This window comes from Chamaea fasciata, unplaced genomic scaffold (genome assembly GCF_029207755.1).
Source record: "Chamaea fasciata isolate MVZ Bird 193981 ecotype frontalis unplaced genomic scaffold, bChaFas1.0.hap1 SCAF_9, whole genome shotgun sequence".
In the NCBI taxonomy this organism is placed as follows: Eukaryota; Metazoa; Chordata; class Aves; order Passeriformes; family Sylviidae; genus Chamaea; species Chamaea fasciata.
The window spans coordinates 10,195,612-10,266,610 of NW_027094094.1; the positions used below are offsets into that span (position 1 = coordinate 10,195,612).

The 70,999-nt window shown below is 45.4% G+C and overlaps 1 protein-coding gene across 3 annotated transcripts; it reads left to right on the forward strand.

The window, feature by feature from the left end:
- Positions 1-3,322: 3,322 nt before the first annotated feature.
- Positions 3,323-34,229, forward strand: XPNPEP1 (X-prolyl aminopeptidase 1). Of its 3 annotated transcripts, none has more exons than XM_066190958.1 (21): positions 3,323-3,372; positions 4,993-5,088; positions 7,730-7,860; positions 13,420-13,483; positions 15,172-15,276; positions 15,538-15,630; positions 16,321-16,464; positions 16,819-16,914; positions 19,135-19,216; positions 20,165-20,375; positions 23,093-23,182; positions 24,453-24,503; positions 25,602-25,660; positions 26,347-26,424; positions 26,938-27,009; positions 28,608-28,668; positions 29,515-29,584; positions 30,774-30,947; positions 31,790-31,866; positions 32,552-32,650; positions 33,667-34,229. In XM_066190958.1, the coding sequence occupies exons 3-21, from the start codon at positions 7,744-7,746 to the stop codon at positions 33,793-33,795; spliced, it is 1,872 nt and encodes a 623-aa protein (XP_066047055.1). In that variant the 5' UTR covers positions 3,323-3,372; positions 4,993-5,088; positions 7,730-7,743; the 3' UTR covers positions 33,796-34,229. The 3 variants fall into 3 exon arrangements, with proteins under 3 accessions (XP_066047055.1, XP_066047054.1, XP_066047057.1); XM_066190960.1 differs by lacking the exon at positions 3,323-3,372 and adding an exon at positions 3,605-3,621; XM_066190957.1 differs by lacking the exon at positions 4,993-5,088 and having other exon boundaries at positions 3,347-3,372.
- The last annotated feature ends 36,770 nt before the right edge of the window (positions 34,230-70,999 follow it).

Sequence of the window (70,999 nt, forward strand, 5' to 3'; positions counted from 1 at the left end):
CTCAGCCAGGCAAAGCCTTTAGCAGCAATTCACTGGCTCATTCAGCCTGGGCATGCAGCAACCCCCCATGCAATCCAGACCCCCTCAGGGCTGATCCATGGGTTTAACACTGCTCCTGCTGGCTCAGGTGGTACTGGGATCCTTGCAGTGTTCAGACCCAGCTCCCTGCAGACAGGCAGGACAGCAGCTCACATGGCACAGTCACACCTCCACCTGTGACATGGCTGGTCACTGCAGAGGACTTGTCACCAGCGTAGGCAGGAGATGTCTGCAAAATGCTTTCTGATCTGAAAACTTCCTTTCTCACAAGATCATTACTCTTCTGGAATGAGGTTCCTATGCAGAATACCCATCAGTTTGTCATTATTAATTTTATCAGGAAGGAAAGCAAATTAATCTACATTTTAGTGCTCAATGAGTCAGAACCAGTTAGAAGTCACCTCTGGGTACAGAAACCTTAACAATGTGGCTCTGCAATACCAGGCACTCAGTAACAACCTAGAAGCTCTTCCAGACATCAATATTTTCCCTTCTGTTTTCTGCTTCCTTTAGCACATTTTTAGGAGATGGGATTGCAGACTTTTTTTTACCTTTATTAAATAAAGAACTTGATGAGGAAGACAGAATGGGGGCAGATTTTGGCCACCAGACAATGCAGTAAGGTGTTTTTGAGTGGTGGCTTAATTTATTTTACATTACATAGAGACATCAATATCACATTGATAGTCTGTCCACAGTGATGCTTGTTATTTCTGCCCTGAGCTGGCTCCGAAGTAGAGAAAGTTAATCAAATTCAATCCTCCTGGTTTGTTCTCCTCTCATGTTGGGGTTGTAGGATAGCTCAAGGAGGGAGGACAGACCTGCTTTCACACTGTAGTTGTTTTCCTTGGACTGGCTGTGGACAGGGAGAATGGCATCTCTAGACCTGGAGCAACTGGGAGAAGTTCTGTGAAAATGCTGAGCTTTTCCCTTCCCTGCCCTCCTCCTGGTACACTGGGATCTTCCAGCAGCTTGATTATCTCATACTGTGCACGCTCCACAAGTCACACTCCCACATAGGAGAAGTATTTTCTTTCCTCCCTGTATTTGATTGCCACTGCTCCCACGGTCCATCAGCTAGCCCAAAGTGATATAATAATGATTTGCTGGCAAAAAATAATCAGACAATTTCACTGGCACAGGCTGATTACCTTGTGTTTAGCTGCTGTCCTATATTCAAACAAACCGAAAGTGCTGGAGAACAGGAGAGGAAAAGGCATCCCTACTTGGAGAGCTGAATATATGACAACATGACAAATAACTGAAATGGTTCAGACTGATCCTTCTCCCTTCCCTGGGCTGGTGCACAGCTCTGGCAGGTGCAGCTTTCCACAACCCTCTATTAAGAGCCACAGCCAAATTCAAAATCTAACCCCAAATTATTATTATTACTGTTATTGTGAGTCAGAGGAGGCTGAAAGGACCATTTCACAACCATGATTGGATTCAGCTGCAGAGTTCACCATCGGCAAATGATGTCCGTGATCATCGTGCCAATGTTGCAGCGCTTTTAGAATGTCCTGACACGTGCTTTAGTGTGAGCATCGCTGGATTCTGGCTGGTTTCCAAGAAATGAATCTTCTCAGCAAATATTCTGCAGGGTGAGCATAATGTGGTCTGTAACACAAATGCAAAACACGGCTGTAGTTTACCCTGAGGGGGACACTGATGTGTGATGAACTAAATGGGCCTTTTTGGCCCAGACTGCCAGGATTATAGGAGTCCCCTGTGGGCAAGACTGGAAGATAAGGTGAGAATAATCGGGAAACAGCAATTAGCTTCACCCAAGGAGGTTAATGAGAAAAGAATTTTTCCTGTTATAACAGTCCTGGTCACCAGGCTCTCCCTCCCCTCTCCTGCCCCTCCTCAGGGGCAGTCTGCAATCCCAGCCCCATCCAATGACCCTTCCCAATGCTGGGATGCTGGTGGCAGGACGGACCTTTTATTCTCTTCTGTCAGACTACAAGTTTTGCTGTGCTGTGTTGTACTCTACCTTGTATTTCAGGGATCTGCAGTGTGGAGAGCACCACAGTTGCTGGCCAGGCCTGACTGCAGGGGAGCTGGAATTGCTGAGCCTGGAGAACCGTCTGAGAGAAAAAGGAGGCAGACCGTTTCCAGATGTGCACAGCAAAAGGTCACAGGGCAAGCTGCAATGAGGGAAATCTGCTTGGGTATCAGAAATAAACCTTTTTGCTCCAAGGTGGCCAGCTGCTTCTCCCTTCTTGGAGATACTCAAAACCCAGCAGGACAGCCCCTCCACACGCTGCTCTAGCTTTGAAGCTGGCTTTGTTTTAGCGGAGGGTTGGACTGGAGACCTCCAAAAACCCACTGCTGCAGGCAAACCCCCCTTGCCTGGACACAGTAACAAAGCATAGTTTTTTCTTTTGTTGTAGTCTTTTTTGGTGGTGATCTTCTCATGTCTGCATTTCTGTAACAGCCTCTTGTTTCTGTCAGTAGGGTTCACTTACAGCCCACCTATGCCAGAGTGGAGCAGGGTGATGGAAGGTATTTTCACTAGGAAGCGCGCATGGCAAAAGGCCAGATTTTCACAGAACCATAGAATAGTTTGGGTTGGAAGGCACCTTAAAGATCATCTGGTGTCGACCACGGGCACTGGACCAGGTTGCTCAAAGACCCATCCAGCCTGGCCTTGAATATTTCCAGGGTTGGAGCATCCACAACTTCTCTGGGCAACCTGTTTCAGTGGCTCACCACCCCCACAGCACAGGATTACTTCACAGTATGTCATTTCAGCCTGTCCAGCAGTGTGGTGCTGGGGGAGGAGGTGTGAGCCCCCGGCCTGTCCTGCCCTGGCTCCTTCCCCGCCCGCCTTGGGCGGCTCAACACACCGCGGCCCGGGGCGCTCGCTGGGCGGCCTCCATCGCTCCTCCACGCTGCATCTTTGGAAGTCCAAGAGCGAAGCGGATCGCGGAGGCGAGCGCAGACCGAGGTGTGGGCCAGGCGCTCCGCTCCGCTCCGGTCCCTCCCCGCCGGCTGCAGCGCACTCCGGTGCCCCAGGCTCCGCACCGCCTTCCCCGCACCCGGGACACGGAGCCCCGCGCCCTGTCCGGACAGCGCCGGCGGGGACAGCGCCGGCCACCGGCCGGGACGGGGACGGGGACGGGACGGGCGGTCCCCGCAGGGCTCAGCCGGGCGAGCACGGCGGGCAGGGCGGCGGTGGCGGTGCCGGTGGCGGTGCCGGTGGCGATCCCGGTGGCCGCGGCGATCCCGGACCCGCCCGCGCGCCCCGTGACGTCATCAGTGACGCCATGGGGGCGGGCCTGGCGGCCCACGTGGGCGCTGACGTCACGGCGGCGGGAGGGCCGGCGGCAGGTGAGGCGCGGCGAGCGCGGGCAGCCCCGGGTGGGTGCCCCGAGCTGATGGCGGAGAGCGGGATCTGTGCCCGCGGCGCGGCCCGGGCCCGGCTTCCCCCTCCAGCCGCTCCCCGGCGGGTCTCCAGGCCCAGCCCGGGCGCCCGGGCCCTGCGGGGGATCCGGCACTGACAGCCGGGCCCTGCCGGGGTGGCCAGGCCCAGGCGGCTCCGTCAGTCCTGTGCAGAGCTGGGGGAGGCTTTTAGCCCAGGTGGGCAGGAACATCTCACTTACGAGGGGATACAGTGGGAGCTGGGCCTGTTCAGTCTGAGAGAGCAGAGAAGACTGAGAGGGGATCTCATCAATGCATATAAATGGTTTAAAGGCGGGTGCAGGAGGACGGTGCCAGGCCCTTAGAGGTTGTGCCCAGCGACAGGACGAGGAACGATGGCCATAAACTGAAACACAAGAAGTTCCACCTCAACATGAGGAAGAACTTCTTTACATTAAGGGTAGCAGAGCACTGAACAGGCTGCCCAGGGATGCCTTGGTGTCTCCTTCCCTGGAGATATTCAAAACCTACCTGGATGTGTTCCTGTGCCATCTGCTTCAGGTGACCCTGCCTTGGCAGGGAGGTTGGACCGCACCAGAGGTCCTTTTCAACCCTAACAATGCTGCCATTCTGTTTGGTGAGTTAGAGGTGCTGCAGGTACTGTGGGGAGGGGACAAGCAATGGGGCTTGTGCCTCAGTGTGTGGCTGCTTGGGCAGTGAGTGCTTGGGCTGCCCTTTGTGCAGCCAGTCCAGGCCAGGGAAGCCTGCCTTTGAGGTGGTGCTGCTGGCTCCCGACTACTGGAGCCAATGTGCTTGTTTGGAACAAGACTATTCATAAAGGAGAAGGCGGACAGGAAATTATCACAAGGACAAGCGTGTCTGAAGAAAACATGGCATAGACATGGTCTCATGGTCAGAATGGTCTCGCCCAGCAGCCACAGGCAGACCCAGCTGCAGCCAGACCTGCTGGCCTCGCCTCCCTTCCCCGGCATGGCACTGGCACACACCCTGACACAGTGGTCCTGCTGGCCCTGGCCATTGCTGGCAGCCCAGCACTGTGTGTGCATGTGGGAGGCGGGAGGGCGTGTCTGGTTCCTCTGGCAGCATTTTCGTGGTTGCTTTTTGTCCCACGTGTCTGATGGAGATGTTGTCCAGGCAGGATCTGGTCTGGACTCTTGGAGAACTGCCTCCTACAGTCTGAGTGAGGTGTAGATAATATACGTCTAGACAGTGACAGATTTTGGGATCCAACTCTGACTCTTGTCATGGTACAGTGGTACTTTGCATGTTACTCCTGCTCTGCCTTAATTTCCCCATCTGAAATACAGGGAGTGGCCCCTGACACAGTGACTGAGAAAACAAATTGGCATAAACCAGCGCACACTTGCAAGATTTAATCATAAATCTTGACAAGCAAATGCCTGACCCTTGACGTTCCCTGTTCCCTCATGGTTCACCCTCAGTGCATCTCTAATCTTGCCACCAAGAACGTAGTGTTAATGCATTTTCAGCTCATTGATGGGGGATGAGAATGTTTTATGGGAGGGCAAAGTTTGTTAGCCACTTCAGTTTTGCCCTTTGCTTTCTCAGGCACAGTGGAGCTTATGAAGGCCAAGCAAAGAGCTGGATGGTATTTTGTGTGAGCAGAGACAAGTGGCATCCAGACGTGGGGAACTGCAGAGACAGGTAACAAGGGAGCCTGATACCTTTGAAAAAGTTAGGGCAGGAAATGGGACTGGTTCTTGCACTGCTACAGCCACTGCCTTAATTCCAGCTATGTTTTGTTTTAATCACTGGACTGATTAAATAAAGATACAAATAATGATAGGCTCTTTAAACTTTGTAGAGGCTTGTAATTATGGCCAAGGGAGAAAATCCCCCTGTTAAGACTTATGGGGGTGACCAGAGTAAGTGGTTACCAACTATCTCTGAGAAAACAGCTTCTGTTTCTCTGGAAACTGAAGCCAATTTTTACTGTAAAGTTTGTGGAGGATATTTTGAAAGTCATTTCTTATAATGTGGGAGTTATCCAAAATAGAAGTCCTCATTAATATGGGTTTTGTTGCTAATCTACCTTAGTTGTGTTTTTAATATCACAAGCAAATCTTTCAACAGTGAGAGTACTTTTTAAATTTTTTTTTTTTTTTGTCCTTGAGAGAATCTCATCTTGCTAAGAAAACCATGGCTTGTCAACAAGGAGCTTTATTAAAAGGCAAAGCCTTGTCATGCCTTGCCTATTTATATGAGACTTCTAGACTCCTGGAGACAAAGCACAGGCCAAGAAAGGAAGCTGTGTCCTTATAATTTGTAGAAAGAGATTCTTTTCTGCTGGCTGGTCACTATGTTGTTTCTCTCTCGTCTGTGTTTCATTCTATCTGAACATAAATCAGCAGCAATGTTATAGAGTGTTACAACAGCTCACTGTGGAGGACAAACAGAAACAATCACAGTATTATAAAGTTCAGTGTAGCTTGCAAACACTGCATAAAACAATGGAATTTGTCCTGGAAATAAATCTGAGGTGTAATCCCCAGCAAAGGGACAAGGTACCAGTTTGAGGATATAGTGCAAGGTGCCTTTTGAGCTTGATTTGCTTCTTGTGGTCTGGGTTTTAAAAGACATTGTATCTGTGGGTAGAGTCAGTCACGCAAATCTGGTGTGCTCTAAACTTCCTGTCATGAGACTTGTGAATGGTGGTCTTGAGTTTTCTTTCCACCTGCATGTATCAGATCTTGGTTCAGTTTGTGATTTGGTCACAGCGCTACTGTGTGACTTTGGTCAAATCAAACCTTGTGAAAGGGAGGCAGCTTTTCTGCTTTCTTGATTAGATGTCAAACATCACAGGGCAGGGATTGTGCTTTACTGTGTTTTGCCATGAGAATGTAATGTCATCTGGGACTCCTGGTAGCTACTGAGGTGTAAATAGAATAAGTGCCTGGATAAGCAAAAAATGTTTGAGACTTGCATGCTGTTTGCTTCTCCCATCTATGACCTGTTTGTAGACATGGCTGTGAAATGAGCTGTGAAATTAACTGGTCAGAATTAAATACTTTATAGCATAACCTTCAAGCAGCACATAACCTACCTTGCCCTGGAAAGTGACAGCATTAAAGTTATAAGAGTTCTTAAAAATGTGAAAGGAGTGGGGAGAAAACTGGGAAGGGAATTATCCCACTTTGGGGATGCTTTGGAAGCGCGTGAAAAGTGAAGAAGAAGGTGGAGAACCTCTGAAAAGGTTCGGGCTACTTGATTTTCATAGTTTTTCTGGCCAGTCATCCTCTGCAGTCCTCTCTGGTGCCAGCAGAGCAGCAGGGCTAGAGCATCACTGTGCCGAGTGCTCACAGCGGGCGCTGGCTGCTGAGGGGTTTGGGGAGCACACGGAGAGGCTGGTGTTCACTGCAGTGCCAAAGACACATCCCTAGCAAAAACACAGCCAGGAAGGGTGATTGCCCTGTGCCCTTGTTTTTCCCTCTCTTCTGTGTGCCATCCACCCCTGCCTGACACCAGCTGAGATCTGCAGAGCATTTGCCAAAGGTCTTTAGAGAACATTCCCATAAGCATCCTTAGTTGTCCTCTGGCAGTCACTTGTGAGAGCTCAATGGGCTGTTCCTCCTGTTACAGTTGTGTTCTTGTTAGGTGAACTAGTATGCAGCCCTGAGGTCAATGTGGCCAGTGAATGCATCCCTCTGAATGTCCTTGGGAGCAGATTTCTTTTGTCTGAGTTAATTCAGTCACGAGTTCAAAACCCTAGGCTACAGTAAAACTTATAAAAGTTAGATTTGTAATTGGTCCATTTCTGAGTTCCTGATGTGCACGTCTTCTCCCTCCTGATGTGCACCTCTTCCTCTCTGTGGTGTATAAGCCACAGCATCCCCAGCCCTAGAGTGAAAAGACTGAAAGTTTCTCTCAGTGCACTTCACAGGTGGGGCTGGTTCTGTTCTGTGGGTACTTGGCTTCCATGCCAAGACCTTTCCTGGCTGTCATGGGGTATGTCTGAGGTACTTTGTTCCTCATACTGTCCACATGCAAGAAGGGCTTGACCAATGTGTTAAATTTACATGTATCACCACAGGGCATGCCATCCTTTACCAGGTGGGAAAGATCCTTTCCAGGACAGGCCAGCTTGGACTCACTGGCTTAACCTGATTTCTTGTTCTCAAGGAACATGAATGAAGGGACAAGACAAGTGAAATTCTGGTCTGAGAGGGATGATGTCGGCACAGTTGTCCTTGAGGGGAGTTTCCAGTGGAGACAGCTGCCTCCAGTCTGTGCATGTGGGTGACCTGGCATGGCTGGAGAAACACTGAACTTTCATGCTTTGTTTTAGTTGCAGCTAGGAAGATGAGTCCGAAAATTACAACAGAGCTGCTGAAGCAACTGCGGCAGGTGATGAAGAACCCCAGATATGTACAGGAGCCTGTCCAAGCATACATAGTGCCCTCTGGAGATGCCCACCAGGTATGGATGGAATGGGAATTATGGGAATTACGGGAATGGTCATACTTTCCTTCCCTGCAAAAAATCAAAGCCAGGCATAACTAAAATCATCCTTCGTTCACTTGCTTTAATGGTTCTAGCATAAAAGTCTGGGACATGTGAGAAATACTGTGTTGGAAAACGTTTCTGGGGTCTGTTCAGGAGACTGAGGTTTTTATGTTCTTGTAACAAATCAGAGTGGATATTCCACCAATAGCTTTTCATCAGATTGTCTTCAGGGAGCTCACACTGCAGAAAAGGGAGCTTGCCAGGGCACTTGCTGTGCCCATCCTGGCTGTTGGGAAGAATGAGTATACTGGGGGAGGAGCAGACCTTATCTGGGCTTTACTTTCCCCACTGGCATCTCCTGATCAATACATACTCTCAAGCAAGGTAGCAAAGGTTTAGTTGCTTAATGTTCTCTTTGCTAGATCCAGTTCTTGGTGGAATTTGTTGCCTTATGCTAGAGCCCTTCAGATCCCACATGGAGGGGCCTTAGGAGAGGCAGGGAAGGACCAGGCCACAGTGATGCTTCTCTTTCCATGCTGCTCTGCATCATGTACTGTGCACTAAGGACAGGAGGCAAGTCTGGGCCCACGTGGGTAATCCATGGCAGTAACTGTTGTGTGCTGCTTCCACTGGTAAGACTTTTGTAGTCCATAACATAAATTTTAAATTGCTGAGCTGCTTTTTCCCTCCCCTGCTTGCTCATGTGCAAGTTTCACTCTTCTGTTTTCTCTGTTAGGAGACCCAAGGAGTGCTGAGGGGTTTTCCCTCCTCAGCCATTTTCAGGAAACAAAAGACCTGAAGCTTTCCTGGCTCACACCCAAAGCTCCCTTTTACCCCAGGGTGCACAAGAACAAAATGCAACTGAATCAGAACCTTTGCCCTTGACTTGGCACTGGGGTGAGCTGGGTCCAGACTTGCCTGTGCCCTGGGACCATATGTGCAGCATCGTGTTTCCTCATAGGGAGAGCCAAACTTGGGCAGGTAGGGGGAAGGCGTTTTCTGCAGCTGCTATTGTCTGCTGCATTCCTGCCTCAAGCTGCCTCTGTCCATATATAACTCTGGTTTCATTTCACTAGACATTAAATGCTGTCATGTGAGTTGAAGAATGTGACCCTCAGGACTTCTGGGTTTTTCTGTTGCTTTCTTTTCCCTGACAGAGTGCACTTAAGCAGAGAACCCCATGTTGCTATTTCCTGCCAGGCGAGTTGGTCAGGTTTCTCTGCAGAGGGAATCTATCTGAATAGAAACGATTACCAAAAACTGCTGATTCTGGTGCCTCCTGAATAGCTGGTGCAGGATTTTTTTCTGTAAGGATTGGGAATTGATGCAGTTTTTGCCAATGACAGAGACCTGTTGATCCCAGAACAGCCTTGCTTACTGATTCCAGGTAAATTGTGATGACCTGTGAGTTGAAACTTCGCCATGTTCCAAGCAAGGGTTTGTTTCCTGTGTGCGAACAAGAAATTTACAGCCTTGCAATCAGATTTTGCTCTTAGGCAGCTCCCTCCATGACTCAGAATACTGGGGTTTAATGATATCCAAGTGTTGGGTGGCCTAAGCCATTTCCTCCCCACAGCCCAAACAAACTATGTACTGCTGTCCTTGCCTCTCTCAGCTATTCCTGAGGCTGTCCTGGCATCCAAATCACAGAACTTGTCAACAAATAGGGCTTTCCCTCCTGTGGTGTTGCCACAGGGTTTAGATTGGGGGAAACTTTATTCCTTTCTGGGTTGCAAAGGAAGCCCTGGATTGGACTGATGCTGATACACCCTGATGCTGCAACTTGCTGACTAATTTCTTTTTGGAACACTGGGAATGTTGATGAGCTCTGAGTTCTGTGATGCTTTTAATGTTGGTTTTCCTGCAAGGCTAGATGGCTTAGATTATCATACTGCCAGGAGTCTTTCTACCAGTTGTATCCTTTGTTTTCCATGTTTAGTTGTGTAAGGAACTGAAAGACTTGCAGAGCTTCTCAAACACGGCTGGCTCTGACTCAGACTTAACCAAAGCTGCCTTGGATTTGTGACTCTTGCACTCAGCCCTGGATATTGGCTGGCTGCTTTAATTTTTGAAAACTTTGATGCTAGTGATAAGAAGTCAGAGAAACAGACTCTTTCCTTGGGGGCCTGGGTGGTCCAGAGGCTGATGAGAAAGGAGGACAGTCCCAGCCAAAAGTGAATTGAAGCCCAAAGAGTGCCACTTCTTTTCTAGCGTGCTGGGTGGCTACAGGTGCCCAAGGATCATGAAGGGCTGAAAAGCCATGCTTTTAGGAATGAGGCACCTAAACCCTTTGTGGTCTGGGTGAAAATGTGGGAGCTTTTGGGGTGTTGCAGTGGTAAAACAGGATCCATTTTTATGTTGAGTCAATGTGTGTCTACATTAAATCTGGAGTTTGCCCATACGGGACTATTCAGAGATTGGAAGAGCTGCTTCTTAATGGGAGGGAATGATGTTTGGATTAGAGCTTGGGTTTGGAGCCAATCAGAGCTTAACTGCAGCTGGCTTCACCCTCCAGGCCTTGACTCAAAACAAATTTGGTTGGATTTGGCTGGTTGTCCCCATGAAGGAAGCACCTGCCCAGCTTAGGGCCCTGTGTTTGGGTTGGCAGAGGTGTTGTCTTCTGCTCAGGGCTGGCTCCTCTGTCACACACTTGTGCTGAGCTGAGGAATTAGCTGAGTTATAAAGCAAGAGATGGCTCATGCATAGGTTGCTCTGATGTGTTCCAGATCTTACCAATGCAGTTAGGTTTTTGGCACTGAATACCTCCCTCCCTCCCTCCAGGTACACTGCAGTGTTTGTTCTTTAATGATGCCAGTGTCGTGGCTCTAAGGGTAGCCAGATGCACTTTGCATTTCTGATCTTGGTTGACATTAGACTAGAATGAGCTTCAACATGTTTACAGCACAGCCATGCAGGCTTTGGGGATAGGCAGCACTGATTTTTGGGGGTTCTTCCTGGCTTAGATGAGGGGGTTTTGTGATGTAGCCCCCAGTTTTGTCTGTGTGACTGACAGGTGTGGTGAGAAGCAGATGCTAAAGGACTGAGGAGGGCCAGGTTGAAGGCCATCAGAGCTGCAAGAAAAACCCTGGGGAAATACCTTGCTCTCACTGTGCTGTGGTCTGTGCTTTGTGTGGCATACACAGGTGCTCCCCATGTAATTTTAGCTTGTGCAAAACATGGGCTCATCTTTGCACAGTGGGAGTTGCTGCATGGAACAGAACAGGTGGGTGTGCAAGAATTCAGACTGACAGATGAATAAACTATCTTTCCCTCCAGATCCCTGATACTCCCTTTTAAAGCCCTTCTGCCTCATTGTAAACTCTCAAAACACTCCCTGGATTTGTCTGTGAATGGGGTAGCATGAGATATGTCCATGCAGTCAAGGTCTTTGCTTATTTGGGTCAGCTTTTACCAGATCTAAAACTCATATACTTCTTTTTCTTTTGTATTTTTTTAAATCATTTTCATCCATGTCATCTTTCTGTGGTGTTAACCTATGCTATGAATGTGAAGTTGCTTGTCTTCCTAAGCAAACTAGCCTGTAATCTCTGCTGTGTTGGTCAAGAGAAATGGAAAAGGAGTCACTGCTCTCATTTGTACTTAAGTGCATCATTTGGGTTGTACTTAGGTGATGTGATCCATGATGGGAGATTTCCAGTATCTCCTGTTGACTTTGGACTATGGGAGATGATGTCCCACCTCTGAGCCGGGAAGTGCAGGAGAGGGGAGTCTTAGCAGCCAACAGGCTGAAGAGTCTCTAGGGAGTGTTGAAATGAGGAATCCTCAGGCATCACTCTGCCTTCATGTTCTGTCCTGCTGCTCTGAGGCAATGGGGAAACAGACACTTGATTCTGTTCCGTCAACAACTTTGTCCACTCTGTCTGCTGATGCCTTTGCCATTTTAAAGGAACTCAGTGGTGTGTGGGGCTGAGGGATGCACCCCACCAGCTGGAGCTGTGCTGAGGGCAGTCATCCTTTCCCAAGGTGGGTATCCTGACCTCCCTTCTCCCCACAGCTGCTGAACATGTCACAGCCCTGTGGGGCTGGACAAGAAAAAGCACAGGAAACTAACTGGATCAGAGAGGAGGGCATGCATGGTCTCCATACCTTCCTCCTTTCTGCCAACTTTCACTAGTGTTTGGATAAAAAGAGGATTTCTTTGGAGCATATACCAGGAATCTTCCCTGGCAATTTGGAGCAAAAGCCACTCAACAAGATCCTCTTTTGGGCCATGAGATTTGCTGTTCTAGAGTTCAGTTTCAAAATGTTAGTGGTGAATGGTTAGTTGGCTTCTCCCAGGAGGGGAGAGACATGGCTGTGGTGGAAGGGGTTTTGATCATGATGTGATTTGGAGCAGAAATAAAGAGTTGGTCCCAAGAGCTGTAATTTGTGCTGCTTGCTCACTCACTCCTGTGCTTTGAACCCAGTGTCTTCTTTAGAACTGTGAAGAGTAACAGATTTGAAGGGAGTATTTTTTAACAGTCAGGTGATTCTGTCACAGTAGGGACTAAAAGCACCTGAGAACTGGGCTGTGATTTCTTAGCTCGGTTCCTAAGACGTTTCTTTTGCCCCAGCACAGCTGGGGGCAGAGAAACAGACTTGGATTTCAGACCATTTGTAAGGTACAAATCCAGGGGTTTTGCAGCTCAAACGTCAGTGCTGTCAGCCTGGATTAAGCTGATTTGCTGATTTGCACTAGTTCATTAACAGGCCTACTCAGCAGTTCTGACCTACAAACTTGCCAGAATGGAATCCCATAAAAAGTCATGTGGGCCATGTGAAATTTCAGTTGTTCTTTTAATTTTGGCAGTTCCTGTTAGTATCAGGTATCTGTGCTCGGGCTCTTCTGCAACATTCTGAAAAGATGTGTCCAGAAACACAGGTTGTGACAGGTTTAGGATGAAGATGGACTAACAGCCTTTGATTCCCTCTCATCCATCAAACCATGGTCTGGTGGTTTTGGCTGTAGTCTGATTTTGAGTAGGCAAGGAAGAAGTGAAAGGATCAGTATCTATTTATGAAGGGTCCCAAGAGTTAAATTTTTTACAGTCTTACCACCTTGATGATTTTCTTTCAGTGTCACTATTGCAAGAAAAAAAAGTCTTAAAGGAATTCTTACAAATGCCAGTGAGGGGACTTCAGTGGAGACAGTGAATTTTACAAAGTTTGTGTGCTGATTACCCCAGGATCAAGGGATGCTTCTGGTTTCCCTTGCCTTCACGTTGCAGCTTCAAAGGCATGATTTGTTTGTTGCCCAAAGGGGAGGTTGAGTGGGAAATAAACGTCTGCAAACTCTGAAGCACTTCAGTGTTTACAGATGTTTGTGGGAGAAAAGTGCTGCAGTTTAAAAAAACCCACCAGTTGAGCATAAAAACAGTATAATCACAGTGGAGTAGAGCCCAGGAATTTTTAACTCATTTTGTTCTCTCTGTGGTGTCCTTTAGGAGAGAAAGCTTATCAAAGTATTTGTCATCAGCTGATTGGTTTTTTCCCCTGCTGCTATAAATAATTGCTGCCTCTTTTGTTTTCTAGAGCGAGTACATTGCACCCTGTGACTGCAGAAGGGCGTTCATCTCTGGATTTGATGGCTCTGCAGGTACCTTTCCAGAACTTGGGTTCTTGCATAATTCTCCTCTAAAGAAATAGTTCCTTTCATGGCATAGAGGCAGGATGGAAAAGAAAATCTATCCTGCTTGTTTGGACTGTTCTATTCCCATTTCAGCATCTGCAGAATTATGTCTTGGCTACCCGCTGGAATTATGTAATATCAGCGGAATAACAAGTTTTCAGAAAATGTTTGACCCCTAAATGAACCTCTCATAAAGTAAAATCCTGTTAACTCTTTAATGTGGTGCCTGTAACCTGCGGTCATTTCTTTTGATGTGCAGCCAGTATGAACAGATTTTTACGTTGCCCGTTCGGGCTGGGTGAATAGTGGATGGACTTTAACTGGCCTTTCTGTTTAAACAGAGCCAGGGCCAGAAACTCTGCATTTGGAAACTGAGCACTGTGGAAAAGTTTGCTTATCTTGCCGAGACAGGATGTTTTCTTGGCTGTAGGATAGGTCTGTGTTTCAAGAGACCTAGTTTTTACCCTAGCTGTACCCTAAGCTGTGCAAATTACTCTGCTCTGTAGTTGTTGGAAAGTCACTTTAGCCTACTGAAGTCGTTTTCCCCTCTAATTATATATCAGTTTAATAAATACTGGTACCTATGTTTGGAGGGTCTATTCATCAGTTCCTGTGAGCTCTGGGACCTCATTTGGAAGGTGATAAATCCAGGGCTGTGGGCTGCTGTTAATGGCTAACATGAATCCTGTATTAATTTTGCTCCTTCTGCGTGACCTCTTCATAACCTTCCTCTCTAATTTGTGCCCTTGTTATGTACTTGGAAGGTCTTTTCCTGGCCTAATGCACAGCAAGTCAGTGAGGTTTCACACAGGGGCCCACCTTGTGTTTCTTGTTTCATCTTTCCAGGCTGAAGCAACTTAAAATGGGGCTTGTTTTGGGGAAATTTGGTTGAAGACAACGAGTTAATAATTGGAAACTGCTCTGCTAATCTGAGCATGTTTTTTGTGACAGAGTGTATGGTCAAGATGCAGACTCCAAAGACTTGGATTCAGTTTCAGTTTGTGCCATGGTTTGTTTTGTTTTAAATTGTCAAGGGCAAGGCAGCTTGAGTGCCTTGCTGGGATGTCACTGCCCTCAGCTGTCTGCTTGCATCCCTCCATCTGGAGTCAGTGGAATGGGACAGACAATGAAACCAACAGAAGTTTATGTTCATGTTTCCTGTTCAGCCATCTCTGCAAAAGCTGTAACATTTGGGAAAGGGGTGCAGCTGACAGCTGGGAGTGATACCCATGTCTAGAGGCCTGGGATCAGCTATGTTTTGTGGGTGGCCAGAGCCCAGGCTTCCTCCCCATAAAAAGATGGGATGGAGTTCAGGGATGTACAGTACATGTTACTGTGACAACAGCCAAGTGTAGACCACTAGGTCTCTGTTACAGAAGGTTTGGAAACTTACCCAGTTCTACTGGCTGGCTGAGATTTGCTTAAGTTGAGTTCATCTGAGGCAATTCATTAAGGTGCATCCTTGTGCATACTGTTTCCAATAGGATTTGGAAGGCCACAGTGCAGGGAAAACAGTGAATAACTCCACTGACACAGGAATAACTTCTAAGTAGTGATCAGAGGTGCATTTTAGGGAATCAGGGTGAATTTCAAACACTGTCCCTGCTGTCTGTGTCTCTGCCTACCCTGAATCACCTTTCTGCCTCCCTGCCTAGGTACCGCCATAGTCACCGAGCAGCACGCAGCCATGTGGACTGATGGACGCTACTTCCTGCAAGCTGCACATCAAATGGACAGCAACTGGACACTCATGAAGATGGGTATGCAGGAGCCTGGGATACTGCTCCACAGATCAGTGGAGAGCAGTCACTTCACACAAGTACAGCTTGAGCTGTAGGGATGTCCCATCTTAGGGACATATTGGATTCATGGCTTCTGCTTTAGTGTCCTGTGACAACTCTTGCCTGTGGGTCTAGGCATTCATAAGTAGGCATATCTGATGCATTCGCTTGGACATTTTGCATAGTGTGGGAATGTTTCAATGTGACTGCTTCTTTGAACTTTTTTTTTTCATCCTGAAGGTCTAAAAGATACACCAACTCAGGAGGATTGGCTAGTGAGTGTCCTCCCAGAAGGCTCGAAGGTGGGGGTGGACCCTTTCATTATTCCAGCAGGTTGGTTTTACTTTATAACTCTGGGTTGGGCTACTGGATTTTGCTGTCTTGCTTCTCTGGCTGAGCTGTTGTGTGATGGTGTGCAGCTATCCATGTTTCAGATGTAGTGGTGGTTAAACTGTTATGCAGAACAGGTTGGATTTAGGTTTAGGCATGTATCGTAAGAGTTCCAAAGCAGTGTATTGAGTCCAAAGCACAAGGGATGAGAACTGCTTTCTATTTGTGCTTCAAAACATGAGGCACAATATAAAGGTCACTGGAAGCAAGGGGAGATGTTTGCTTGTTTAGATGGATTAAGGACCTATCTCATGGCTGTGTGGAAGCAACTGTCATCTTGTCTAGCTTAGATGTAGCATGGATTTGCACTGGGGCAGAGGACACCCTTAGGGCAGCTTCTGCTGTGGCTTCTTCCAGAGACTTCTGTCTCCCAGGTGGAGCAGTTCTTCTTCAGCTCAAGCATGCGGCTTCAGCACTGTGAGGTTCTGTACCTGCCACTGGCTGCCATGGCGTGTTTGTGGAATTGTAACTGCAGCAGGTTTTGTTGTCTTTCTTAATGGAACGGGAAGAAGGGGAGGCTGGAAGGAAAGGAGAAGGTTCTGATTCTTGAGTTTGAGCTTTGTGAACGGAGCTGTTGTTGAACATATCTGTGTTCCTTAAAGCCACCACTCTTTACTTTCTTCTCTTTGGCAGACCAGTGGAAGAGAATGTCCAAAGCCTTGAGAAGTGCTGGCCATGACCTAGTGCCTGTCAAAGAAAACCTGATCGATACAATCTGGACAGATTGTCCTCAACGCCCCTGCAAGCCTCTCATCACACTTGACCTAAGTTACACAGGTGAGAAGCTTAACTCCCAATAGACATGGGTTGTTCCTATGTTCCCTATGTTCCCTATCCCCCTGTTGCTTTTCTCTTACAAAGGAAAGAGAAAAACAGTACTGCAGCACAGTGTGGTCACTGTGAATAGGTCAAAAAAGTGATCAAACCTTAGCTAATGACCCCTCTGCCCTCAAAACTTCAAATAACCATTTTCTAGAAGTTGGGTGACTTCAAAACTTATACATGGGCATCTAGAGGGCAGCTCATTTGAGATAGTTCAAATCACTTATTAGAAAGGAGTGAGAAGCACAAGCATGATATGTTGGTCTGTGTCTACAGCATCATCCCCAGCAAAGTTGTTGTGTTTTGCAGGGGTCAGCTGGAGAGACAAAATTATAGCACTCCGTTCAAAAATGGCTGAGAGGAAAGTCATGTGGTTTGTGGTGACGGCCTTGGATGAAGTAGCATGTAAGTCTCTGCATCTTCTTTCTCACTTCTTTCTACAAAATAAAAGTTTTTCCTGCCTTGGGAGGGAAGAACCATGGCAGGGTGAGAGGCCCTTACAACACCATGTTCGTTAGATGTCTATTAACTTCTTATCAAGTGCAGTGGTGGTAACAGGTCACAAACAGGCCTGTATTTCTGCACAGTGCCTCATTACACCAGTGCAGCTCCTGAGTACATTTCTGGCCCAGGAAATGCAGCAAATCACCACCTTTGAAAAACAGCCCAGGCAAAGGGAGAGGAAGGTCACATCCAAAGCCTGAAGCAGCACGATGGAAAAAGAAAGACCTGTGAGATTTTTTGGCTGTAAAATGTCCTGATGCTGCCTCACCCATTGGAAAGATGGAGACTGTTTTCTGCTGTGGAGTCTGGGCTATAAACAAAGCAGTGCAACATGTGGCTTTGTATACATAAAGCAAGGGTGGGGTACACCGCATTCACAGTAATCTTCCTAATTGTCACAACTTCTTAAGTCAGTCTCTACCTCTCCAGTGTTCAGCCAGTGCTTTGGTTAAAACAAGTATTTCAGGGCACAACTTGTTTTTCCAGATCATTTCAACCCAGGGTCTCACTGGAGTCCCCTCTGTGTTTGGGGCCCCAGGATGGCTGCGTCTCCACACCCTGGCCCCCAGCCCAGTGTGTAGGAAGGGAGAATGGCCAGAAACAGCAGTGGTTTCCCCAGGACTGCTGTTCCTAGGACTGCATGTTCTTTTTGCAGAAATCACCAGTGCACACATTGGTGAAGGGGAAATGTAACGCTGGCAGGGTGTGAGTGCTGCTCATCCTGTGCGCTGTGTCTGGTCTGGAAAGGTAGAAATGGCGGTGGTGTTTTCCTCACTCCAGCACTGCCAGCACAATGTCTCTGGTGCTGGGTGAAGCCAACTTGATGAGGTCTGTGGGCTGTTCTGGATCTGGGACACTGAGCAAAGAGCTTTTTTTTTGTGAAAGAAGTGCTTCTGAGAGTGGTGAATATGACTCCTCCCTGGGGAGGCCTGCATGAGCAGAGATTGTATGTCTCACCTTTTCAGGCGCATCTCCAATTAAATTAATGATAAATTGGTGCCCTGAGGTGGTTTCAGATTAAATGTCTCCAGCAAAGTGAAGCTTGGTTATGAATCAAGAGTGTTAAGATGAACCAGAGAAGGTCATGAGAGAAGCTCATTTTCAGGTGCCTGGTTGATTTCTTATCCTAAAGGGGGAAGGGGAGAAGTTGTTTTAATTTTCTCTAATTCAATTAACTGTATTAAACAACAGACAAGTTTCTGGGGACAGAAAAAGAGCCACAAAGGAGATTGTTGCCTTCTTACTGCATTGGAAGTTGGCTGAGTGAGGAAGTTTGTACCCATGCAGTAAAAAGTTCTTTGTGGCTCTTCCCTGCATTCAAGTGACCTATTGCTTCCCTGGGGAGAATTAAGCTCTATTTTTACTTTCATGGCAGAATTTGCATAGTTCGATGAATACAGTGCTGGGTTGTAATTTAGGACATGTTGGTTCTTTTCCCAGCTGTCCTGCTGGCTGGCCTTACTGGCTTGAAAAACTCATTTCAGCTAATTGGATACCCTGGAGTTTTTATTTGACCCCAAAATCAGGATTTTAGAGATGCTGAACATCTATGTCCCCTCTTGACTTTGTCTGGAATTGTGTGGGGTAAAATCTTTGTGAAAAATAGCTAAGACTGTACAGTCAGAATGGGAGATGTTGGAGGGCCCCAAATGAGAGGCCTTTTTGGGGTATTGTAGTCTTACCTGTTGTGTCTTTCTCTTACCTCAAATGTCAAAAGGATTGGAATGAAATGATAGTTTGTAACTTTGAAGTTTTCTGACTGTTAAGAAGTGAGCTTTTATTGCCTTGCCAGACCAGAAAGGGCAGACCCTACTTTCTGCACATGTGTCTTTCCTTGCCTGTACCTGCTTTTTTCCAAGCCAGCCCTCCTTTAGAAGTTCAACACGAGTTTAAACACCCGGGAGTGTTCATACTGTGGTTCTGATGCCATCTCCTGGCAAAAACTTAGGATTGCCAGGAATGCAGCAGGCTGCTGTGGGACAGCTGAGTGGGAGCTGGACTCACAGCCTGCACCCGTGACGTCTCATTGCTTGCCTGTGTTTTTGTGAGATTATTTTTGGCTTTCTCTAATGTTGCAGAAGATGAACGAGGACTGTGATTCTTGGTGTTCTTCTTTTTCAGGGCTTTTCAACCTTCGAGGCTCTGATGTTGAGTACAATCCTGTGTTTTTTGCATACGCCGTCATAGGAATGAACACAATCAGGTGCTTGTATTCCCTTCCTCTGTTCCCCAAGATGCATTTTTCTGGGGGAGAGCTGCTCCAGCAAATATTTGTCTTTTCAAAAATGCCTGTGCTTGGGTACTTTAGTGTCCTTTCTGAGCTCTTTTGTCTCCAACATTAGTTACTTTCCTCCCCTGATCAGAGCTAGAGTGGCAGCCAAGAGCTCTGCTGCACTCCTCAGCACCTTGGCTGGCTTGCTGGGTGACCTTGGGCACGATGGCTGAGCCCGCTGTCTGCCACCCTGAGATAATGTGCAGGGCTTTTGGAGCTCTGGGTGAAATGTGGGTAAGAGCCAAGGCTGGCCTGGACATTACAAACTTCGGGGAAAAGTCTAATTACTGAGTCACTTCAAACCTGCAGAGACTGTGCAGGAAAGTTTCAGGGCTGGCTCTTAACAGAAGGCCTCTTTCCTGTGACTGCCCCTTATACTGAGCCTCAGCAAGCACAGTTCCTACAGAGGCATCTGTAAGCTGCTACCTAGACCAATCCGAAGTAAAACCTGGCTGGGTGAGTGAGTACAGGTTGTGTCAGAGGGTCGAGCTGAACTTTTCAACTCAGTGAGAGCTAGAGCAATACTTAGAACTGCAGTAGCTTTTCTCTTTCCAGATGTTACCCTTAAAAGTTAGAGAGTGACTGTTATTTGCCTCGGTTACTTTCCTGTTTCAAGCACAGTGTTGAGCCATTTTGACTGTGTCACACAAATAGAATTGCTCTCAGTTCTTTCCTCTCAGTGGGGTGGCACATTTTAATTTCTGTGATTTAAACTTTGTGAAAGCTGGTGGTTAAAATGACATAGGACAAAGTAGAGTGCATAATTCATTATCTCCTTTCTCCCTGAAATATTGCCAGAATGGTTTTTCCTTCCCTCCTTTACCCCAGCCATTGTCAGATGTGATCTCACCTATTTGATCTCTCCAATTTGTTTCTCAGGCTCTTCATTGATGGTGACCGGATGATGGACCCAGCTGTGAGGGAGCACTTACAGCTTGACTCCACCCTGGAACCCGAGTTCAAAATCCAGGTGCTGCCCTATGGATCTATCCTGTCAGAGCTGCAGGCTGTTGGTGCAGGCCTCTCACCCAAGGAGAAAGTGTGGCTCAGTGACAAAGCCAGCTATGGTCTGACTGAGGCCATTCCCAAGGTCAGTGGCCCTACCGAGGGAAAATGCTTTTCTCTTCTCTGCTCATCGTGGTTTGGAAGGGTGTTAATGAGGGCAGCTGGCCTCAATTTCCCCTCTGCAAAGCCCAATGCAGGCTGGAGCTTGTGCAGAAGGGATCCAGCCATGCTGAGGTATCGAGGGCTTGTTAATCCTGGGGTTGCTCCTGCTGGAGCTGCCCTTCCAACTCGCTAAGCCGATTTATCCAAAGAATTGTCAGCTTAAGATAAAACAAGTACAGTGAGAGGGGAGGGAAGAGGCAGTAGGGTGAACCCAGGTCGTTCTGCCCACGGGTGGAGCATCAGCCTCATGTGGACCAGCAGCAAGAACTGGAAACTTGCAGAAATTGAAGCAGGAAAGTTGAGCAGGACTTCTGGGAAGCTGCATTTGACTTGATCTGAGTGTCTTGAGAGTGGTTGCCCTATTTAGTTCAGTGGTTTGAGGATATCAGGCAATATGTGCTGTCTTTTACTGAAGACAGGAGGGAGAAGATGACAGAGTTTTGTAGCAGGGAACCTTGTGAGGACACAGATAATCTGCAGGCACTGGTTGTCCATGCACTTAGTGCATCTGCCGAGGGACAGTTACAGCATCAGAATAATTTCTGTACAGTCATACATGCTGTATCTAGCTACCCCTTTGAACTTGGCTATCTGGGACTCCCACTGTCCACCTAATATTCTAATAGCCATGAAAGATACATGGGGAAGGACACAGCTACTGTGGACAAATAAGCTGGTTTCCATGCAACTTGTGTACATCTCTTGTTTGCTGGAGATCACGTTCTCTGGAATACTATGCAGTTTGCAGTGATGTCTAGTAACTAACAGATACTGTGAGTAAATATACAGGGTTTTGTCCCTGTCTAGGGTTAAATCTTCAGACACCATCCACCTATTTCTAGGTCTCCTAATAGAGAATACTGACAGCATAAGGTCTGTGGAGCATTCAGGATAAATTGTTGTTCTTTTGACTTCAGAGTAGAAAGCCCCTTGCTGTAGTTGTAGTCAATGGTCTATCCCCATTTTGGTTAAGCTGCTGTAGTTGATTTATTTAGAGTATCCATGTGGAGAAGTACAGAAGGTCAGACCTAGAGAAAGGAATATAATGAGTTGGAGTGACATTATTTACCCCGTGAGCACTGGAAATTTTGTCTGAGACTGAGTCATTACCATGCTGCATGCCCTCTGTGTGCAATGGGGAGAGTCCCTGCCTTGAAGAGCTCTGTGCAATAGAAGGCAGACAAGGAGGACTGAAATGTCTTGATTAAAAGCCACTTAGAGAGTCACTGGAAGAGCCAGAGTTTTTCTAGCTCCGCCCTGGCTCTCCACCACTTCAAAGCACTCCAGGCCAGTTGCTCAGCTGGTGTGAAGAGCATCAGTGCTGCAAGTCCATCTAATGTCTGTCTCCATCAGAGCCAAATATTGACACTGGCAAAAATCCATTCCATTATTAAACACAGATCTGCAAACCCTTTATAGATTTGTTTACAGCTGCATGTAAATATACTTTTCACAGAAGATTAATACTACTTACCAGTATTTATAAAGGGCAAGACTGCCTAAGAATCTGACTATTTATCCTGACTGATAAAAGGACTTTTCTGACTTTCTTGTGACTTCTTCTGTGATTTAGTTTCTGCATTATGTAGTGTGATTGTTTTGCTGTTTTTAAGAATTTGGAAACTGTAAGCCTGTAGGATTTATGTGAATTTCGTCTTTGCAGAGGGTCTGCTGGGCCTTTCCTTGAATTTGAGTGATATTTATTTGTATGCTGATGCATTTAAAGTAGGAAACAACATGTTGCTTTGGCTGTGCTTCCGTAGGTGCCCATCCCATCTCCTGATATATAGTGAGTAGAGCAGAGAACCGGGCAAAAGACTTGGTTCTTCTTCCTTCTTCTTCCTTCTTCAAATGCCAAGTGTGGTGAGATTTGGGCAAATCACCTCAGCTGGTGAATTTCTGAAGATGTGCTGAAACCAGCCAAGCATTCCTGCTAATATAAGGACAGCTGGTGTTTGAGGAAGTGTGCAGTAGCAAGGGATTAGTTACTAGGTCTTAATGCAGGGTCACCCCATCCAAGCACAGGAAAGCTTTGTCTCAAACCAGTGACATAAGCACCTTTCAGAACTGGCAGTGTGTAAAGCTGAGCTTTGCAAAGGCCTTTCATGTTTCCTTGGGCCTTGATGTGTTTGTTGGAGCTGCTGATCATTAAGAGTGGTGATGCTCAGTGCTTGGTAGCTGGGTGGGTGCCCCTTGCTCCCTGCTACTTGAGGGTGACTGTCAGGTAACAAATCAAGGTGGCTCTTCAGTCTGTTTCCACAGCCTAAGTTCTACCATAGCATCAGGGATTAGTGTTTTTCATTGGCCTCTGGGCCTTCAGTGTCCATCAGCAACAAGAATCTGTGGCTCAGACATTGATATAGATATATGGTATTTAGGATATCCAGGTCTTCCCCCTGCTACATGACAAGCTATTGTTTAGTTCTTTGGATTTCCCTATGGCTGTTCTTCCTTCAGTCAGGGACTGTTTCTCCTCTCTACTCCCCAGTGCACTTAGCTGACTGTTGGCAACCACCATCTCACAGTGCTGAGGGTTGAGAGAGGCTGCCAATGTACAAATTGTGGCCAGGCTGAGTTATTAAATCTGTAGGATTATGTAGTCTGACTAATCCACAAGTAATCCCTGTCCTTCTGCTGCAGGCTTACCGATACCTCACCCCATATACCCCCATCTGCATTGCAAAGGCTGTGAAGAACGCAGCGGAAACAGAAGGCATGAGAAGAGCACATGTAAGTGAAGCCTTGAATGTCTCCCTGCACATGGCAACAGGTCTGCTTTACCTTTAGGGAAAGGAATAACATTTTCCTTTCAGTTTTAATGTTTTGGATAAAAAGAAAATAAGAATTTGGATAGCAGGTTTTCTGTCAGACATCTACTGCTCTTGAACCAGGTTTCTTGCATGTTTTGCATACCCTTGAAGAACAACATTTGCTGTAGTGTGAGGAAACAGCCTTGCTCTGTGGGAAGACTGTAGACTTGAGAAATGTTATTTACAGTGTGGGCCCTTAAAGGGATGTTCTTTCCCCTTTCCTGGTTCTGTTGTCTTTGTCAGTGGAGTTTTCATATTGTTATCACTTGAATAAACACAGCCTAAAGAGTACAGAAAAATTCTTCGACACATGGTGCAAAGCAACAGGCCAAGATGTTCAGAAGCAGCCCAGCATTCTCAAAGCACTCTTGTAGCCTTGTCATCATGACACTGGAGATGAGGCTGATTTCCCAGGAAGCTTCATCATTTCAAGCAAAGAAGCTGCCTGTGAAACAGGTTCATGGTGTGGCTGAACTTTTCTCTTATTTATTTCCTGTTAGTTCTTAAGCGGCAGTTTTCACAATGTGCCAGTTGAAGCAGAGCTGGCAGTTTTGGGCTTGTCCCATATTTTCTGCGGCTTCTTGGGAACCAGTACTTTGTATTTCAATGCTTTTCTCTCCCTGTTAGTTAAGGGGAAGTAAAAAGAGTTGTACTGAGGAGAGGCACTTTGTCACCTGCCATCTGAGAACAAAATTGTGCCTCGTTCTTGTACACATCTCCTGCTTCTTGCCCCTACATGCTGCAGGCATGTTGTAAAAAAAAGGAACAAAAAAGGAGGTCATAAGACAAGAGAGCCAGAAGCTGTGTGACAGAGACTATGTGGTGGCCATGTCCCAAAGGGCATGTTCCCCTGTCACATCACCAGATGAGTCGTGTGATTGCCTTCTGTGATCTGAGATGCAAGATCTTGGCTGTTAAAGCAAAGTAGCCTTGAAAATGATGTGTGGGGTAGAGCCAGACTTCACACATTAAGATATGTCCCAGCAGTAATTATTAACATTCATTTAATTCTCCAGATACTTTTCCAGTGTTTCCATTAATTACGATGTGCAAAACCTGAAAATACCTCTTGGATCATCTCTTCGTTTATGTTTATGAAACTTACAGGTTGGATTCTTCTGCATCAAAACCTGTTTATACTGAGGCTTGATAAATATTTCTCTTTCTCAATTCCCTTTTCTTGTGCATAGATTAAAGATGCTGTTGCCCTATGTGAGCTCTTTAACTGGCTGGAAAAGGAGGTATTGTATAATTTTTTTTTAACTTGGAGGTTCTATTGCTGTGTAAAATTCTTCACTGGCAAACTTTTTGTTAGTCATTATAGTGCCTTTACTAAAAGTGGGGAAAGTTGGGGGTTTATCTGGTGGTTTGAGCTTTTTCTGAGGATTTCAAACATGCTTTTATCCAAGGCTGAATTAATTTTTTTGAAAACATTCTCCCATTCATTTTACACAGACCAAAGCTCAAACAAGTGAGAAATGACCTGATCAGGCTTAGTGTAGTGTTAATGCTGTCTTGTGCTGGTTTGGTAGTGTAAATCATGAAATAATATTCAGCTTCATACAATAATTTGGAATTATTCTCATGATAATCAGCCAGTATGAACAAATTTGGCATTTATGAATGGGAGGTGCAGTAAAAATGGGATAAAAACAAATGACTTGTGTATTCACTGCATTAGAAGTACACAGTGGATGTGCAGAGTGCCAAGTGTTACACAGCAACTTGCTAAGCCGTGCCACTGCATGTCTGAGTCTATTAACTTTATTTATGGAGAAGGCTTGATGACTTCCAGGAGGTGCCTTTTTACATGTCTGAGTACCTCAAGAAGTCAGCCTCAGGGGTTATGAAACCTAGCTCTTGCCCTGCTTTGCTTGTTTTCCAGTCCAAGGGAAGTTGTGTCATAGGTTTGAATTTATCAAATGCCTAAAGTAAAATTTAACGCACTTTGTTTTTTCTGCAACTGCTTCCATTCCTGATTTAAAAGTATAAAATTTCTAACAGCAGCATGGGCTGCTAAAGAGAACTATTTAAGCTTAGTGTCACCTGACTGTGAAGAGATGTTGCCTCTGCACATCTCAGTGAAGTTAGTGCTGCACTGGCTGCTCCCTAGTCATGGTTCAGTGATCTTGCTGTGACTGTCTCCACTTCCTTCTTCTCAAATGCCCTGCACAATATTGCTGCATTTGTGTTTGTCATTACTGAGGAATGAGGACAGGAAACCTGGAGAGAAGCCACTTCCAGGGTTTCATAAGGCACAGACAAGACCCAGTGTTTAAGCATGTAGCGTTTTCTTTGCTTATTGCTGCACTAATCCAACCCATGTCCTTGTCCACCAGGTTCCAAAGGGAACAGTAACAGAAATAGTTGCTGCAGACAAAGCAGAGGAGTTCCGCAGGTAAGAAGTAAATCTATTCTGAGGAGGTTTTATGGATGGCATTTTTTGTCTGTTGTTTTTATTTTATTCTTTAGAAATGTATCTCACTTGACAGATAATTTTACCTGAGGACAAATCTTTACTAAGAGATTACTTTGAAAACTTGAAGGAGTTGGGAAGAATTTGGCCTCTTGGGAGATACAAGTCCCAGCCCACTGGATCCTGTCCAGTTTCTTTTTGAGATAGCAATGAGAAGTCCTGCAGGTTAGGACACTTAAATACAAGACAGTTGCTTCCTTACCACAGAGAAATGTACATAAAATTTAGATTTCTTCTTCTGGTAGAGAAGGAATATCATTTGTTTTGAGAGTTACTCCCATGTGTACATCAGCAGGACCTCTAAAATGGCTTTGAGTAAATAAGTAACAAAGTAGAAATTGTTCAGCTCATCTCTTCTTGGGTGATTTAAGTAGTGAATTTTCTTCTCCAAGGAAAGAGTAGATCTGGAAAAAAGGTTTCCACGTGGTTGGGAGAAGAGGACTTCAAATTGTACATTTCTTCTACCCGTATTTGCTTGTCCAGGTGGCTTTCAAGGCCAAGGGGAAGGCTGAGGTGATGTGAAATTGGGGATGGGGCACTCCAGGTGCCGTAGGTGCTTGGTGTGCTCCTCTCACTTGTGCTGTAGTGATCACAATCTTTTCTTTCAGTCAGCAGAAAGACTTTGTTGAATTGAGTTTTGCTACCATATCAAGCACAGGTCCAAATGGAGCCATCATTCACTACAAGTAAGAGAAATACAGCTTCTCCTTTCATCCTTCAGCAAACATAGTTGGAATGAGCTGTCTCGCCTCTTCATGGAGTCTCAACAGAGTACTCCAGGGAGATGTTGCTTGCTATCTTTCTTTACTCCACACAAATTAAGTAAAGATCTTTCCCTGCTGGCAGCATGCATGTATCATGATGCTGATCTGCTCAGGGCCATAGAAAAGGGCTATTTCGGGGCTGGAAGTCTGGGAAGGATGAGTATGAAATGCCACAACTGTTCTGAAATACATCCAAGAAACAGATGTTGGGGGTTTTGCTGGAAGCAGCAAAGCTCTGTACTGTAGTGCTATTTGCTGTATACAAATCCTCTCCTTGGTATGATCCCTGGCTCAGCATGTGTGGGATTTCCATCACTGCCACAAGAAATCAGAGCTGACACATCCAAGCTTGCACTTAATATGGTTTCTGGACTGCAGACATGGGCTGGAGACCTTAAAACAGTAGAACAAAACCCTGTGTGTTTATCTGAACAGGCCAGTTCCTGAGACCAACAGAACGCTGTCAGTGAACGAGATCTACCTCCTGGACTCAGGAGCACAGTACAAGTGAGTGGATGAATGGTGCTGAAATGCATTGTGTTCTTTTCCCCATGACCCCTGCAGGGTCAGCTCACATTTGCCTTGACAAGCAAGTTTTGAGTCTACAGCAGATCAGGGCTGCTGACAGGCCTTGCTGGGGTCAGGGACAAGATGTCAAAGTACAGTTTCCATCTGAGTCCCATCCATCCTCGGTGTGATGGGAACTGTATAGCTGGTGTTTTTGATATCAAGTTGCAGGAGCAGGGAGCAGGCCTGACTGCCCTGGCTTAGCCTTGGGCTGCCTACTCAGCAGCCTGCACAGCTGGGTGAGGCACCTACCCTGCCAGGATCTGCCCTGTGGGCAGATTTGAATGAAATTGAGGTCAGAACAAGGTGGAGTGAAGAGGCAGGACAGCACTGCCTTGTGGTGCTCTCTGCCTTTTCAGAGAGACTCAGAGTCAGGGTTCCTCATCCCAGTAGCCACTTGGGTCTTGGGTATGTTTTTGGAAAGGCATCGTGTCTGAAAACTCACTCAATGCTGTTTTGACAGTGCCATTCAGTGGCCTCAGTTCCTTTACTGTGGAACTCTTGACTCCGTGGAAAATGAAAGAAGGGATGTTTTTAACCAGTGTAAATAGATGAGAAGTGGCTTGTTCAGGAAGACACAAGACAAGCCTGGCTGCTCCTTTGAGATGAGCTTTGTCTTTAGAGCTATGCTTTTTTGTTATGTCAGTCAGGAAGAGCTTTGAAAAAGAACCATACAGACATCCTTTGATAAGGTTTTTACAAGGAGATCTTTTTTCCTCCCTTCTGATGGCCTAATTAACGATTTCCTTAGTGCCACTATGAAAAGCAGCCCTTTGGATACAATGTAAGCTGGACATCAATGGCACTTACCACAGCATTGTGACAGGGATGCTTTGCTTGTCCCTGCTGAGAAGTTAAACCGTGAGTTCTTTGTGACCACGGCCTGTGTGTGCTGGGGAAGAGCACAGGGACAGGAGTGAGCGTTTCAAAGGGAACTCGTTATTTCAAGAGCCATTGTGTTCTTGACAGCAGGCTCAAAATGCTGTTTGCAGAGTCAGTTTCTGACGTATGGGATTAACCCCTATCCACATGCAGGATGATTTACAGGAAACTTAGCACAAGGCATCCTGAGGATGAAAGGGATACTATCCCCCCTTACACTTGCCTTTTCTGAGCTGGTAGCTTTCATTTTTGCAAAAGTGTGTGTTTTAAAGCTGTTAAAGAATCAACTACCATACAAATAGGCTAAATTTGGCCTGTTCTCAATGGACAGGTACCAGTTGCTAAACCTCAAATTAGCATCGTTTTTATGAGCAGTTTAGAATTCTAATTTGGGAAGAGCTTTGGGATGCTTATGGTTGAAAGATAACAGTTTGAATTATGAATCATTATTGCTGCATCTGGGGCATTGTGTTCAGGAATTTTTGAGATTAGGAGCAGTTACATCATCAGTCTTGTGTAGCACAGAGCAGATGACTTTACCCATTTATGAGCTTGGTTGCTTTGCTGCACTGTGACTGGGTTTTCTGTGCATTCTCACATTGGTCTTTGTTTTTCCTCCATCCCTTTGGTTCCTGCGTCTTTGCTTGGCTCTGAAGAGATGGTACAACTGATGTGACCAGGACAATGCATTTTGGCACACCTTCAGCCTATGAAAAGGTAAGTTGGGATCACAGTGTGGTTTGTGATCTGATCCTTATTGTTTGAGATACTTAAATTAGTGATGTGCCCTATTGCTATGCAGTCAAAGTTCTTTGTCGAGTGACCTGTCATTTATTTACCAGTATGTGGCAGCATTTGGATAAGGACTGAAAAGGAGACTCTCATACTTCAGACTTCCAAAATATAAAGTGTTTTAGAGAAATGACACCTTTCTATCTTAAAATGCACAGCTGTCATCTGCAAAATGACGTGTTTCCTCTAAGAAGTTAGAAAATCGGGAGACTGGGGATAAACATTACTGGTTTGTCCAATAAGGGAGCCGGGGGGTCTAATATAGTGCAAAGCTCAGTGTCTGCTGCAAGGCTCCAGTCAGTTTGTGATATAAAAAATCAGTCTTCGACTTACCTGAAAAGGTCTGTGTTGGAAATTTAACAATGTAATTTTGTTTATTTTAAATAGCTTCTTTAACTTTTTATTAGTCTTAGCTAAAACTAATTTCATTATTATAGTTCACTTAGTGACAAAATTATGCTGTAGGGTATGCCCAGGAAGTAAAAATACAGCCACAAAGAAAATCAGTCATGTAGATCAGGTGAGTGCTGCTGCTTAACCTGAAGTCTGAGTTTGTGGTGGTCTCTCTGTAATTTCTGGAGAGGAATCTTCAGAGTGCTTTAAACTCCTTCTGCACATGGTTTGCTTTGGCATTACCAGCCACAGGAGAGCACAACCAAGTTTTTCCATATCCTCCACAATTTGCTACAAGATGCATCCTTTCTTTCCCTCCTTGGGGAACACAAAGCTTTTCCTTTCCCTCTTTACCTAGAGCACACATTTCTTTGACAGGAATGCTTCACCTATGTCCTGAAGGGACATATAGCTGTGAGTGCAGCCATCTTCCCAAATGGAACCAAAGGTGGGTTGGTGAGTTGGTTGTTTTGATCTCTGAAGAACTATTAAGTGGTCTGAAAATGTTATGATTGACAGGTCTAGGCAGATGAGGCAGATATTGATGTAACTGTTTCCATCACAACAGTTTGGATTCTGGATTACTGATGCTTTCTCTCTCAGCATCAACCAGTGCTGAAGAATCTGAGGGGGGCAAGTCTGAAGGATGTTGGAAGTGCTCTGGCTCTAGGGTGATAGTGACTTTCATCAGTCAGTGGCACTCTAACACATGTGCTTGGAGGTTGTCTTTATTCTTTACTGATGACCCTATCAAAGCAAAAGGTCACTTTCCAGCTTTGTAAGGACTGGTTAAGTCTCTTCCAATTACTGTGGAATCTCTTGTATCAGTGGGAAAATATATGAGAAAATGACACACAAAGGAGCTGTTTTTATTTTGTGCAGGAGAAGTTGTGACATATCATCCACCTCTGGTGAATTTGTAAACAGTTATTTTCTCCCTGGTCACACCTTGTACAAAACCAGCTCTTTTTAGAGATTTCTTCAGTTTGTGTTCTTGGGTAGGCAAGTTAAAAGCAACTGCACAATGGTATGAGAAACCCAAACTGAAATTGAAGAGTATCTGAACTTGGATACATGGGCTTGGTGTTCATATGCAGGCAACAAATTCTGTTTCAACCCTCTGGTTGAAACTGTGTGAAATGAGTGGCCTTCCAGGCAAGAAATCTGGCTGATTAGTCCACCAAATACAATTGGCAGGTCTCCTATATTCAGTTCAGTAAATACAGCTCCTTTTAAGACAGGTACTGAATTCTCTGTGGGACTTTTAACCATTAGATTCTTCCCTGAAAATGTCAGTAGAACAAACAGCAGTGCAATGTTTCTGTTACAAACACCTCTTGAAGACCTGTGTAATGGAAGAGAGAAGGGCTCTTTAGCTGAGAAAGGGATTGAATATCAGAATTGCCAAATCTGCCCTGTAATTCCTAGCCATCCAATGACTTGCTTTCTTTGTGGGTGTTGAGGCTTTTTGAGGTAGTGATGGTAGTTTGTTTTTTTTTTTGGTGTTTTTTTTTTTTTTTTTTTTTTTTTTTGGGGGGGGGTCTTTTTCTGCATGTTTTCCAGGTTTGAACCTTCAGTGTGATTATCAGTGTCTCTGTGGGAGCCTGATTGAATTTTTTCTCCTTGTCTGTCTACAGGTCACCTTCTAGACTCCTTTGCCCGCTCTGCTTTGTGGGACTGTGGCTTGGATTACCTGCACGGGACAGGACATGGAGTTGGCTCTTTCCTAAATGTACATGAGGGTCCTTGTGGCATTAGCTACAAAACCTTTGCAGACGAGCCCTTGGAGGCTGGCATGATTGTCTCTGATGGTATTTAGCACTCTCTGGTCATTGGGGAGGGACCAAGCTCTTTAAGATGCAGAGGGAATAAATGTGACAGTGATGTAAAAGAGAGGCTGGATCAAAAGCTCAGGGCCTGCCTCCTCAGCTTGGTGTTTTAGTTGTCATTTTAGCTCTCTAAAGGCCCTCACATTAGCTTTTCACCTTCCATGAAGCACCTTTGCAGTGAGGTGCTGCAGGACTGCTTCCTGCTCTCTACAGCACAGGCCTCAGAAGAGCTGTGCTGACCAGCTGGCTCTGGAATACTGTGGAAGAACTGGCTGCAGTACAAGGCGGACACCAAGCTTTCAGGAGCTAATCCTGTCTTTGCCATGGGCTATTTGAGGCAGCTGTTAAATCTTTGCATGCCTTATTCTTCCAGTAGTAAATTAACAGCCTGCTGGGGTTTGCTGAGAGACTTACGTTTCTTCAGGGCTGCAAAGTCCTCTCAGGAAGTCAGGGGAACAGTCTCTAAAAGTGTTTTGAGGAAGGGGTTACCCACTCGCCTTTCATGAAGACATTAATATTTTCAGAGTTTCTGGTATTTGAACTCAAGCATTCTGTGCTCTCTCTTGAATTCCAAGGAGATTCTGAAGCTTGAGGGCTGTCTGTCTTATTTCTTCTCTCTTTGAGAGCTTCTGCTGTCACCTTGCTCGGGGCTTCTGTGCAGATTTAGTAGCGTCAGAAATTTGTTTGCCTCTGTGGTTGCCTGATGTCAAGATAGCTTAGTGACTTCAGTGGACTAAAGACATAGAGGGGAAGTTTGGCCATAGGGAATAAGCACTTGCGGAGTGCAGCAGTGTGGCTTAGGTAATTACTGTCTGTTTCTGCAGAGCCTGGCTATTATGAAGATGGGTCCTTTGGGATCCGAATAGAAAACGTCGTCCTTGTGATCCCTGCTGAAACCAAGGTGAATGATCTGCTCCAGATGCACCTTTCTCCCTGACTTGCTGGTTATAAAACTTTAAGTACTGGAACTTGAGGTGGGACCATGCTGCAGACAGTTAAATCCTACTCAAGATTCCTGGTCTGCAAAACCCCTTATTGATGAGCACTGGTTCTAAGTCTCCCTTGATAACGGAAGCACAGAAGAGAGTTTTGCTTCTGCAGATTCCATGGGTTGAAATGTGTGTGTGAGAATTGTTTTAAATTGTTTTCTGTCTGTGTGTTGAAGCAACCTTATTCAGCCCTTTGGAGTCATTGCTGTAGAACTGGTTGATCTCAAGTTGGAATTTCCCTCTCTGGTAGGGAGCCCTCAGTGGCAGTAGAAACAGAACTGCAGACAGATTTTGACATTATAGTTGCCAGTCTGGCTGGGTTATGCTTTTAGAAATGCTATACTGAAAATGATCATACAGTCGTCAAGCTGAAGTCCTGTACAATGGTGACCTTTAGGAAGGGACCATTGAAAGAAGTAACAAAGTTTATATTGAGGTTCTTTGCTTGAGCTGTAAGAAAAATGTTACTGTAAGTTGCTACCCTCTCATCTGAATGTTACCTTGGTTATTCTGCAGTGATGACATAACCAAGGAGTAAGTGTGATCTGGGTGGAGCTATTTCTAAAATTGTACAATCCCTTTGTCTTTCTGCTGCAGTACAATTTCAAAAACAGAGGGAGCCTGACCTTTGAACCCTTAACCCTGGTTCCAATCCAGACGAAAATGATTGATGTTAATTTGCTGACAGAAAAGGAGGTAGGTAAAACAGGTTTGCATTGCCTTCTCTATGCTAGAAGCAGCTTATTCTGTTCTGTTTGCAAGAACCACTGGCCTTTGTTCCTTTTCATAGATCCAGAGAGCAATCCTGAGCACTCTGACTTATTTTTAAGCTTGACCCACTTTGAAGGGAGGGGGTGAGCTAAACAAGCTTTTCAGATGTCCTTCCTATCTGCATGAAGACAGTGAGGATCCCACCAATTGTGTTGTTTTGGTAGTTCCCTTAATATACTTGCTGCTGTCAACTCTTTTCCTACTCCTACCTTAATTTGGTTCTGGCAAGTGTCTGTCTTACCATGCTGTCTCCCCACGGACTACAGTGATGGCTATCCCATCCTGTTATCTGCATCTGCTCGTGACCAGTCCCATTCAGGCACAGCCCATTGCTCAGTACATAGCAACTCTGGGCAGACTTCTCTGAATCCTGCTCAGCAGCACTTAGTTCCTGAACAGCTTCATACTCTAAGCTTTCTGTTTAAGTCTCCCACTACCTTCTCCATGGCATTTTTCATCCTGTTTTTCTGCTATATTCCTTTTTACCTCCTTTTTGGAATGATAACCCTGTTTTGCATCCATTTGCTGAGTAGGTTTGTGAAGGGTACCAAGATCTGCCCTAGGGTTACCTGTTCAGATCAATAGGGCAGCTTGTGCCTCAGGAGTGCATTGTCCAGTTACAATTTTGCAAAGCTATTTATTAAACTGTGCCAAGGTAACTATTCAGATTTGCTGGAGGCACTGATTTGCAGAGACTTTACTTGTCAGCTGAACTGACCCTTGGCTCATCTGAAAACCCAGGACGAATTGCTTCAGTTCCCTGCCCTCATCCAATTTACAAGCCACTTCCATATAACAGAGATCTGTCTCTTCAAGACAAGACTGCAGCTCACACCCAAAGAGCACGAGGGCCTACAAATTTTTTTGGCTGTACATAACTTGTAAGGTCACGAACTGTGCTCTGTGTTTATGCTGACTGTCCTACCCCTCCCTTTCTCCAGCTTCACTGGGTGAACGAGTACCACCAGAGGTGCAGGGAAGTGATTGGAGCAGAGCTGGAGAGGCAAGGTCGACACGAAGCTCTTCAGTGGCTCTTCCGGGAGACGGAGCCTCTGGCCAGAGTTCAGTAGCAGCACCACTATCTGCAGTGTGCAGAACATCAGGACAGCTCCGTGTTCCCATCATCTGCGTCTTCCTGGAGCTTGGCACCACTGGGAGGAGGTTTTTCAATGAGCATTTGAAAATCAGGAAGGGATTTCATGTAGTGTTTCTTGCCCCACAACACGTGCGGGTAATGTGGGGCTGAGGAGGGCCACTGTCTGAATAAGTGTTTAGGGGGGAGGGGTTGAGCATAGAAAACAAACAAAATAAATAAATAAGCACGTTGCCTTTGAAACAGGGGTCTTATTTCAATAATGGTTCTAAGAGGCAATACTGGAATATTTTATACTGTCTGGTTTTTCACTGTGAAAACTCAGTATTTTTGCATACTTGGGTTCCAGTTGCTAAGATGTTACCCACACAGCAGGACTGATTACTGAATAAAAGATTCCAATCCGCTGTTTGCTCCATCTGTCTTCTCTTGCAGTCAGTGATGTGTTGGGTTTGGCAGCTTGAAGAAGGACAGGAACCTCATCTTTCCACCGTTATGTGTGCATCTAACTCAGGGAACAAATATGTTTAGGACTGCCTGGTGCCAGGCGCTGGGCAGAGGTTATGGGGAGAACTGGGGGAGCAGTCACTTCTGAATTGTGACAAGTCCTGGAAGGATACAGAGACGCTCAGCAGAGGTTTGTGTGTGCAGGGTGCCCGGGCCAGTACTTCTGTCTATTGTTATGTCTCACTGAGTGCTTGTATAACCCATGGCAGTGCAGGATGCGTGGGCAGTATCATGGACTCGCAGCTCTTCCTGGACACAAAGCAATTAGTAAGTTAAAATAAATAAATATGCCCACAATGGACAAAGGACGAACTCCGCGGCGGGGTCAGCGCGGCCGGGCTGGGCCGGGCGCAGGGACACCTGGTGGCCGAGCCGGGTACTGCGGGCTGAGCGCTTTCTTCAGGCGCTGCCGCTTTCACTGCGAGGGTCAACACTCGGCTCCAATATCGGGTATCGAAGGGGAACCGGGTAACAGCAAATCTAGTTCCTGATATTTCAAAGAAATTGTCTGAGCAAATGGGAATGTTTGTGTAAATTGTTTTCTTTCCCATTCCACCCCCCCCCCCCCGAATTTCTAAGGGAAATACTAATCTCTGTTAAATGTCATGAAATTAGTATTTCTCTCAAGTCCTGGAAATCAGAAGCAGTATCATGCAGTCAAATGAAAAAGGACTGGGAAGGGGAACAAAGTTCCTGGCCTCCTAACTCCAAGGAGGTGATAAAACAGATGTGCAAAAAGTGCTTTAAAAGGCCATTTTCACCCCCCAGTCACTACAGACAGGTACATGCATTTAAATATTCAAGTGGTTTCTCACCAACCGCTGGAAGCATCAGCTTTCAGCTCAGCTGTATCTGCGGAAACCCAGCTCACACCTCAAGCACTCCCAAGTGTCTCATGAGTATGCTCTGTCGTTTAAAAGAGAACGAAACTTTCTGCCCAAGGAGCCTGTTGCCTCTGTGGGTACAGGTCAAAGGACAAGTGAGGGATCCCTACACAGGCTGTGCTGTGCCGAGGCGGGTGTTTCCCGGGAAAATCCGTGTGTGTTCAGTGAGGCTGAGCTCGGGGCGCTGGCAGCCCGGCGCTGCAGCCTGCTCTGCAGGGCAGTGCTGGGAGCTCCAGCAGACTGCTGCTCGCTGCTGGCCTGCGGGGACACTGCGCTGCTCACACACACAGGTGTTCCCAAGATGATTCAGCATCCCGGATCTCCTGGCAAAGACCCACCAGGAAAAGTTTCTTTTCAAATGTAAGGGCAGGTGTTTCCCACAGGAAGGCAGACTGGGAAGGATTTCTACCAAACACATAAGCCAGGGACGCTTTTGTCCCTGTAGCCTGAAGCCAGTGTGGCTGGCTTGGACCCTTTGGTGTGAAGGAGGAGAACAATACCAAAAGCAATTTTCTAGGTTTGAATAGCCTTATTAGACCTTTTCCCCACCTCAATACCTTCCTTACAGCCAGTTGCCACCCTGGGGCCATTCCCACACAGATCACAGAAATTCATGGCTCATTCCCCTCCCATAGTCTCCTCCACTGCACAGCGCCAGAGGTGAGGCAACCCATACTTGTCTTCTTTAGGCACCAGTCCTGGGAGTCTCAGGAGATCCTCCCACCATTCACTCCCCAGCTCATCCTCCCACACCACGTAACCCTGTGGTCTTTCCTTGAAGGGAATCTGACACCAGCTCTTGGTCACAGCCTGGAGATCTTTGCCCCTTTCTCGGATTTGGCACCTCAGCAGGGGGACACAGTGTTTGTTAGGGCAGGGCTGCTGACACACATTCCTAACTAAGGCCTTTATCTCTCTCCCTCTTCACTCCTTGAAAACACAACTACGTTTTGTATTCTGTCCTGTCTGAGCTTTAGGTTTCCAATGGAAATTAAACTTGGATTCTTTTTTTTTTTTTTTTTCCTTTTTATCAGGTTTTGATTTATTCCATTAGTGCCTGCTTTCCCTGAGTGGTCTCTCCCTTTCCCTCTCCTGGTGGAAGGAAAAAGTTAAGGAAGAGAGGAGCAAGGAAAAAATGGAATGGAAATTAATTCCAGGTTTAGGTTTTGTTTTTGTATGAACCATGCACAGAGATAGCCACAAAATTATGTTCTTCAAGAGAAAAAATGTATTTAATTCTGGAAAAAAAATTCCTTAGAGGCTTTTGTTGTTGTTGAAGGAAGGAAGGAAGGAAGGAAGGAAGGAAGGAAGGAAGGAAGGAAGGAAGGAAGGAAGGAAGGAAGGAAGGAAGGAAGGAAGGAAAAGGAAGGAAGGAAGGAAAAGGAAGGAAGGAAAAGGAAGGAAGGAAGGGGCATTTTCAATAACAACATACTTAATGGTCTATTTGCAAACTATTTTGTTTTGCAGTACTTTTAACCTAGTGGGCAGATTGCAGCTTTAGATCATGCTGCAAAACACATTTCTGTGCTGTGAGATAGCATCTCTTACAGGGCTGCTTGCGGGTTCAGCCCATCCAGTCCTATCCCTTCACCAACACAGGAGCTTGATGGTTGTACGTGACTACCCCCATGTGATCCCGTTTCTAACCTTGGGACATGACTTCAACAAATGCAAACCATACTCAAAGTCCATCTGGCCACCCTGCTTTATGTCACCAGAGTCCTTCCCTCTCTGTCCCCTTCCCAGCTGTTTGTTAACATTTGTGCTAGAAATCCCCAACTACACTATTGCTGTGTTTAGGAGCTCTGGAATTCTTTGTTCCCTTGGACTAAAAATGTTACAGCAGGAGACAGACCTTATTTGCCAGTGAAGGAAAAGCCACCTCAGCTTCACAGTTCCATCACGAATCATGATGCACACATTGGCACTGTGCCTGTCGGTGTACAAGGCTTTTGAGGCAAATAAACCATTTCTCCTTGAGCAGAGGGATTAATATTCATTCATCACCAGGAATATGTGCTCCTTCCCTCCACAGGCCAGGTGGCTGCTTGGCTTCTCCAGCCACCCCTTCTTCCTCAATCTGTGTGTATTACCTTAAGTGTGCTTGGTAGAAGTAAAATTCAGTTGTTCTTTAATCTAAATGGCCGGTAACTCACCTATAGTGGAAACCCCACTATTGTTTGCATGACTATTAAACTAGACACTTCCCACAACAGCTGCTGGAGCAAGGTTTGATTTACCCCAGCCCAGCATTAGAAATAAGAAAACTTTTGAGAACACGGTCGCTGATCCTCCTCAGCAAATCCATCAAACCAGCCTGAAGTGCAGGCTGCACACAGGGAAATCGTTGCCCAGAAACACTGTAGGGCTGGGGTGTGCTGGGAGGCATTGGTGCTTGATCCTGTGCTTCTTCCTTCAGTAGGTGACAGTGAGAGCCAGGTGGTGGGAATATCAAAGCTCTCCTGGGGATCCAGAGATGCTCTTTCCTTTGCCATGTCTTCTCCTCAGGAGTCTTCCTTGGATGGTATGAGGAGGAGACAGCATGGGGTATTTTGGAAGATAGTCATGGTATGTTGAATAAGGCTCCCTGGTCACTCAGGCAATGGATAAAAGCCCCACCTGCTTGTTGTCACTTGATGCCTCAAGAGGATCTGTCTTAGCCCAACACCATCTCCTTTTGGCACTCAGTGGGGCGACTTGGCTGCTGCTGTTAAGGATTGTTGACATTTATTTTTGTTGACTTGTAGCAATTCACACCTTGTTCCTGGAGTCCTCTGGCTTGTTTTTGGAGAAAAAACTGCCGGCCTGGACATCTGGCAATGGTGTCTGGAGATCAGGAGTTAAATAACTTGCATAGTGTCACTGCCCTCAGCTTGTTTTACATGATTAGGACAAAACTCCCCATGGCTTTGGATGTAATAAGAAAAAAAAAAAAGAAAGAACCAAAAGCCTCTGGAGGATAGAAATATGAACTGTGTTAGTGCTTAATTAAGTTGCCTATTAACAGTTGTGTAGTGGCCTGGAAGAATTTTAATGTACCAATTAAAGCAAGGAGCTATCTCCTCGGCTTTCCACCACCTCTAGGGACGCTGTCAAGAGCCAGGAACTTGCAGATCAAGTGCTGTTTATTTTGTTTCTTCCAGCTTGTTAAAAATTGTTCTAAATTTGGGAAGTGGTGGATGCCCCTGGATGTGTTTGTTTCCACGAGGCAGCAGTGATGCCTGTCTGATGGGGATTCATATGGTAAAGAAGCAGAGCTGTAATGCTGTCTGACCCCATAAACCCCCTCCTGTTTCTTAGGGCTCCTCTGAGTTGCTGCAGGACGAGGAGGGGGCTGGCAGCCTTGGGCAGCTCCACATTGACAGTGGTGTGTGTGGTTTGGCACATCCAGCCTGGACATCTGGGTGTGTCAAGTCATCCTGCCAGTTCCCTGGCTGTCCCAAGTTATCCTGCCCATTCCCTGGCTGTCCCATCGCTGTGTCCCACTACCTCTCAGGAGTTTCCCCCTGATTTAAGCCACAGAGATGAGAGTTCCCCCTCCAGTCTTGTGTGAGGTGGTCAGAGTGTGGCTGCTCTGATGCCTGAGATGGCTCTGATTTACAGCCAGAAAGTACTTAAGGCTATTTTAGTGCTAGCAGACATCAGCCAAAGACATATCGACAGACAGAGAGAAATGTGGTTTTTAAAATTTTAATTTAAATTGCTTGTGTTTTACTGGCCTGAGGGCTTGTGAAAGTTGCAGGGGAATTGGTTCATCAGGGCTGGCCACTGCCATGGGCTGATGAAGAACAGTGTTGCCCTGTTCCCACGAGACACCACGTGCACAGCAACCTCCATGCTCAGATGGCATTTGAATTAAAAAAATGTCCGTTTCTGTCCATTTTTCGTGTCCCTGCCAAAGGCTGGCTCACTCTGGTGCTGGGTGTCAGGGCAGGGTCTTGCCCACAGAGCCTGAAGGTGAGTGGCCTCCCATGTGTGTGCTTGGCTGTGAGCCCTTTCTTGCAGCACTCAGAGCCTGTGAGTGCCATGCACAAATCTGCATTGGGCTGACCCTGTTTAGAACCCAGGCTGGGGCCAGCATGTTGGAAACGTCTCCTAAAACAGAACATTACCCAGCTGAAAGGTGCCTGCTGAGTGCCTTGATATCCCCCTGTCACTCCAGCATCATGTCAGGCATCTCTGGAGCTGGAGGAGGTCCCCACTCACTGCAAATTGTCCCTCTGTGCATCCTCTCTCCTGTACAAATGCTGCTCTCCCCTCTGTGGGAACAGACAGTGTCCTCTGCTTCCATCTGCTTCTGGAACACATCTTACAATAAACACTACCACAGTCCTCTTGAGGTCTGAATACAATACGAGCTGGGGAGTTTCAGACAAAGGTAGCATTAGTTTGGAGCACCATGGTCTTCCAGGAGGGGATTTAAGGAGCTTAGAGTTCTTGTGAGAATATCTGTGCTTCAAATCCAAACAGGCAGCTCGGTAAGTGCAAAGTTGAGGAATGTGTCCTCTTCTCCTTGTATTCTATTAATATTTAGGGCTGGGCTTCAATTATTCATTCCTTCAGGGTGTGCTTTTATCATCTCAGTGCTACAGCATTAGCTTGTGCACTGTCTCTGGGCACTCAGAAAAGACCTTTTCATAATATTTGTGAAATTTCATATCTGAGAGGCCTTTTGCAAGCAAAACGTATGCCATGCCATTAGTCAGAAAAAGCAAATCTTCCTCATCCCCACCCCGGGCCTTTTTAAGCCGGCACAGAGCTCAGCCTCAGTACATATACAGGAGATGGCCTTGGCTGGGGATGGGCTAATCCAGCACTTGTTGGTTAGAGATTATTTCTTTTTTTGTACAAAGCCAAGGATATATGTAATGATATTAGACCCAGACCAGTTCCATACACACCCGTGACCCTTGGCACAGGCAGCTCGTTTGTTTGAGCTGAGGACAAATTGAAGTGTGCTGTGATTAAACACTCCAAATTGTTGACATCTGTGCTGTAAATACCTGACTCGTTAACAGCCCATCTTCCTGCTGGGGCACAAAGCCTGACAGTCAGTTTGCTCAAATGAGGATAATCAGATCACATGTTTCTGAGTGCAGCTTGATCAGGGCAGGGTCTGGGAAGAATTCTGCCTTATTTGCACAATATTTGGGCAAGAATATTTTTATTTCATTAAGTAAAGCCAACCATGAAATTAGCATTCCCTTTCTCCCTTCAGGAGGCTGAGTGCCTATGGGAACTCAACAGTGCAGCAATTTCAGAGTTGGTCAAAACAAGGGACAAACAGAAAACCTTTCTTTTTTTCTGCCTTTTGAAAATACTATGTAGGTCTATTCTACTCAAGGGTGAGTTGATAAGATCATTAAAAATTTTGCTTACAAAACAACATGGAAAAATTATTCAGCTGAAAGAGTCACATCCATCAAATATTTTAATTTTTATTATTATGAAGACGTTTTGTAAATACTGGCTATTCTAAATAAACTGAAAAGATTGTATCAGTTTTCAAAGCAATAGAAAAAATATTAGTTAGACGTTTTCCATTTAGAATTTGTTGGAACAAGGTAGTCTGACATTTTCTGAAACAGTGTTAAGATATTTTTTGACATAAACCTGGCCGTAAACTCCTGTGCAGGCTGAATTTTTAACAACTTGAACTTTTCAGATAAGAAACACAAAAGCATAAAAAATTCCCTTGAAGTAAAACATTTTGCTGAAAAACTGCTGGAGTGATTGCACTGCTTCTGAGAAAGAGGAGTATGAGCTGAGACATCCAGGTGTGGGTTCATCCTGTCGGGGCTACGACCTCGTGTTTGCACAATGTGCAGCTTACCAGTGAGCAGCTGGCTGCACTGTGCTTGTGGCCAGCAGCTGTTTGGCCATCCCTGCTGGTGCTGAGAGCTGCTGTGGGATCTGTGGGCAGCCAGCACCATGTGCCAGCACTCTGAGCAAACTGCATCCCACCTCCACTGCCCACAGCTGAGCTATGGCAGCACGTGTCTTGTCTAACCTCTTGCCCAGATTATGGCAAGGCAGCTTGAAAGGGCTCCCCACCCTAACAAAGGGGCACAGGCAGCAGGTGCTGTTACTGTCTTTGGGTTCCTCACGGGGGAGTGAGGCCAAATGTTTCTGCTTGGCAGCACAAATAACCCTGGGCATTGGTGCTTGTGCATTTCCCTCGCTGAAGGCCATGGGTTCTTGCATGGGGATGTCTCGTGCACTTTGCCTTGCCTCTGCTGCAGAGTGGAGGTGACAGGAGGCAGGTGTCTGGGCCATTGCTTGCAAAATAGCCCCTCTTCACAAGTGCACCGGTTTCATTATTACCACAGGAGCAAAGCTGTGTGTATCCACACCACCATGAGGGTTGAACTTGTGTTTGCCCCACAATAAGCAGAGAGTCAGCAACACAAACCTCTTTCTGGGCAGGAAGTAACAGGTGAGACTGTGGCTATTTTGGGGTAACTAGCCCCTTAGGTAGCCAGGCTGAAAGACAACATCCCCTGCAAAAACTCCTCTGAAAGCATTGTGGTGATGTGAGCAGCCTGATGGAGAGATATCCAGCTCCCTCACCTTTGCTCATAGGATCTTTCCACCAAAAGTTGCAAACCCATTTTATATGAAAGGTTCTGCATAGCTACAAGGAGGCTCAGTGGGTCTCATTTTTTCTTTGTGGAATATCAGTAGAGGCAGCTTTTCTGCATGCTCGCTCCTGCTCCTGCAGCAATGGCTATAATTACTTCTCTGCTCTGGATTCTGCAACCAGCCCCAGCTGAGCACTAGGGAGGTGCCAGCATTAAAGAGGGGACAGTGTGGGCCCTAACACCAGGGTGAAGAGCAGGAATGCAACTAGCAGGAAAAGCTGACAACTATAAATTAATGTTGCTTTTAAGTTTCAGCTCTTGGTGAAAGTAAACCTTGATTCCTACCTGGCATAGCTGTAAAATTGCGTGGATCTCCCTTTAATCTCCAGCTGAGCACCCTGAGCTCTCTCCTGCTGTCTTGGGAGGATGGCACAGGACCTGTCTGTCTCATTTAACAAAAAGTGGAGATAATGCGAATTCAACACTCTAGGAAAGGGTGTTGGCACTGTGCAAACGTGGTCTGTCCCGAGGGAACAGCCTTGTCCAGGAGCATTCCCAGTTGTATCAATATGGCCTGCTATGTCCTGACACTCCTGCTCTGGGATGGAAGATGAGCTCCAGGGCATGGCTCTCCCATCCCCTCCTGCCTCTGTTTTTCCTCCTGAGCTGTGCAAGCCATCTTAAGAATGGTTGGGACACCCATCTTTTCCTTGAGCCTGAAGATATGAAATTAATCATGCAATGTGTGTGATCACAGCCTGTCGTGCAAGATCTGGATAAATGTGAAAGCTCCCGAAGAAGTAGGAGGCTTTTCTGCAAGAGAAAAGTACAAATACTAGGACAGAGGAGGCTGTCTAGAAGATGTTCCAGCTCCATTTATCCAGTTCTCTGTGTGCAGAGGGACATCACTTGTTCACAGCTCAGATATTTTTTGTAGGGTGAAACATGAGGGACACAGTTCAACCTGCAGCAGGAGAAAAAAGTTCCCAACATGGGGTGGAAAAACTGTAAAAATTCAGAAAAAGTCCAGCTGCTGAATCAAGAGGAGACATGCAATGGCACCAGATAAGCAGCAGAGTCACAACCTACCTAGTAATGACCCTGAGCAGAGCAGGTTCCTTTTACCTTTAAAGAACAAAGGCAGGGAGTGTTCTGCTGCTACAGCCAAGCACTTAAATGTGCATTTCATAAGCAGATTTTTTAATACAAGCCATCCCACCATTAATAACAGTCTGCCAGCATTACAAATTGCACAGCAGATACATGGTTTTGCCAGTTTTGAAACATCAGCTAATTTAGTTTTAATCTGCTGTAGAGCTAGAAATAGACCCTGTAAGGATGACACTGTTTTGCATTCAGTACGTTTATTGAGATGAGAAGACCAGCAAGCATCAATTTAAAGTGATTAATTCAGTAACATGCAAATGTGAAGGCTGTGTGGAAGCAACAGATCACGTGCTGCAGAACCAGAGTTCGGTTCCTTGGTTCCCCTGGGTTCACCGCCCCAGAGCAAACCTCCTGCACACAGGGAGAGAGAACACACTCTGAAGGAAAAGTGCTGCTGCTGAGGGGCGATCCAGGATGGGGCTTGGGTTGGCACCTGGGTGGCAGAAACCCATCCAGGAGGGTGCTGGGCAGTGAGCTGGACAGAAGCCTGGCCAGGTGAGACACTGTGGTGCAGAGACTTCATGCACAAGGGGCCTGAAGTGAATCCTACCCAAGCAGAGTGTGAAGGATCTCTTGTAGGAGGAAGGCAGAGTGACCTAGCCTCTCTGTGTATATTGAACATGACTCTCAGCAGTCTGTGACATTTTCACTGGACATGACAGTGCCAAAGTGCTCTTAAAAGAGAGGAACCAGCCCAAGGAGAGGAGCCTTTCCATAGCCCTCAGAATTTGCTGGAGAGTGGTCAAGGAGCCTGTGTGAGCTCTGCCCTGAATAGGGCAGCAGTAGATTGAAGCCCAGCACAAATTGGTCTCAGTTACTGCTCATTCCTCAGGCTCAGGATGACTTTTGGGAAGGTGGCAGCCATATGTCCCCTCCATCCCATTGGGGACCTCCTCCACCCTGGCTGCAACAAAGAAACCACTGTGGTGATTTGCCCTCCACTTCTGAGGACCAAACCTTGGCTTGGTCTGTGACACACACCTTCCAACTGGCAAAGACAAAATGGGTCATTAAGAAAATAAAAACAGCAAACTTATAGAGAAACATGAAAAAGTGACCCTGGGATGCATTCACATTTTATGCATTTGCTGGGATAAAACCTTGAGTCTATAATATTAAATCAATGTCAAAGAGATAGCTTATGCTAATTTAATTAAAGGCAGCATCCTGGTGCACATGGGTAAGGAGCTGAATTAATGTTGGGCACCACCCACTAATTTTGCCTGCCACGGGTGTGCTAAGGCTGGGTTGTCCTGATATGCTCTTGGCTTTGTTTTTTCTGGACAGGATGAGTATATCCCTGCACACACAAAGTCTACCAAAATTAGGCAGAGTCAAATTTGACACTTTTAAGTCCCAAAGCTCATGAAATCTGTGATAATTGCACCTTTAAGCACCTGGGCACTAATTTATCCACCTGTGCTAGAGAAGTGGGAGACCTCACCTGCCCTCGCTTCCTGTCAGGGAAAAAAGAGAGGGGTTTCTCAGGGAAGCCTGAAGTTCACTACTGTGAACTCCCACCCCCTGTCCTTTCCCCTAAGTATGAACTGAAGAGAATTTAACCCTTCTGGAAAAGAAACCAACTTATTAATGGAGATTGAGACATCATAAAGGTACCATAAGCCTTCAGCTTCACATTTCACATGTCTATATCCTAATTTTGCTTTGAGCACATTCTCTTCCTTCATGTGTGTGGGAAAATCATCTTTCAAGAGCCACAGTAGGTCGTGATTTTGGAAAGTTTGACCTTTACCTAGGTGCCAAAATAGAGCTTCATTAGCTAGTTGGCAAGGCCAGGGGATGGTGAGCACTGTCTGCCATTTGGGTGGAGAGATGCATCCAGCCACTGCTCTCCTCCCTTCCAGCCCTGTCCTCCCACTCCTGGCACTTTGAAATTACAGGCGTGGATGTGTCTGTTATTTATACAACAGACACATCATAAATCTGCAAAGCAGGAACAAATACCTCACCCCCTTACATGCTGGACCTTATCAAAAGCTAGGTGACTCTTTAGGAAATAGTCTCTGGGTGCAAATCAAAGCTCATCCAAGCTAATGGGAAAGTTTTGGTGGACCTCAAATGGATATGAATCAAATGGATCCTTGTCTCAGGGTTGGATGCAGAAAAGAGCTTATGGCTTCTCTGTGCAATACACTGCAAATGTGCTGAACTTGCAGAATGTGATGAAGTGCCTCAAAGTTTCTTGGTAGCACCAAAGCTGACAGACAACTTCTGAACTGCCAGGTCCTCACTGCTTCTCCTTTGGCATGGTACTGCTTGTGAAACAAACCTATTTTTCTTTCCCAGCCTGGGTTGTGAAAAGGGACAACAGACAGTTGAAACATTGTTGTGTAATACCTGGTATCAATCCATAATACTGATGTCACATTTGGATCTTCAAATCTTCCTGCAAGGAGCTCATTGAATGCTTCTGCCCTCTGCAAATCAGGCAAAGATCTTGAGTCCATTGCAGATGGAGCTACTTGAGGCTGAACCTGTAGACTAATTTGAGCCCATCAGAATCAGAGGCAGGGTGTTTGTCAGCTCCCTTTAGCGGGGCACAGGCAGCCCTCCAAAGTGCTTGGTGGTTAAGGGTGCCAAGAAAGTGGAGTTTCACTACTAACTGTGAGAATTGTGGAGGGAAGTGCATCTCTGAGGGTATGAGGATTGCCTTGCTGGGGAATAGGGCTGTCATTATAAGCCGGACTGGGAGCAGTTTTGATGAGAAGAAAGTAAAATAGGAATAAATGGCAGTATAAAGTTTCCTCTTAGTGCTCTTTTTCCAGGCAGAGGAAGCACTAAGCACGAGTGCACTGTAAGACTTCAGTAATACCTTCTGCTGATAAGTAATAAGAGAGCAAAGCATTCTCAGGATGGCACCTGTACCTCCTCTCTGCTAGGCTAAAAATGGCTTAGGGATGTGTAAGTGCCTTTGCAAAGGAAACTGCTTGTGTGCAGAGACGTCTGTATTTTGCAGCAGACTTGATCACAAGGCCAGCTCTGCCCATTAGCTGTGAACATACTGAAAAGAGCTGTCGTGGAGCAAAGTACCCAGTCCCACGTGAGGGGCTAAGCGTGAGCTCTTAGATAGTCCAGGTGTCAGTGAGAATGAGGGGTCATTGCCACCATCAGGGATATTAGGATGGGACCTTTCTGGAGCTGTCACTGCTGGAATACAGCAGCTCTGTTTGTGTGGTCTGTAGAAGAGACATCTCAGAGTTTTCTGAGCTGCCATCCTCCCTGGTTTGTAGAACAGCTCACTGCTGCCTTAGAGCACTGGCAGAAAGCTGGCACACTGCCCCCAGAAAAGGTGCAGCTGCAAACATCTGTATTCAGCAAACACGAGGACTTTTATTCATCCATTAAAATTGAGCTACTCAGGTGATAAACACCTGTTATAAGAGCTGGAAACAGCTAATATGGCAAACCAAGAATGAAATCTGAAATACTTGTGACTTGGACTTGCACTTAGTTCTGCTTCCCAGTAAAGGGTGTGAATGAAGAAACTTAATAACTTACTTGTCTGAGGAGTACGTAATGTCAGATCCCCAGAGGAGTTGGAAGGACTCCTTTCACCCCTCGAAATTTCCTGCTGGCTACCAGGTATTCTTTTATAATCACACTTTAAAGTGAAAACACTCTACATTATTCTCTATGAACTGTATTGCAGAACACGACTTGGGAACGACCTGAATAGGAAGGTCTGACAGATTGCTTTTTCTAAAGGGTCTTCAGGGAAAAAAGCAGACATGACCCACTGCTAAATTATACCTGTGTTAAAGCAGTGTATTGCCACTGCTATTGACAGCTTTGCACCTGGCTAAATGAATGTGAAAGAAGGATTGGGACCAGCATCAAATTATTTTCCACTTAGTGGAATTGCTATGGTCTCCACTAAGCCCAGGAGAGATCAGAAAAACCTTCTTGGTTCTGACCTCCTTCCCCCAGGTTTGACAGGTCATTAGAGATGGTGAATCATCCATATCTTCAATACAGTCATTTGGGGCACTTAGAATGTAAATAGTGTTCTAAATAAGATTTCATTATTTTGGACTACATCAGTGGGAATGTGCTGTGGATGATTTGTGAGAAAAGTATTTGAAGACAATTTGTTGGGTATGAGCTGCTGAACTCATGAAAATTGCTGTTGGTCCATCCTCTGCCCACTGCACTAAGATCATTCATCCTTTCCCCACTGTGCCTTTTCTTCCTGTGTGGGAATTTGGGATTTGTGTCCCTGTTGAGGGCGGGGGAGGGGGGGGACGACGACGACGACACTTATAGATTCATTTCCCTAAGGCTGGGGAGGAATAGTGTTTTCCATCCATGAAAATTCAGATTATTCGGCAGCTTGAAAACCTGAGTGCAGGCAGTGCCTTGTTTTATGCTTGGGTTGTGACCTGCTGATCCTCTCCCTGCTCTGAGGTGGAGGAAAGGACGCTGTGGGGCCACACTGCCACCTGCACTACTGTAGGAGCAAGTAATCCTATGGCCCTGGACATGGGGAGTGTCTGCACTGTGTTGGTACTTTGCTGCCTGCCCCAGTGGGCTGTGCACCACCATGGGATCAGATCCCACACAGCCACGGATGAAAACCCCATCTTAAAATCATAGAATCACAAAACTATTTAGGTTGGAGAAAAACTCTTAGATCATTGAGTCCAACAGTTTACCCATCACTGCCAAGACCACCACCAAACCACGACCCTAATCACCACATCGACACTTCTTTTAAACACCTCCAGGAATCGTGACTCCACCACTTCCCTGGGATCCTATTCCAATGCCTGACCACCCTTTCGGTAGAGATTTTTTTCCTAATATCCAATCTAAATCTTGCCTGGTGCAACCTGAGGCTGCTTCCACTCATCCTGTGCCTTGTTTCCTGGGAGAACAGGCTGACCTTTGTCTGGCTATGCCCTCCTTTCAGGGAGTTGTAGAGACCTACAAGGTCCCCCCTGAGCCTCCTTTTCCCCAGGCTAAGCACCCCCAGCTCCCTCAGCCACTCCTCATCTGTTGTGTTCTCTAGACCCTTCACCAGCTTCACGATCCTCCGCACACACTCCAGAGCCTCAAAGCTCTTCTAATACTAAAAACAAGTACAGACCTGAAAGTAGAAAAAGTGAGTCCAGTGTTGGTGGGCTGGCCCGGGGTATCCGAGAGCATCCCGGGCTGGGTGCGGGGTACCCGGGGCTGTCCCGGAGCCGGCGCATCCCGGGCTGGGTGCGGGGTACCCGGGGCCGTCCCGGAGCCGGCGCATCCCGGGCTGGCCGGGCAGCTCCGGGCAGGGAAAGCTCAGGGGCATCCCCCGCTCTGCTCCGGCCGCCGCCGCCGCCGCTTCCCATCGGCAGAGGGACCCCTCGGACCGGCCATGGGGAGCTGCCGGCCGGGGACACACCGCCCGTGCCTTGCGAGAGCGAGCCGATGTGGGGAAGACCCGCGGACGAAGGAAAAACAGATGAGGCGGAAAGGAAACGGCGAATAATCAAGTTTTCCCGGACACCTGCTGTTTTTTTCAGCAGTTTTTGTTGACAAAGTGTTTGAAATTGTAAAGGTAGGGTAGTCTTGATAAAACTAAGGCCTGTTGCTACCACGCTTGTTCTGTAGGTCTTATTCATGATTTCATGGGCCCCAAGACTCAAGTAGGGAGTGATTATGGGCTTAGGTGGATGCAAGGTGCAGGTCTCTTTGATTGGTGAACAACATCTGCCTCTGCTATGCTGGTGTCTCAGCCAGTGTCACATCCGTCTCCATCCTCACCCTCCAAAAAAAGGGAAGAAATGTCCCATCAGTGTCCTGGAAGTAATAAATAGAATCATAGAGTCATTAAGGCTAGAAATGATCTCTAAGATCTTCGATTCCAACCATTACCCTAAATTAGCAAAAGGAAAAAAAGCAGAGCAATCAAAGGGCATCTGCTGCATCCTAAGAAACTGCTGGGCTTCACTATGCTAAAAGGTGCAATTATTAATGTAACAGATAATGGGGTTGATTTGAAACCTTTGGTGAAGTCAGCTGTAGCGTTTCTTTTCACACCATCAAGGCTAAGATATGAATTGTGCACTTGCAGAGAAGAGTTTTTCTTAGAGGGAGTGCAGCTCTTGGTTTTGAAGGAGAACACAAACTCCCCAGCTTCAGCTGTCTCTGAGAACGGCCCTTTGGAGAGGAGTTTGCTGTGCAGCCTGAGGGCCGTGTGCTCAGGCTTTCTCCAACAGCTCCCTGGGTACCCCTGTGAATCCTGCTTCTGAAAATGCTTCAGAAAGTTCTTGTCTTTCCACTGTCCTTCAGAAATTGCCAGTTGGAGGGGGAAGAATTTTGAGTGCTTTGATCAAGATCTTTTCAGGAAGCCAAACACTTTTTACGCTTCGTCAATCTTTATTTTTGTGAAGGATTTCCTTTCTTTCATAATTAGCAGCTGCAGTGTTGTAGGTGTGCCTAGAAGACGCCAAATGCAGGTAGACAGACCTGAAGCCTGAAGCTTTATACCCAGCTGAAGTGGAAGGACAGGTCCCTGCCCTGGCTGCTTGAGTCATCTGTATTCATCTGTGCTACAATAATCCTTCCTGCAAAGCCAGCCATATGCCTTTGGTACAGCTGCGTGACTAATCCTTAAGTAATCGTTTATTTGGGGAATGTCACCTCTGGGTGTGCAATTTATTGGTCCATAACAGTACATTTTGAAGGGAGCATGTTGAAATAATCTAATTAGCATTTCCTGAAGGGGGATAGGACCCCTTCCTCTTTTCTCCTTGTCCCCAGCAGAGTACAAGGAGTACATGGTGTGCATGTGAAGAGATGGGGATCTGAGTTTCAAGGAGATGAGGGGTGTCTGAAGGCTGATTGCAGTGTGAAGGACAGACTTGGGAGGAAGCACAGGGAAACTCACTGTGGGAAAAGCTGCTTTGCCTGGCTGCTGGAGCTACCAGCTGTACAGCAGTGGAGTCCCAGAGTGCATTTTGAAGATGTGGTGGGAGTCATAACACTGTGTCTTGCTGTGGGATGCTCTACGGCTGGAGAACACCTGTGATTAAAAAAAGAACAAACAAACGACTGGATGTGGCACTCAGTGCTGTGATCTAGTTGAGGTGTTAGGGCATGGGTTGGACTTGATGATCTTGAAGGTCTCTTCCAACCTAGAAATTCTGTGATTCTGTGCCTTCTCTGTCTGAGGCCACATCATGGGTTGTACACAGCATAAACATTTCTAGTACTCCTGAAATGTCCAGATCATGACCCTCCAGGTGGAGAGTTCTCTGGTGCTGATCCCTCAAGAGTTTTGGTGGGCTGGAGGAGTGAAGTTGGGTCTGGATGTGTCTCTCCTGTTACAAGCTGGTATGTTTGGAAGGTCACAGCACACCCAGCTAGTCTTGAAGTGTGCTAGGAAGTCTGACAGCTAGGAAGGATGTTGTACCTGGAGCCAAATCCCATCCCAGCAACCTCCATGGAGTGGAGAACTTGCCTTCCCAAAGGCTGGATCATGAACAAAAAGCTACAACTTTCAGGTACTGCTTAACACCAGTGGAAGGAACATTTTCAGTGCAAATTCCTCCTGGTTTTTATTTATTTATTTTTTCTTTCTTTCTTCATGTCTTTTTTCTCCTCTTATAAGACAATTTGGGAACTTATCAGCTTGAATAGGTGGGTGCTGGCAGTCCCTGGGGCTGGTTCCTTGCTCTGGCCTTGAAGCCCAAGACATGATTTGAGTTGTTGCTAGAACTCAGGAAAAATACAGCCCACTGCAGGACTGGTTGCTATGACATTTTTTAGATCACAATATCAGGAGTTATTGGTGCAAGAGTAACCTACATTCTGCTTTGTGTCTGATTAAAGCCTTTTTGACAGGAACTCTATGTGTTTGACATGAATATAGATGATTTAGGCTTCACAAACCTCTAGAAAAATCTCTATTTACCCAGTGGTGGTAAAGTATAACTCCTGTGGGACAGCTTTGGGGTACTTACGCCTTTTAAGGGATCAGTTAAAAATAAAGCTATTATTTATTCATCTGTTGCATCCTTTGGCAATAATATTCATTGCTCATATTTTGGCATAGTGGGGAAGAATTTCTAGGTGAGGATTTGATCGGAAAAGTCAGAGGAAATGCCTCTACAAAAACTGATTCCTACAAAATGAAGAGTAGGGTGTTTTATTCCTCTAGTGTAAGATAAAGAGATCAAAACTGGGCACTTCCAGACAAGGCTGAAGGTTTGTTTCTGTCCTGCTCACTAAAATCTGGAGAAGGTCAATGGGTCATTGGTATGTCATCCCAGGGACATTATATGTAAGGCAACTTTGCTGACTTTCAGTCAACCTCCTTAACACTGCTGCAGTGAAGGAAAAAATAGCTGGTTCAAATGAGGACCAAAATCTGGATGTCTGGCTCCAAGAGGACTTTTAAGGCAATGCAAATGTTTCTTAAGGCTATTTTTTTGCATTCTAGTTCAAACTGCTGTCTAATCCTGTGTAGCATCTGGTGCTTCAGAGGAAGGAAGAGAAGAATGAAATGAAACCTCCCTGTAGACCCAGAGCATTCAAGTAAAGTGCAGGGTTTTTTTGTCTTAGAACAAGATTAGCAATCATTAAAAGAACAACTGACAGAAGAAGAGTGCGGGGCTGCGGTCATTTCCATGAAGTTATCAATACGTCCCTAGGCATGAAATCTTCATTTTCAGTGCCTCCCATTAAAAAAAACAAAACAAACAAAACCAAACCAGCGCAGTGGGGTCATCATGAGGTCACTGACATTACGTGCATTGGTTACTTTTCCCAGCTGATGCTGTTACCTATTTTGACTTTGCCCTTTGGCTTGCCTTTGGCACTTGAACTGTATTAACCACTGGCAATATGAATCAGCGCTCAGGACTGACAGACTCACAGCCACTCAGGCTAGCTGGAGACGTGCCAAATAAATAATCAAAGCTCCTAATGAGGCCGCATAATGCTGGGGGCTTGCAGGGAACTTTCTTGCATTGTGGTTGTGCCACAGTTATTTGAGGAAAAGAGGAAAAATGTAATGCTTGTTGCAGCAGAAAGAAAATCCAACTAGAATATTTTAAGTGAAGTGATGAGCAGCTATGGTGCTGTTTAGATTTTCTTGCCACATGGCTTGTGATGTTTATTATTTATGATAGTACTGTTGGAACTGCAGCGGGATGAGGAGAAGAGCAGAAAGATTTTTAGAAGTAAGAGATTTTAGTTGTAAAGAAGCCATTGCCTCTATCTAAACCCACTTTTTTTTCATTGTTTTCACATAGGTGTCCACATCTGCAGAGTGATTGTGCAAATTGCAAGCAGATCATCTGCTTTTTTTGACTAGAATGGTTCCTCAATATAGCATTTGAAAGCTATAGGCTTATCTCCTCCAGGGATTTCCATGTGTTAAAACATCAATTATCAGCTGGAACTTGTGGTAGCCTATTGACTGCTGGGTCCACTGAGGAAAATGCTCCTTCTGCACTTCAGATTTACCAGGAGAGTGGAAAGGAAGGAGATGCAAAGCTCACATACAGCACTGGGAACAAATTGTAGCAATCGTCAGTAACCTTCATCACTGGAACTGGCTGTCCATTGTGTGGAGGGCGAGCATGGTCAGGTCTTGCTATAACAAACTACCCCTGAGCACATCTTTCTTCATCTGGCCAGCCAGCTAATCCCTGCCTGTCCTCAGTTTTGTGCAATCTTGCTGTGAGTCATGGCCAGGGAAGGAGGAGAGAGGAGGAGGCTTGTCCTTTTCTGCCCTGTGCTGTAACATGTATTTTCAGCCTCTTACTCCCTCTCCCCATCCAGAAATAAAGTGGAGGGGGGAAAACCTGATTTGATAAAGGTAACTGTAAGAGTTTGCCAGGTAAAAGCCTGTGGAAGAGCAAACACACTTCACCAGTTCTCTGCAGGAGCTTCTGATCACATTTTGAGTATTTCTGAGAGTCCTTTCCTCTTTCCCCATCTTTCCAAATGCTGAGTTTGGAATTTTTCAGCCCTCCTTAAAAAAAACCCCCAAAACCAAACAATCATATGTGCTATATGGTCCCTTCTCTCTTTAATTTTGCAGAATTTTGATTCAGTCACAACGACCATGGTCCCTCCTCACCCATCCTGCTGGGAGCCTGCCAGTTCTGTGACTTCCAAATCCACCTTGGTTCCTCCAAGTATTGGGAGGGATGGAGGGCAGAGCACATGGGACAGCCTTGTCCCTCCCAGCCCGGGTCTCAAAGGACCTGGATACCATTTTGCCTGGCTGAACCAGGGCATGTTGCCTTTGGGAACAGCTTGCAGAGCCCAGACAAGTGAGGCAGAGCTACCAATCACTTTAAAATCCTCAGGCACCTTATCCACAAGTCAATTAATTATGCCCCAGCCTCAAAATCATTAGTCGGCAGTGGCCATTTTTTTTTTCAATTACGGGGTTTAAGGGATTACTGTGAGTCATCACCCTGAGGTATTAATAGCTGCATTGCTTCTGAAACGATTCAGGTAAGGAGGTGGTGCAGCAGCTGCACCCAGGGCAGCAGGGAGCTGGGAGCACGACCCTTCCTTTTAGTCTCTAGAGCAGAACTGGAAGGAAAACATGCCCTTGTGTTAAAAATTCAACGCATTCCACAAGCTTTTCACTTTGTCTCTCGAGGGGTCAATTAAAGCTTCACGGTCTTTCCTGCCACACTGGCAAAAAAAGATCTTCATCTCCCCTTCCTTTGATTAACTGTGTTGTTACAAACAGACGATGCAGCACAAGCAAGGGAAACTAATATGCCTTCCCCCCGGCCAAGGTCCTTGTAAATGAATCGATTAATTTGAACCAGGGCACCCCTGTGCTTGAAACGGTGCAAAGCTGACACACAGCTAAAATCCTGCTGAAATCTAGGTGTTGTGGGGGCAAGTGGCCTCAGATATGGGAAGCCACCCCTGCACACACAGACTTCACACATGCGCCTGGGCATGAGCTTGCTGAAGAGGTTTGCTGCAGATCCTTCCCCCAGTTTGGCCTCTTAGTTCCACAAAAAGATGCTCAGAGCAGGCATTTAAATTTTTATGAAGTGCTTGCTTTATTATCTTAATAAATCCTTGTTTGGTTTGCAGAATGCATCCCCATTGAAGTTAAGAGTTTATATGAAAATTAAAACGGCACTGTATCTTCTTAATTAGACAAATGTATAGATAAAAAGAAACAAATGTCAGCTGGCAGTGGAATTTAGCTTTGCTGGGAGGGCTATTTTATATTTCTCTCTCAAGATGCTTGCAGAGGTTAATGCTGATCCTCCAGGCATTCAAAGGGACAGCTAAACTGCCCCTTATCAGTAGGCAAAACACAGGCACAGTCCGCTCTTCTGCGTTGTGACTCTCATCTGTGCTGAATTATTTACTTCCAAAAATAAGTTACATAATTGTTTTCACATAAAAATTAAGCATATTTAATTTTTACAGGTGATCAGCCAAGGCTGAGCCCATGAAACCTTTGCTCTGGCACATAATTTAAGGTGCACTAACTTACAGGCTTAATTGGCGAAAAATGGTGGGAGAATATTGATCAATTAATTTTTTATTCAGATTACTTTTGGCTTTCAGAAGCAAGGCATTTAAGAAGGAGGTCATAATTACTTCTCACATCTCCTAAAGGCTCCAGCTGAAAATCAAGGGGAGTAATCCGATGTCTTCTACAAGAGAGCTTTTTATTTTTTTGGAGGGGACAGGAAGCAATATTAAGCTGAATTGTGGGAATAGTTTTGTGCTAGCTCAGAGCTGGCTGCAGGGTGGATCTCAGGCTGCATTGTCTCTCTTAGCTACACATGCCAGAAGAGTATCTGGTTCTCAAAATGGAATGTAGTGGGAGAAGCTACTGGGTTGTAATGTAAATTCTTGCAGTTACTGGCTCTGATGGCCAGGGTTTTAGTAATGGGTTTTGTTCCATGTAATAGGTTGGGATAAATACTATTTTGCAGCAGGTCTAGTGCAGCGGAGATGGGCCTGGATACAGGGCTCCTCATCTTCTTTCTTGGGATGAGGAGACTTGGCAGGAGGCATCAGTCTGGAGATGTCCTACCAAATGGTTCTGAGACACTTGGTTTTACAAGGAGAGCACTGGCTTCATAACCCTGCCCTGAAGCATGAAGAGACATAGCAAAGCTGCCACTGCAGTGGCTGAAATAGGGGTAGAAAGCAGAGAACAAAAATGAAATACAGAGTTTAAAGAGATCTTCTTAAAGCAGGTCAGACACTTTCTGTTTACTGTTCAGTTTAAACCACTCTTGTCAATGAACTCTGCTTAAAAGGATTTTTGTCTTGACTTCTCATCCTTCTTTAAAAACTTTCTAAATTAGGGAATTTCTCCTGCTTCTCAAGGGAACGTAACAGACTTGAAGAGATCTTTACTCTTATAGAATGAAACCAAGACCACCAAAACAAAATCCTTGACTGGGGAATCAATCTGTTTTGTCTTTTGTTTTTTGTCTAGCAGAAATCGCAGGCAGGAAATTTAATGCAGTCCTGGTACTGGCAAGGTGAGAGGAGACCTGAAAATGCCACTGTGCCATGGGGTGGATTGGTAAATCATCAGGCCTGTGGGAACTGGGGCCAATTCCACAAGCACTGCGAGTCTGTGGGCAGGAGTCACTTATCTGCCAGGCCTGGGTGCCCCTTGCTTTGATGTCAAGTTCTGTCACTGCTGAGGGGTGAGCAGGGGCTGCTGGCTGCTGTGCAGGATGTGCTGCTGGGCTTGGATGTGCACTGGGGAGCTTTTTTCAGGAGAACAGCCCACCTCAAATTTTGAAGCTTTGACCTGTGACCCCTTGAGCTGGGGCTGGGCAGGAACTGAATGTATTTGCTGCCTGGGTTACCCAACCTTCATCTCCCCTGGGAAAGGCAGGATGGAAGCAGCAAGCTTCCTAGGGAGAGCAGCCTTTTGGGGGAGATATCCTCTCCTAGGCACACAGTGGCAGCCACCACTAGTTTTGTTGCAAGTGCATCTTCCAAATAGAGATATCAATTCTGAATATTTTATGGCTTTAATTACACCACCCTGCATGTGATGCAGAGAATGGGTTATTAGGCTGCTGGATGCTAATTTCCTTCTAGCATGAGGACTTTTTTTTCATCATGCCTTTCCTGCTTTAGATAGCAAAATATTGTATGCAATGAGGTAAAAATTCATGGCTGCATTGAACTAGCAGTTAGGCTTAAAACAAGAGCTGGCAGAGCAAAAGGTCTCCACTCTTTTCCAATATGACTCAATAGCTGAGTTATCAGCAGCATATGGATTTCAAAGGGCAGGGAAGGAATTATTTATCACAAAGTCATTCATATCTGCTGCCAGAGAGATTCTCCTGCAGTTCAAACAAAAAGTCCCTGTGTTTTGATCTAACACCCAGGACACATGGATGGTGCTCAAGTGGGGATAATCCAGGCCAGGGGTGTTGCATGGCCCTTCCACATCTGGTTCAAAGAAGGAGACTAAGCTTGCTGCTGTGAGGTGCCACCAGACTCGCTCTTAGCAAGCACAATCAAAGCCTGGGTGTTGGAGCTACATGGGCCGAGTTTCTACCAGTGAAACAACGGCAGTGATGTAGCAGCTTTCTCAGACAGGGTCTGGACTCTCTCTCAGTGCTACCTTAGCTCACCTGCAGGCAGGTCAGGCTGTCTATGCAGGGTCTGCAAGCCCTCGAAAAGCCAGGTCTAAGGAAACAATCAAGACACTGTGAACTCAAATCAGAGCTCTGATGAAGTTTGTCTTTTCCCATCTGAGCCATCTGTCTGCCTCTCCCCTGGTATCTCTCACCAGATCTTTCAAACCCATTTATTTTGACAATCTACAATGACATAACACAGCAGAGGCTGCCTGCTCCAGCAAGTAATGACTTCAGATATTTTGCTTTGCATATGGGTGCAAAAGGCCATTGCCTTCAGGTTGGATAGGTTGGCCTATCACCACATCAAATCTCATAAATGAAACAGGATTGAATCATAGAGCCAGCAATTGTTTAGATGGAAGAAAACCTCTAAGACAGTCATGTCCAAGCATTAACCCAGCACTACCAGGCCCACAACTAACTTGTCCCTAAGTGCCACATCTACACGTCTGTTAAATAGTTCCAGAGGTGCTGACGCCACCATTTCCCTTGGCAGCCTGTTCCAGTGCCTGACAACCCTTTTGGTGAAGAAGTTTTTCCTAATATCCAATCTAAAACTACCCTGATAATCTTAGGACCTTGCCTGTTGCTCGTTACTTAGGAGAAGGGACTGAGCTTGACCTCACTACACCCTCCTTTTTCTGAGGGTTGTAAGGTTGCTCTGAGTCTTCATTTCTCCAGGCTAAACAACGCCAGCTCCCTCTGCTGCTCCTTAAAGGACTTATGCTCCAGACCCTTCAGCAGCTCTGTTGCCTTTCTCTGGACACTCTTCAGCACCTCAGTGTCTTTCTTGTTGTGAAGGTCCCAAAACTGAGCCCAGTATTCAAGGTGTGGCCTCAGCAGTGCTGAGCACAGGGGCCAATCCGTGCCCTGCTCCTGCTGGATGCACCATTTCTGATACAGACCAGGTGCCTTTGGTCTTCCTGGCCACCTGGGCACTCCTGGCTCGTGTTCAGCTGTTGTTGACCAGGACCTCCAGGTCCTTTTCCCCTGGGCAGATTTCCAGCCATTCTGCCCCAGCCTGTAGTGCTGTGTGGGGTTGTGTGACCCAGGCACAGGACCCTTCACTTCCCTTTGTTGAACCCTATACAGTTGGCCTTGTCCCAGCCTGTCCACATCCCTCTAGGCTGACTTCATCTTAGCATCTTCCAAAGGAATGGGTCTGGTGATTGCAGGAACCATATAATCCCTCCTGAGACTGAATTCCAGGTCCTGAACAGCCTGAGCAGGGCTAGGCAAGCACATTTGTTCTGCTATTTCCAGCTGTTAAAACATACCCATACAACCATGGGCTGTCTAGGGGATGCACCAGGGTTCCCAGAGCAGGGTACCTGCTCCTGGCCATGTGTGAGTGTTTGAGCTGCTTTCCTCTCCAGTGCAGGTTATGCTGCAGCTCTGTTTCAAAGGCCCATGTGCTGCCCTGGCAGAGGCTGTGCTTCAGAGGACAATGCTTTCAGGACTGAAGGAACTGGTTATGGCAGGAAAATAGCTCTCCTCGGTTCCATCATTTATCAATGACACATTGCACTTATCTTCTTTGGGACTGGATTTATGGTCTGATAAAGTAAATGGTAGTCTTTTTGTTGACTTAAGAGGATTTTTGGGTTCACAGTTAAGACTTGATACAGTAATAGTATACTGTCTTTACAAGTCAAGGAAAAATAACCCATATTAGACTAAATTTTACTTTCCTCAATAGTCTGCATTCTTGTTTTTTTTTGGAACTATTTCACATAACTGCTATATTAGGATGTCTATTTTGTAATTGTGCAGAACAGATAGTTCTTTTCTTCTCCAAATAACTTTCAAATACATCTTTCAGTTGTGTTTTTTGCTCTTCATCCAGCACAGCTGAAGGCTTAATGCATGTCGACCTTTAGCAGATCTGCCTTTTTAAGACCTGCTTGACTTCCTTTGAGACTACTCTTTGTGGGGCAAGAAAATGACACTTTTCTTATATCACCTCCCACAGCAGGGATTTCTGTAAAGTATGGGGTTTCTTTCCCTTTCCATTAAACCTCTGTGCCCTCATAGACCCCTGTGAAAACTGAGGGGTCTGTGTGTAAATCTGGTGTTTCTTATACACATCTTTAAAATCCTCAGTCTTTTCCTTTTTTTTGAATGGTATTTTTTCAGGAGGTCTTTACAAACTTGTTGAATTAGCTGTGCTTTTGGAAGCTGAGTTAAAAAGCTCTTAGAGAGTAAGTCTCTAACAGTTTGTAGTCTGAGGTTCTAATCTTGGTTACAGTGTTGAGGGACGGGGAATCCCAGAGTGTTAGCAGTAACCTGGGAAGTTTTCTGAGAAGGAACCTGGACCAGTCTCTTCCTCCCATCCTTAACTCCACAGGGCTTGCTACTTTGGTGCCCATGAGAATGCCATGATTACTATTTCTTACAAGGAGGGAATCAAGATAACAGGGTGGTTTGGCAGCGTTCCTCACTCCCAGAATAGCGTAGTTTCTCTTTTTTGTCAAAAAGAACATTGTCTCTCCCTATAAGTCTTCCCCTCTCTTCATTGATCTCCTGTGGTGCAGCCAGGGGAGAGGAACAGCTGCATTTGCATCAATACAGATCCTCTTCTCATATCTTGGAGATTTTCCCTTCCCAGCAGAAGAGATGATCTCCATCTATGCTTATCGGTAATCTCATTCCATTGCCTATGATTCCTTTTGTGATTTCATTAAGTGTCCCCTATGCTTACCTTGGAGAAATTTAGAAGAGCACGGAAAGATCCATGTGATGAGGAGGTGATGAGAAAGTGTGCTCTCAGAGGTACATATTAGGTAGGGAAGAAATAATGATTTGAAGATATGTGAATACTATTGCTAAGGGGGTCAGAGTTAAGGTTAATTAAATGTGTTCATTGTGCATTGTCTTCCCCTTAAGGTGTTTGAGAGCCTTCTAAGACAACCATTAACTCTGAGTCGCCAAGACTTTTAATGAATATTTTTATTGATTTTGCTTGCAATAGGTTTGCTCTTAACTTACCTCTATGCATTCCTCATGTATTTTGCCTTGAAACTATATTTAAATTTTCCCAATTCAATATTACTAACTGGTACATTTTAAATCAGAAATGGCATGTAAATATTCTTACTTTTTAAAGAGAAAGCCATCAAAGTGCATATAGTCCTCTTTTTTTCAGTCTTTCTACAAACATGATATGAATAAAATATTCTGGAAATTACATGCAGATAACTAATGTGGCTCCTACTGAAATAGGCAATTAAACCATCTCCATATGAATTGCTTGGTGATATGCAAAAGTATATGTTTTAGCATTTCCTGCATTATACAGGATTTAAGATTAAAAAGAGCATTGCATACAGATAAAGGTCTGAAAATTGTTGGGTCTTCTGTTTATAACCTCCATGTTGCTGTGAGAGATTTAGGCGGATATTAAGTATGAGCATTTGTGATTCATTTCTTCTGTATGTATGAGCATTTCCTTTCAAAATGCCTGCTTCTCATTTTGCATGAAAAGTACTGTTTCACTGCCATGGAAATGAGAAATTGTGAGAATTAATGGAATGATGAATCTCCATTGCTTGAAGACTTTCAATCAAGGCTGGCTGTCTTGAAGAGTTATTGTTCTCAGTGGGAGGAACTAGAGGAGGTAGTGACCTATGTCTTTCTTTAAGGCCCTTTTCTGGCCCTAAAATTATGTCTCTGATGCAAATTTCTTTTTTTATACTCAGTCTAGCCAGATCCCCTGGAGGTCTCAGCTCCTGCTGACGGTGCTGTGTGTGTCCTTGGGAATGCTCTTGACCTGACACTGGTTTTGTTAGAGCTCACTTAGGACAATGCTGTGGGTCTCCTCCATGGTATTTTGGTTCCTCACTTTCTGCAAATCTTCACATCTTCACAAAGCTGCATTCTGTCTTTAGACTGTGGGACACATGACCTAAACAGAGGTGTCCAGAGTCCTTATCACTGATTCTCTAACCTGAGGATCCAACTGGAGCATCCATGCTGCTCAGTCTGCCTACTCAAAAGACAGGTGGGCTGGGGACAGGGAGAAGGAAGTGGAATTTTAAACTTGCTAGAGGTCTTGTGTGTCTTACCACTGTGTGTTACTCACCTAAAAAACCTCTCAGGTCTCTTCTGTATTTACAAAAGGAAATTTTCAGTTCTGCTCCTATTCAAACAATCTATCAGCTCCATGTTATAAAATACAACAGTACAGATCTGAGACCATTAGTTAAAGACATAAAGCATCACGCCCAAAGTTGTAAACATAAATTTCTGTGAATTATTTTTTTATTGAAGTATGTTCAAGAGATTTGCATATAGATTAAACCCTAAATATACCAAATGTCAGTCTGTTTACATCCTGATGCCTTTGCGTTGCTGCTGTGAATGGATTGCATTTGGAGCTGGAGCATTCTGCTCATTCTAACTCAAATACTGCAGCAGCGAGAGTTACAAGGGATCCTTACAGGTCACAGACATGCTTGGGAGATCTTCGACTTGTTGGGACTTTGGTATGAACTTGTCAGAATTTTAATGTATGTGGCCTGGAAAGCTAATGAGGCTTCATCTGGAGACTTATAACTGATTACAGGCTCCATTATTTCTCCTACCTGAACAGGTCAGTCCTTTGTTCATACTCCTATATAAACAACAGCAGCAGCAACTCAGTGACTTCTCATCAGAAGGAGATATTTTTTTCTGAAAGCAGTAATTCCATGGACTTGTACCCCATGCAGCCAAGTGTCCATTTTTTTTTTTCTTTCTTTGTCTTTTTCCCCTCTAAATTTCATTTCCTGGGCATTTTAAATGCCTCTTCCCTCAAGGTGATCTTGTAGTGGTTAGCGGTTCATCAGGATGGATGTACAGATGATATCGATATCCTTGCCTTCACAGATGGGGCAGTCTAATCTAATAGCTGAGGCACCTGAGGGGTCAGAGCAGTGGGATAATGTAGAGTGATCACTTCCAACTAAAATGTGATAGCACTGAAGGAGAAAATAAAACCTTATGGGGCAAAAGAAGGTAAAAAGTGCATTTGCGTTGTTTGTATGATGATATAACAGCAGGAATATGTCCACAAAACCTTGGTGAAAGAGCCTGGCTGTGAAGAAAAAGGATTTGAAATCTGCCTGGTAGACTCACTATTTCCAGCTGCAATCCCCTTCTTCCTTCCTTCTGTCTTCACCTGGAAAGGAAGATATGATGTTATAATCTGACAAACAAAGGTTGTGCACAGCACCTGTTCTGCGTGAGATTGGTGCTGTTTGGATCCCTGGGTCACAGGAGTGAGGTTGAGCAGAGGTGATCATGGCACCCTGACTATCTGAAGCAGTTCACTGCAGGATTTGTAAACCAGAGGGAAAAGAGGAAGTTCCCAAAAAAATCTAATAACTCCTTTGTGAATTTCAGTTGATGTGTTTAGTCCTCCATCAGTTTGAGGGCTTGTTTCTTACAGGCACTTTTATTTTGCAGAACACTGATTGTAACATTTTTCTTCCTGTCCCTGTTGCTTTATTCCCATAAGCAGTAGCCAGCCTGTTCTGGTGACCGGGATCCTCTCCAGTTCAATAGGAATAGAATATCATCACTTCTGCAGTGAATTGGGCTGGGCCTATGTCAGCCTCTCTGCTGGATGATACCAAGAGCAGCAAACCATGGCAGGCTGATAGGGTGATAGGCTGCAGTTAGCAGCTTCAGCCGTGCAGGAAAAAACTGGAAGATCTGTGTCAGTGAGGGAGCAGGGTCTGCACCATGATGAGACAACAGATGCAGCCCGATGATGATGGTGGTGATGATGAAGGTATCAGGATCTGTGTCCTGCTTCACAGGAATGTAAAAGTGGGTTTTGACTTTCTGGGGACTGGAGGAAACTATTCTGTGCCAACAGTCAGTACTTTGAAAGAGATGAAAAATGTTTTCCTTGCTTGGCTAAAACATTCATCTGAGATGGTAACTACCTATGCCTGGCTCTTGCAGACAGCCAGAGAAATGTCCCCAGGTCTTCAAGGCAGCCATGAAATGAAAACTTTCTCCTAACAGATGATGCATTCCCTTTATTAGTTACAGCCCAGTGGCCACTGTCAAACACATATTAATTATTTCTCTATTTTTTTTCCTTTTTAGCACCTGTAAGAAGTTTTTGCCTTCCATAAGCAGCTTTTTATTGACCAGCAGTTTGTTATTGATTTCTATATTCAATGAAACCCATGGTAAATGGGGACATTAAATTACTTTAGAGCTCTCACTTTTAAAAATGCAAGAGAAAATAGGATACTATGACGTGTTATGTTAACAAATACAAGAAAGAATGAGAGATTTTGTTGGGGTGGACTGCCTGAAATTTGTCTGGTCTGCTTACAAATAGACAAAATTTTTTTGTTGTCTGTGTGAGTACATGTGAATACATGTGTACAGAGAATCATGTGCACATGATTTTCCTCCTGAGAAAACTGTAAGTTGTCTCTCATTTGAAGCCCAAGTCCATTCATTCTCATTTGGATGAAAAATTATTTGTGAGGCCAAATTATGACATTAATTAGGCAGAACTTTGAGAACAGTCTCAGTCTGCTAACAGACCAGTCGTGAAGTGTGATGTGAGGCAGGACTGGGGAGGAAATCTAGCTTAGGTTATGACACTGGTCCCTTTTGTTCCCTGGGTAAAATGAGTCCTCTCTTTTCTTCAAATTTCCCTTCTGTGTGATTCACAGTTCAAAGCCCCTCTCAAGGGCATCTGGATTGTGCTTCATTTTCTGTATGATTTTGTTTTTTCTACAAAAAGGGAGCTGAAAAGTGGGTCAGGTAGTGTAAATGCAACTAAGTAATCTGCTCAATGGGCAAAGTCAACTGCAGGACAGGGGTGTCTCTGGGGTCCTCCCTGAATGCCTGCCCTGGACTTCCAGTAAGCTTAGGACTGGAAAAAAAAAAACAACCAAAACAACAAAAACCCCAATATTGCTTTACCCTCTGTTTTATTTTTTCTCTTTCAGCACTCTGACAAAAAATATGTGACTCCTGATTCTCCTTCCATGCTTGTGGCAGTCACGACAAATTGATTTTGAGCACTGTGGAATTACATGGGAATGGGGGTGGGGAAACGAGATGTTTCTTTTCTGCCTGCTCTGGTCTTCTTTAATTCTTCCCAGACACTGGAATCTTGGATATGAGCTTAGGAACCAGCTGTAGTAACCTGGCTTTGCTGCTACTGTTTTCTTGGCTGGAAAGGGCCACCGTGGCTGTCCTGTGAGTACAGAAATTGCATGAGCTTCATACAGCAACTGACTTATCCTATTGTAGGTAAGGGTGTTTCTAAACAGAACTAACTGGTGGCCATGATCATTTATCCCAGAGGGTCTGAGAAGCACCAAGCACAGTGACATTGGAATAATGACAGCAGTAAGAACCAGTCCTGTCCAATGCCTCCGAGGGGTTGACAGGAGGTCAACAGAGGATGCCTGAGCACTTCTCTCATAGTGCTTCATTAACTAGGTACCCCCACCCAATGCTTCACGGGCACCTTTTGTCTCTGGGCAGCTGCAGTTCCACAAACCCCAGAGGTTTTTGGATGAGATGGCTGTGGACCAGCTCCTGGTGCTGGGTGAGAAGCAGGAGGGACTATGTTTGCAGACATCTGCTCATGTCACCAGGTTCCAGTGGTGCACTCTGCTCTAGCATGGCTCTGCCCTGCAACAGCCTCTGCTGTTTGGGGTAGATTTGATGCCATATGAGAAGAGTAGAGCAGAGTTGAGCAGGAAGAAGGTTCTCTTTCCAGGTAATTTCTCTTGCCCCAGAGATACTTTCTGCCATCTTGGAGGTCCTCAGCTCAAGGCTTATCAATGACACTGTGTTTGCACTCTCATGTGAACTTGGGATTTGAACACGCTGAGACATTTACTTCCCTGTTATCCACCTCTCTCAGGTTCTGGCTTTGACTTTGCATCCATTCCTCAAAGGAGAAGAAGTAGGGAAGGACTGGGTCAGACTGGGCTGCAACTGGACCCTCTCTCTGTGGGCTTCGGGATGCAGCCTGCTGAATTCCTGCCTTCCCTGGCCACTGAAAATGGAGGCACAAGAAACAAAACAAAAGTCCATCTAAAAGATTGAACTGGTCAGGTCTGAAAAGGAGTAAAACCAGGACAAAACCCTGTTCTCTTATTTCTGAATTATATGATTGGATGTTGTGGTGGGCTACTGAGGGACTACTAGGACCACACTGTCCCATCAGCATGTGTTGAACCCCATGTTTCCACGATTTGTCTTCACAGTATTTGGGGCCTGGGGAAGAAGTGGAGGCAGAGGACTACAACCCAGCTACTCCTTACATCACCAGAAGGGTCCCCAAATGGCCATGGCATCACCACTGCTGTGCTGTCAATACTGCTGACCTGAGAGGAATGTCCAGGTCCCACTGGTGCATCTTCTTCCCCTGGAGGCACGTGTGAAAGGATAAAAAGAGGCCACAGCACTTGGTCTCAAGAAATGCCTGTACTTAGCCCAGCCTGCATGGAAGTGGGGATGAAGAGTGGGGTTGTGACCGGGTAGCTCCACAAGCACTGCAGCCCCAGCACACTTTAATCCCCACTCCTGGGGCTTGCACTGCTTCTCCATCTTCCTTGAACAGGAACCTTGAGCCTTTTGGGCCATTTGTCATTTTTTATGAACACACAAATTCACTTGAAATTCTCCCACACTTCTTCCTCCCGGCTCTCTCTCGGTCCATTTGGTTGATTGCTGCACGCTCCTGTTAGTGCCGTGTTGGGCTGCTGATGTATGTTTAGTAACTCTCTTTAGTAGACTTGTTCTCAAAAAAAATAAAAAAATACAGTGTTAAAAATTTCTGACACAGTGAGCTGAAGATATGAATTTCAGGGTGAAGCCCTGCTCTTGGCCTCCTGCCCTCTCATTGACACCGCACGATGGGATCGACAATAGAAATTTTTGTTCCGTGTTCCTGCATTAAGGTGACTTAAACAGGGTTGGCTGTTTGGCAGTTAATTATGGTTTAGCAATCGTGCTTTGTGATGATTGGAGCAGCTCTGCATATAATGGATGTACTCAGGTAATTACCTTGTCTGTTTAAAAAGGCCCCATGGACAAATACATTTCTCTTTTTCTTTTCCCTCTTTCTGAGAGGAGGAGAGGAATGCTGAACGCTGGGTTCAGTGGGTGCATTGTGACAGAGCCCTGACCTACCTGACACACAGCCTGACACACAGGCATGCAGAGGAGCAGGTCTGGCTCTCTCCTGTGCCGCGGTGGTGTGGCCATTCCCAGGATTCCCACCCTGCGGTATCTTCACGCTACAACTGCACTAAGTAATAGCAAAACCTTTTAATGGGTAACGCTCGGTGCTTTCATGATATGAACCCGTCAGGCTCCATTTCCTTCCCACACATATCGTGCTGTTTTACAGCTTTCTCATGCCTTGGGTGAGAATAAGCTTCCTCCGGCTCTCAGCTTCGGCGGGAGGACTGTTTTATCTCTCGCTTGCGGCTCTCCCGGGCAGAGGGGCTCGGCCGGCAGCTCCCTGCTGGCACTGGGGCAGCCCCACACCGTGGGGAGATGAGAATGGCAGCAGCAAGAGGTGCTCTGGGCTGCTGACCCACTGTGGGCAGGGACAAAAATCACACAGGTCTGGGTCTGCAGGCACTAAATGGGGTCAGACTGCTCCTGCTGAAACGATGTCTCCGCTGGTGGCGCGGGGAAATTGCTCCGGGCTGGGTTCAAAAGGGATCGAGCTCCTCAGCGCCGTGGGAAGGAGCGATGCCTCGCCGTCCGAGGTTACCTTTGAAAGGGCCGACCTCTGCTGGCAGGGGCTCGGGTCCAGGCACATCCCCATCGTGTGGGTCACCGGCACTGCCGAGCAGCTGCGGTGGTTATTCACAGTGTGCTTTGATACACACCTCGTGTCTTACGCCTGTGGCACCGTCCGCGTCGTGGGCTGCCAAGAGTGTGAATCGGCCAAAAAGCTTCCACTAATTAATGCAATAAGTCATTTTCTACATTCAATATAACCACAGATACGAAATTTTACGTCTGGGACTAGAAGAAATAATTTGCTGGGATTTCTTTCCTTATGATTAAATTTCTAGTCTTGAAGTCTCCTTAGGAAAAGGAGTAATTATGAGAGGTCATTTGTCAAAAAGGGTTCATGCATGTGATTAATTTACTGCACTTCAGCAATTTACCATGTATGAGCTGGAAGATGGAAACTATTTGTGTGTGCCTCGCCCTAAGCAATACATGGGGCTAAGCTAATACGAATTTACATAATAATGTATTTCTATGGATGAATTTTCAAAACTGTAATGAAAAGCCAGTGATTTTTCTGGAATCACTTTTAATTTTTGTCAATTACTGTTCTATTACTGTACTCCTACTCTATTACAGAGCTCAAAGTGTAACCTGGCAATATTTCCTAAAGGTGGTAGTGCTGTTGTTTAAGTTAACCTTTCCTGTAAGAATCCTTTCAAGCCATATCTTATTAGCAGATAAAGGTTTTGCCCCCAACTGTCAAACATTTCATCCTTGGTTTCATGAAGTCTCTCTGTCCAGAGAAATTCTCGGTTGTATATCGAGTAAAATTTTTACTCCAATTTATTTTGATCCCCTACTGTAACGAATAACACTTTTGTCAATGTTTAATACTGAAGAATTTTTTCTCATTTCACTAATTTTGTTTTGATGACTCTTATGTAATATATGTAATGAAATGCCTTGTGCAGGGTCATTCTGGGAGAGTTTCGGAGTAAATGAGTGAAGGCATCATCAGTACAGTTCTGCTGAGTTCACAGAGCTTTTGGATCTGTTCCTAACTTTGTGTCCAGCTCAATCGACTTCAAGAAATTCCTGTTGTTCTTTGATCTTAGGAGTTCATACAGTTTTTCCCAAGACTTTCCTTTATGTGTGGTTTATTTGCAGAAGGGGGAATGGTGGTGTGTACAAACCCACAAACACGCATGGATATATGCACACATACACAAGTTTTCTACTCATAAAATGTTTCAAACTGACTGGAGAAAAAGCCAGGTTAATGTGGAAATAACAATTCCTCAACTACCTGGCACTGATATCTGATTGATACACAGTCTTATACGATGTCCTTTTAAAACTGACTTTCTTTAGAGGCATCACAAATACTGCATTCAGCTCCGTGTCTGCAAAGAGTTCACCAGACCTGTCTTGCACCCTGTGAGATCATTGCTGGAGCCTGATAAACCAGCAGTGTTGTCCTCTTATTGCATGTGGCCCACTTGAACCCTCAGGTCAGAGCAGCCCTTGGAGCTGCCAGGAAGGCCAGGAGCTACCACCAAATGGTTCATTTTCAGTGGACTTAGCACCATAGGGATAGTGGAGACATTATACATTTCTAGCATGTGTTTTTTTGTCTTTCAGAGTGTTGTTTTATTGCTCTAATGTATTTTTATTGTGGCAATGACTAAATGCCCTTTAGTGCTGGGAGATGACCCAAATAAAGTACATTCTAATAAGTAAAACAAAATATAGAAAAAAGGAAAATGATCATGCATATTTTAATATGGTGAACTTACTCATAGTGAGTTTAAGTGGCCTATCCAGTATCAGGTAAAAAGTGAATAATGAGCAAGGAGTAAACTGAGATATCCAGAGTCTCAAGCTGGAATTTTAATCACAAGATCATCTTTCCTGGTCTAGTTGCTCCCCAGACATAAGAAAATTTGTCAGTACATTTAGACAGCTCAGGGCAATTTCATCCCTGTCACTCCATAAAGGAAAGTACTTACACTCAAGGCTTTCCCTTGTGTAGGTAGGTGGTGGTTTGGATGGTAAGAAGAATCTCAGCCTAGGATTTTTTGTATCATTCTCCCTGAGTTTTCCATATGGGAAATAGAAAATTCTCCAACCCTTTGGGGCTTGTCTTTCCATTATAAGGATTAAAAACCTAGCAGTGTTGAGTCCTTATAAATTGATGAGGCTTCACCTGCTGGAACTACATCTTCCCTGTGCAAAAGTACCTGTACTTCTCAGTAAAAAGGTATTTACTCCTGCTTTAGACCAAGGTATTGTGCTTGTACTGAAATTCCATCAATGAAACCTGGGTCAGAAGAGACTTGGGTTATCCTGTAATTGCCCACTTCACCTTCTGAAATGTCCATTCTGGATGTAGTAAAGGGCTCCTCTGTCACCTTTGATCCTTTTGCCATGTCCCCTGCAGCAACCACAGGAGATAAGAAAGAGGATGGGGAAGCCTCAGGCAGAACATTTTTGGGACTCAGAGCAGCTGTAGCTTTTCAAGCAGGGTTGTGAGATATGGCTAATCTTCTTTTGAGCTTCTCCAAGCTCGACCCAAGTGGGAATTAATCGAAAGTGTTGATGATGTAAGGTCTATTTTACTCATAATTTGACAGTGATGAGACCAGGTTTTATTATGATATAATTTTGTACCACTTCCGAGTTGATTGGCTTTAGGACAGGACACCTGGTGGGAAGGGCTTAGGATTTGATTTCTCTTGGTGAAATAAACTTCCACATCCTGCAGCGTCAGAAATCACATGCATAAAAAGTGCTGCCTAGGGCTTTCAGCTCTTCTCTTTGAACTGAAAGGCCAAGAAAAAACTTGCAGAAGTGTGTGGGAGGGTGAGAGGATTTAGCAGAGACAGGTTTGAGCTCTCTAAAGGTGAGGACTTCCAGGGACTTTCTTTCCAAGGAGTTACTAGCTCTTGCTCAGTCAAGTCAGAAAGAATTGCTAGATGACAGTGACTTTTTCTGCTGTAGGAAAAGAATGTTTCCCTGTGTATTGCTCTCCCTTTTTCATGAAGCAGAAGCCAGGTCAATTAGTTGGAGGAGGCTGGAAGCCTGCTGGGAAATCTGCAAAGCTAAAACCAGTGTTAAGAGAGTACTTAGATAAATTGCTGAATCTGCAGTCATTAACATGTAACAAAAATGCTTAAGCCTGAGTTTAGGCATGATAAGCTTAAGGGACTTGTTAAATTACGTAAACTCTAGGGCTGCACAAGCACTCTATCTCTCTTTGGAACAAAGATGACTGTGAAGATACCAAGTAGACAATGTTATTAAAGTTCATTTGTTGCTTAGTTGTATCAATCATACTATTTCTTGACATGAAAAAGAGCAAGACATATCAGGACTTTTTGATTTATATTTCTCACACCTCAGAGGCTCAACATGGAAGTAAAACTTTGCCTTTTGAAGCAAAGTATGTGAACAAAAAGAGACAAAAATCCACAGTCAGGATTTTCAAAAAGTCTTTTGAGGACATCATAGAGCTAATGACAGACTCAAAGGTTTTCAATTTCCACTATAATTTTGCAGATGGAGGAAATATGATTAGTTTAGAGATGACTGAAGTCCCAACATTATTGCATTATTATTTCACCTAATACAGATCCAAGATCCCTGTAATCCTCTTCTATCTCTTTCCTCAAAAAACAGGAAAAGCAGACAGGCATGGCTGAGGTCTGCAGTTATGAGCAGACATAGAGCAGCCAGGTTGGAAATTTGGTAATTCAGTGTCTCTGCCAGCTGTTAGCAAAAGGTTGTAAGCAGTGCAATAATCCTGTGCTTTTCCCCTTTTCTTGGGAAGGTATATCCTCATCTGGCTGGGAGTGACTGGATGAGTGCATTGCTGTCCAGGATTCTTTACAGGTGAATTTTTCTACCTGCTGCTGTGGTCAAACACCACAGTCTTGCCTGGCTGGACCAGTTCCAGGAGGGGACTGTAAAAAAGCAACTTGTTTTCAGGCCAGCAGATGCAGCAAAGGAGGCATTGCATGGATGGTGATAAAGCTGGAAAGGATCACTATGGACAGACTGCTGGGAAAGTCGACAGGTTCAGCTGGACCCTTAACAAGAGAATCCTGACAGCACTGGATTGCACCTAACTTCTGGGGCTATTCAAACCACACCAACACAACCAACTAAACGGAAACTATGCAAAAGAATTGTTACTAAAGTAAGAAACAGAGACAACAGAAGTTGTTTACCAAAACAGAGTGAAACAGTCTCAAAACAAAATGAAACAGCAAATATGTTTGTGCATATATTCCAGGATGTTCCCTTGTGTGCTCATTTCTCTTGCAGCCTCACCTCTGCTACTTAGATGACGACACATGATCGTATCAGGAAAGAGGATCACACACCTGTTGAAAGTCACCATCAAGTTATCTTCTGTGATGTATTACTGTTCTGAAGGCAAAGATGTACTATGACAGCTATGCCTTCATTTTTATCTTAAAAATAAATAAAACATTTATGGAGTAATATTTATAGGTTTGCAATTTTATCTCATTTCAGTTACCTGCAGTACAGAAAAAACCCTCTGCCCTCCATGTTATGCACAAGGAGCGATGATTTACCTGCTCATGATCAGAAGAAACATTTGTCTCTTTTATTTCTCAGTAAGCTCATAAAAATACAAATATTTTGGTCTGCCTGCTAAGTCTCTATGTAAAGACATG

Coding starts and splice junctions, on each gene's coding strand:
- XPNPEP1 (XM_066190958.1), top strand. CDS start 7,744: ATGAGTCCGAAAATTACAACAGAGCTGCTGAAGCAACTGCGGCAGGTG. Junction 7,861..13,419: donor CCTCTGGAGATGCCCACCAG/GTATGGATGGAA, acceptor TTTGTTTTCTAG/AGCGAGTACATTGCACCCTG. Junction 29,585..30,773: donor CTTCCCAAATGGAACCAAAG/GTGGGTTGGTGA, acceptor GTCTGTCTACAG/GTCACCTTCTAGACTCCTTT.